This window comes from Prunus persica, chromosome G3, assembly GCF_000346465.2.
Source record: "Prunus persica cultivar Lovell chromosome G3, Prunus_persica_NCBIv2, whole genome shotgun sequence".
Lineage (NCBI taxonomy): Eukaryota > Viridiplantae > Streptophyta > Magnoliopsida > Rosales > Rosaceae > Prunus > Prunus persica.
The window spans coordinates 14,960,966-15,033,054 of record NC_034011.1 but is presented as its reverse complement, the minus strand read 5'-3'; the positions used below and the strand labels follow the sequence as shown (position 1 = coordinate 15,033,054).

Below are 72,089 nucleotides of genomic sequence, written 5' to 3'. Positions count from 1 at the left end.
CATTTGTTCACTTTCTTAAGAAATTCTATGACACAACCTTGAAACTAAGTGCAACCAAAACGATTATATCCAATATAATTTTCCATGAATTGGTTAGTTTACAAGTTGAGATTGAACTCCAAATGAGTGATTCTAGAGATGCGGTCTTGCAAAGGGTGGCTTCATCAATGAAGAAGAAGTTTGACAAGTATTGAGGGAGTTTTGAAAATGTGAACAAGATGATTTTTGTAGCATTAGTGCTAGACCCAAGATTTAAACTTCAAATGCTTAAGATAAGCTTCCAAAATCTCAAGGCCGAAGAAAACAAGATAGATGAGGTTGTGCATGAAGTGAGAACATGCTTGTTCAATTTGCATAATGAGTATAGAGGGGCGGATGGCTTAGTGATCCAACCAATGAATGAAGGCGAAGATGAGAATGTTGGAAATGATCTTGAAGGCTATGATGATGTTCAAACCAAAATGTTTCATCAACTTGTGCAACAAAGGAAGGAGGAACAACTTGTGGAAATATCCAACGAAGTGGATAAATACTTGACCGACCCTTTTGAAAGCCTTTTTACCAAAGGTTTCAAACTCTTGAATTGGTGGAAAGGCAATGAGAGTAGATATCCAATTCTTTCAAAGATTGCCAAGGATATCTTTGCAATCCCAAGCTCAACCGTTGCTAGTGGGAATGCCTTTAGCCTAGGCAAGAGGATTGTTGATCCTTTTAGAAGTTCATTGACACCTAAAATGGTAGAGGCATTAGTGTGTACTAGTGATTGGCTTAGGGCGGATGAATTTTGCTTCTACAAGGAACCAACGGATGAAGAGCTTGCATTCTATAAAGAACTTGAAGCCCTTGAAGCAAGTAAGACATAATCTACTATTTTGTTTTAAATAAATTATGTTTCTATCTTCTTTTTTTAACATTCATGTTTGGTTTTTCAACATAATTTACTTGTTTTACTTTTTTTTTTACTAGATGTGGCCGGTACTCAAACTTCTACAACAATACCTCCTCGATTTGATTCCACATCATCATTACCTACTATTTGAGACTCATCAAATTTTGAGTTGTGGGAGACACATGGTTTGTTTTGTTCCACAAACTTTGTTGTAACAATTTAAGTTTTCATTGCACATTTCATATTTGGGTTGTAATTAATTTTAAATATTCTCATTGCACTTCATTAATCATTTCATATTTGGGTTGTAATTTAATTTTAATTACGTTTTCATTGCACTTCATTTTCTATTTGGGTTGTAACTTATTAAAGTTTTCATTGCACTTCAATTTGTATTTGAGAGTTGTAACTTCTTATTAAGTTTTACTTATGTATCATAATTTGATGATATGATATGATGCTTGATAATCAAAAGTTTTGAATGACAAAAGTTAGGTGGCCTAAAACTAGTATAAACAAAGGCTTGAAAGTTGAAACAAATGGCCTGAAACTGAAAAGGCTTTAACAAATTGGGCAAAATCTGCAAAACAGGGCTTGAAACTTAAAACAAATTGGGCTTCACGGTAAGCCCACAACTGAACCGAACCGGCCGATATTGTGGTCCAACTGCATCCTGCGGAATCGGTTGCAGTAGGCAGAATGGCCATTCCGAAGGGTGTTGGACGGTAACCAATTGTCGTTGATCGGTGCAGTAATAGATTTGAGAGGAAATTATTTCAAATCCTTATCTTGTTCTCTCAGTTTGACTCTCTCTCCAACAGCCTCTCGTTCTCCATTCCCTAGCAGATTAGCCTCCACTCTGAATAGGTAACAACCCCCCTTTCTCTTACTCTCTCTTTCTAATAGTGAATGTGAGGATTTGGAATTTCAACTTGGCATTGTAGTTTAGGCTTATTTGGAAATTGAATTAGGTTATATTATTTCGCTATTCAATTGTAAGTCCCAAAAATATGTTCGGATTTATATAGAAATTGGGGTAATTTTTGTGAAATTATATTGTAGTTTTTTCTTTGAAAGATATTTTGCTCCAATTTCTTTTCCCTGTTTCATTATTGTTTTACTTTTGATTTTTTCCATTACAATAGAGTCATGTCTGGCAGATAACAGGTGTTCAACTGATGGTCTGGATCTACCTTAAAATGGTGCCCCCAAGTGTTCAATGAAAGGTCTGAAAAAAGAGAGTTTGATGCAGGTGCTTTGTTTTGATTATGAATATGAATTTTTTTGTTGGGCTGAGTATTCCATGTTTTCTTAGTCGGCTTATAAACTTTAATGTGTTCCTGATTGTCATCACCATGGATATATAGCTGCATAATCTCTGGTGGTGTTTCTAATTTTTGGGACTTTTGGCATTTAGTCTTGCACATTTGTTTTGCCTTGAAATGAGAGAAATCAGAAATCACGTCTGGGATGAGGAATCTATCTTGTAAAGAAGTATATGACATGGTAGTAAAATTTGGAAATTCGATTCGAAGTTGGGTTGGACGATATATCATCATCTGTTCTCATTGGCTAATTTTTTTATTTTATTCAATACTTTGCAAAGTATTGTCACATGAAATTTATGCATACATTATGGTTTAATATAATTATGGCAGATTGCAGGGAGACAAATGTGGTATATGCATGATGTCAACTGCCCAGAATGTTATTTCTTTATGACCAGTTTGTCAAATTCAGGAATATCTCCAATCTGCAATGTGGTAAGCTTCAATATAATTTGTGTTCTTTTTCTAAAGCTGTTGCTGGCTAATTCAAATTAGTCTTTCTCTGACTTTACATATTATCTCCTCTGTGTGAAATACAGAAGCAATTACATACATGATTATATATGGCCTCTGCAGGTGCAAGGTTGGTAGAACAACAATCCTGTTAGTGTTTTGCTGTTCAACCTGGATTTTGGTATATAGTTCTGTTTAGAGAGAAAAAAAAGAAAATGAAGAATGCTATTGAATAACTGCTCTGCTTGCTCACAAGATCTGTGAGCAAGGCTTTTGTATATTCTCTATGTAAGTAAAAATGAGCTCACACGGCATGTACTACATGACCGTTAGCTCTGAGCTGGATTCACACAAGCATCAGTGAATCTCAGCCATCCATCTGTCTTAATTCTAGTGTGTCCAGGGCAATAATTAATTGATATAAGTATATTTGTTAATATGAAATAATGGTAGTGAGGAAATTAATTTTTTAAATAAAAAAAAAAAACTCAAACACGGCGTGCTTCGCAAGCCTTAAATGTTAATAAACGACTCTATTATGGCATGCAATGTGTGCCGTGAAAGCTATTTTATGGCACGTGAACCATGCCATAATTAGTTGTCCAAACTTTTATGAGAGCTCAATCATTGCATGGGTTATTAGCACTTGTGGCAAGCCAATACATGCCGTAAAAGAAAAATACTTTTTATGGCACGGCCTTTTATGGCACCGAGTAGCACGCAGTGAATGGTCATTTACGACGCGCATCGTACACTGTAAAAAGCCAATTTTCTTGTAGTGGCACAATAACCTGAGCTAGAGTTCTAGCAACTGATTACAATGAAAACATATTCTTTGAAAGATATGGAGAAAGAATTATGTCGTAATGGTGTGTCTCTACAAAAAGAGTGGACGATAGATTTATAGTGGGCAATGAATAAGTTGAAGGTTAATGTATTCATGGTGGCAGTGAAAGGATCATGATGGATTAAATAGATTAAAGGGGTGTTGATGGTGGAGAGTTAGTGAAAAAGAAATGGTGAGGTAGTGGGTCTTAAATGGTTATGAATTTAATGCCATGGAATAGGCACTTTGGCATCAACGGTTTTGTCTTCTTCCTCTTTCTGAAGGGAGGTGTTGTCTGTTGTTCCAATTCTTGTCCACGTGTAATTTTGTGATTCGCTTATGAAATCCTGCTCTCACAATTATATTTTTAACCCACAAATTATGAGTTCTCCATCATTTATAAGGATGTAAACAGTGGATACCAAAGTTGAATAAGAACACAAATTACGATAGAAAATTCCATTATCTTTTTATGCTTCTCACATGACTTCTCTATACTATTCCCCTTTAATACATAACCAAAACAAATATAATATAACATAACGAAGATTTAATATAATTGTTATTTCACTAAGCACAATTCAGATAAGATCGTAAACGCCAAATCGAGGTCTTTTATACATAGCCAACCAAACATATTAAAATAGCATAGATTAACATGATTTTTATTTCACTTAGCACAATTCATATATGATTAAATGAAGCCAAATGGCGGAGAGGCACTTCTAATATGTCCACGTAGGAATATTGTCTATGGCTTCAAGTATCATCTTAAAGGCATTTCCCATGCAGGCCTTGAATTTCTCGAGATCAATAAGGCCCTTTTGAGTTCCGAAGGCAATCCTCAGCTTTCCCATATAATTAACTACTGTTACGATAAGGTCCTGTACAATCAATAATCGAAACATTATTTCAATCAGACTATGGAAATTATTGTACAATACTAGAATATAATTACGTGGTATAATCCGTGCACGTGTTATAACATGTATCATGTATAGACGATATGATTAAGATTTTCCATTTTAGAGAATAAGATTAATAAATATCTACTGATATTAGAACATGTGAATAAATTATACAACGTGCCCTTATTCTACAACTATCCAAGAACCGAACATGAGAAGGACTCACCAAAATTAGGAAAAAACAACATGGGAAAAAACCTCTAAGTAGAAGCACACCCCATCCCTAACCTCCCTCCACCCCACCACAATGTCACAGCCCATCGCAAGTCACAATAAAAAAAGACTAATATCAAACTGGTTACATATAATATTTATCTTATGGATCACTGTAATTATGTGATGTGCATTCTAAGAGAAATGTGAAATATGTCAAACAAAGTAGGGCAAATATTCAAATATGTTCGTATATGCTCATACTGTTATTCTTCTCCAATATGGAGGTATTTATATAAGTATAAAGATGTGTTAACCCTAAATAAAATAGGAAATATATCTAAATTACAATAGGAAGTAAATCTCTATTACAATAGGACTAAATAATAATTGGTAAGTAACCAAAATTCTAATCAAATAAGGAACCAAAATCCTAACTAAGTAAGGACTTACCAACACTCCCCCTCAAGTTAGGCAAAGATATTTTGCACGCCCAACTTGACAAGCGAGTCACAGAACACTATACTTGAGGAACACCAATTGTAGAGAAGATCTTTCGTCAACCACGAGTGAAACAAGTGACAAACTAAAGCAAAGTTCGCAGCGGAAACACAAGAACAAACCCTAAAAAATAGGGCACATAGTAGAACACAGAAACCCTGTGAGCACGACAATAGGTAAGGCAGAACACAGAAATCCTATGAGCACGGCAGTAGATAAGGCAAGGTCAACGGGCGTGACCACAATGGAAACATACCAGCAAAGACATGAGCAACAATATTGGCACCATAACAGGCAGGAGCAACAATACTGGTACCAACAACAACAATACAAGGCACTGGCACCAGCAAGAACAACAAGGCATGGACATAATGCATCATCAACAGTAATCAACACTGCCCCCAACAAGAGTTATAATAGGCAGGAGCAATAACATTGTCCCTAGTAAGAGACCTAATAGGTATGAGCAACGGTACTGGCACCAGTAAATGACATAGTAGTCAACAGCAATAACAATGACAAATACTTCTATTATTGTAGAGACAACTTCTATTCACTCCCCCTCTCCCCCTGAAGAGAAGGGGTCGTCGGAACCATAAGAAAAGTGGCACTTAAGAAACAGAAGCTGACTGATGCTCAGATGTAGAAAAATCAGTCATGGCAGATAGGTAGCTGAATTGCAACGGAATAAATGAGCAACGGTGTCACTCCCCCTCAAATCTGACGATGTATGAGAGTCGAGATTTGGAGAAAGCAACACCGAAAAATAAAGTTGCAGCACCCAAATAAAGTTGCATCTATCTCTCCATCAAATCCGACACTGGTAAAGGGTCGAGATTTAAAAGAAGAGAAATTGAAATAATAGTAAAGAGACTCAAACATGCCAGTCTCATGTCAGAAACAAATGCAAGAGGGGAAGGTGGTAGCATACGGCTGTCCCATGAAGAAAAAACTTCAGAAAAGGAGAATAGTAAGGGAGGAAATCCAGCAAATCATGAACAGAGACAAAGACAAAGATAAGGTGCTCAAACTGAGAAGCGGAAAGGTAACTCAAGAGAGCAGCCAAAGAAGACAGAGACTGGCAGAACAGTCAAAGGAAAGGCTCGATGAGCGGTGATGAGGCTTGCGGAGGAAAACAACGGCTCGGTGAGCGGTGACGAGGCTCACGGAGTAAAGAGACTTGTTATGAAGTTTCAAAGATAAAGAAGCTGAGACATGAAGAAAGATAATCTGGCACACAAAGATGAAAAAATAAAATTTTTGGAACAGTAGCAAAGAAGCATGTGAAGGCTAGGTGCGGTGAAAACACATATGAGAGGATGAACAAAAGATGGTGACTATACAAGATGAAGACCCATGATGGGTTATGAATGAGGAGTGCCAACGACTCTCAATTTGGCAGAGGTTATTACAGGTTAGGAACTAGGCTTTGATACCATGTCAAACAAAGTAGGGCAAATATACAGATATGCTTGTATATGCTTATATTGTTATTCTTCTCCAATATGGAGGTATTTATACAAGTACAAAGATGTGTTAACCCTAAATAAAATAGGAAATATATCTAAATTACAATATAAAATAAATCTGTATTACAATAGGACTAAATAATAATTGGTAATTAAGTAACCAAAATTTTAATGAAATAAGGAACCAAAATCCTAGCTAAGTAAGAACTCGCCAACAAAATATAATTGGCACACAATAAAATTCCGCAAATAGACAGTAATAAGTATTAACCACATACCTGCGGTATACCTAACACCATAAAGTAAACTCCTCTAACTAGATGATCCGCCAAAGCCATTTGCTCCGCTGGCCCTATCATATTTGATATCATGAGGCTCGAGTTCTTCAATCTCCTGTACATGTATCTTGATGCTCCCTGCAACACCGGTACCAATTCCAAAGGAGGAATATATTATGTTATATATTCTTCTAAGTATGTAGGAAAACAAATACATTACTCTACAAGAAAAAACGTTAATAGCGACTGGTATGATGTGACAGATGAGTTGGCTAAAAGCACTATTAGGATCTAAGGGCACAATAAGGTACAAAATAATCATGTGTTAGCTATATTAGGACCTAAACCAACAGTGTTTTAGCCACCTTCTTTTATGTCCGGGATGCCAATGAATATTAATTATGTTTTTTTGTAGTGAAATTAATTAATTTAGGAATGATGGCCACCTCATAGCCTCTAATTTTCTTCACGATTTCTAACATCTTGTTGTTGATGTAAACAGCAAAAGAACTTCTCTTCCTCTTTATAAGCTTTTGTGCTTTGAACACGAAGTCCAGTGGGTTTGAAAATTCAGTTAACTTGGGCATGGTCACCGGCATGAAGGCCATTCGGTTCCCCCACGGCATCTCGGAATCCGGTTTGTTCATCTCTTTGATCGGCTTGTAATCACCATGAGTGATCCTGGTATTGACCAAAACCAAGGCTGTGCAACTTGCAGTGCTTGATTTTTGGCTCTTCTCTTGCATGTACAGTCGAGTGGCAAAGAACAATGCTCCAGATATCACATCATTTACCGTCTGCCACAACAAAAAAATGTTAATCACGAGATACATGAAAGAAGTCAGTAAGTACATTGTTGTACAAAAGTATTTAAGTTCACCATTTAATAGATTTCCATATTTAAGGCACTACTACAAAAAAGCAAAAAGACGACGGTAAATCACCGTCGTGTATTCGGTTTTTCAATGGTCGTGGAATCCACCGTCATCTTTTCCCTCATAAACCACGACGCTAAATCACCGTCGTTGTTACAATATACAACGTCATCAACAAATACAAAACGACGTCTTTGTACTGCAAAAAGATCTAAAAAAGCAGTCGAGGATGAGAATAGACGACCAACTCTCTAAACAAACCGTCGTTAAAAAGGAAAAATATGACACATATTAACAGAACATGGCCGTAAGATAGACATACAACGACGAAAATTAAAATAAGACGCCGTTAAATATCATTTTCACGACAATAAAAAATATGTCGTCTTTAAATACATTAGAAGACGACGTTATTGATACCTACTACGTCGCCTATATAAAAATAACCGTCGTAAAATAAATTTTCCACTTCGATTTTTCTATAAAAGATGACGTGGAAATAGTTGTCAGTGTCATTATTTACGACGTATGTATTTATAGAGTAGACGTTGAACAACGAAACAACGTCGGTTACAAATATATGAGAGTCGTATTACAAAATTTATACGTCCTATTTTCATAAACAAACAACGACGATAAATATTAGACGTTGTTAAATAAAACAACGTCGAAAACAAATAAAAACAGACGTGTTTAGTCTGCTAAAGTTCTAAAAAATAGTCGAGGATGAGAATAGACGACCAACTCAAACAAATCACCGTCGTTAAAAAGGAAAAATATGACACATATTAAAAGAACAAGGCCGCAAGATAGACATACAACGACGACAACTAAAACACTACGCCGTCAAATATAATTTTCACGACAAGAAAAAATATGACGTCTTTAAATACATGAGAAGACGACGTTATTGAAATATACTACGTCTCTTATTTACAAACAACCGTCGTGAAATAAATTTTCCACTTCGATTTTTCTAAAAAAGATGACGTGGAAATAGTTGTCAGTGTCATTATTTACCACATATGTATTTATATAGTTGACGTTGAAATGTGAAACAACGTCGGTGGCATTTATATAGTCGACGTTGTATTTATATGTATTCATTACTCACGACGCACTTATTAATATAGACGACGTTGAACTTCTAAACAACGTCAGTTCCAAATAAATGAGAGCCGTATTACAGAACATATAGACGGCGTTGATTATGATGAGAGCCGTATTACAAATAACGTCGTTTAATTGATATTAGACGGCGGTTATAATGAATTACCGTCGGAATTCATTTCGTTCCTCTTCGTTTATAAAAGAACTTGCGACGTGGAAAATGTATGATGACGTCGTATTTTTTAACGTTCAGATTATATATCTCGTTTTTTAGACGTCGGTATTATGGGATTGGAGTCGTGTTATTTTGAATTACATGGCGGTTCTTAATCCTTCCCCGACGTGATATCCTGAATAATTGCTTCACAATAGCGTCGTGGTTCTTCATTGTTACGTTGCTTTAAGACGTCGGTAAATATGCTGAATAACTGGTTCACAATAACGTCGTGTTTTATTTGAACGTAGAAAGTGAAGAAATCACATTACAATATATTACAAAATTAATGTCATACACTGCGAATTACATAAGCATCATTCAATCCATATATCTTCACACCCATCTCGAATATTTTGACCGCCTAACTCACCCACCAGTTCATCAAATGTGTCAACATTTGGCATCCCTCTAGTAAATGGCTCACACTCAATTATCACATCACCTAAGACTTCATCACCAATAACATCATTATATTCTCTATTAGGCATTGATAACACTACCGATCAACCACGATGCATCGGGTCGTCAACAAAAAATATTTGTTTGACTTGAGAAGCCAAAACAAATTGGTCATTCCTATGTCCAATTTTACTCAAATCTACAAGGGTAAATCCAAGTTCGTCGACTACAAGACCAGAACTATCTATCCAATCACACCTAAAGACTGGGATTGTAAACTTTTGGTAGTCAAGGTCCCAAATTTCTTGAATGACACCATAGAAACCCATATTTGAGAGAATTGGGTTTTTATCCTTGGCACTAGCAACTTGCATGGTATGTGCAAGTAAATAAACTCCACTATTTTGAGTTGTCCGCACATCATCTTGTGCCTTGATATTGAATTTAATACCTTTAATAAGATAGCTCCTATATAATGGCACTGCCATGTTTGGACCAGCTGCTAGCCACCTTAAATTTTCTGATACGCCATGATTGTCTTCCTCAAGTTCACTTTGAACCTGCAAATTAATCATATATCTTAATTCAATCTAACATAGAAATAAGAAGAAAATTAAAAGAGAAATATGTTATTCAACAACATATACCTTGAAGCGTAGCCATTGAATGAAAGTGCTATTGTGCTTATCCTGCAGCCACTTTGTTCTCTTTCTAAATTTTGGATAAGCAGTCTTGATGTGGATCATATGTTGCCTACATGACACGAAAAATTCAAGCATTACGGTCCCAAATATAGAAGATAAACATAAGAAATAATTTAAAATCAATAAGTTAAAGAATAAAACTCATACGTACTCGATATAAGGTAGGACTTCTTCCGTATTCTCCAAGACATATAGATGTGCTTGATTCAACAGGTCCTGATCAACTACGCTCACTGTGCAACCTGATAATGGCTTTGAAAGTCCCATCTTTTGGCTTGAAGGCACTCCAACTGTACTAACATCAGATAAATGCTGAGTACAAAACTCTACCGCTTCTTCAGCTATATACCGCTCAGCAATGCAACCTTCGGGACGAGTACGATTCTGAACATACCCCTTCAGCACTTTCATATATCTTTCAAACGGATACATCCACCTAAAATATACTGGCCCACAAAGACGAACTTCTCTGACAAGATGTACTACTAGATGAACCATGATATCAAAGAATGAAGGGGGAAAGTACTTCTCAAGCAAACACAGAGTAACTACTACATCTTCTTCCAACTTATCTAGCTTGGAAACATCAACAGTCTTTGCACATATAGCATTGAAGAAGAAGCACAAACGAGTTATTGCATACCTTGCAGGCTTCTCCAAAACAGAACGAATTGCCACAGGGAGCAATTGTTGCATTAAGGTATGACAATCATGTGATTTAAGGCCAAGAAGTCTTGAATCTTGTAAAGATACAAGATTTTTAATATTTGAAGAATAACCTTCAGGGACCTTCATACCATAGAAAGAATTGCAAACCTCTCTCTTCTCTGCTCTTGACAAATTCCAAGGCCCAGGAGGCAAACGAGTACGTCTTTCTCCATACTCGGGTTGCAAATCAGTTTTGACCCCCATGTTCAATAAATCTAATCGAGCAGCAATCCCATCTTTATTTTTTCCAGGGATCTCCAGCAATGTACCAATAATACTATCGCAAACATTCTTCTCAATGTGCATAACATCTAGGGCATGCCTCACAGGAAGGTATTTCCAATACTCGAGATCAAAGAATATTGATTTCTTCTTCCAACAAACTCTGTCACCATTTTCAACCATATGCAGCACTTCTTCTCCGGTTAATGGCTCGGGAGGTATGCCATATTCAGTTTTCCCATTAAAAGCTGCACGTTGCCTCCTATATGGATGATTGATTGGTAACCATTTTCTATGCCCAATGTAACAAATTTTGTGGCCATTTTTCAACCTGTGACTAGGTGTATCATCGCCGCATATTGGACAAGCTTTATATCCTTTAACAACACAACCAGATAAGTTTCCATAGGCGGGGAAATCATTAATTGTCCACATTAATGCAGCTCTGAGTGTAAAGTATTCTCCATTATGTGCATCATACACTCCTCTAATCCCATCCCACAAAGATTTTAAATCATCAATCAAAGGCTCCAAGTAGACGTCTATATCATTTCCGGGTTGTTTAGGACCGGAAATCAATAAGGTTAACATCATGAACTTTCGTTTCATGCACAGCCATGGAGGGAGATTATATGTAACTAAGATAACCGGCCAACAACTATATCTGCTACTTAGAGAACTGTGGGGATTGAATCCATCAGATGAAAGAGCCAATCTCAAGTTTCTCGGCTCATTACCAAACTCAGGCCATTTATCATCAAGAAGTTTCCAAGACGGGGAATCCGCCGGATGAGACATCTGACCGTCAATTGATTTTCTAGCAGCATGCCAAGTCAAACTCTTAGCTGTCTCATGTGATTGAAACATCCTTTTAAACCTTGGAATTGGAGGAAAATACCACACCACCTTCGCTGGCACACCCTCTTTCAAGATTGAATCTTTGCCTTCCTTCCACCTTGAGATACCACAAGTAGGACAATTAGTTGAATCCTCATACTCCTTCCTATACAAGATGCAATCATTGGGGCATGCGTGCATTTTCTCATAACTCAGCCCCAATGCACACAAAGTCTTTTTAGCCTCATACATAGAGGTTGGTATTGTATTTCCTTCTGGAAGCAAATCGCCTTGAAGTATCAATAATTCTGTAAAACAGACATCACTCATCCCATGTTTTGCCTTCAAATTATACAACTTCACTAATGCTGATAACTTCGTGTACTTTCTACAACCAGGGTACACTGGTTGATCTCCATCCCCAATCACATTGGCAAACTCATACGGATCGGAACCAAAATCACCAAAATCATTATCATCCATATCAATTTCTTCAGACACAAAACTGTACCTACTATGGCCATCATCTTCTTCAACATTTCTACTAGCATTAGTAGTTGCTTCCCAAGGTTCTCCGTGAAATGTCCAATTCTTATAGCTTTGGTCAATTCCATTAAAGTATAAGTGATCCCTTATAATTCCAACCCCAAACAACTTCAAATTAACACATTTAACACATGGACAACGGATATGTGTTGTAGTTAGAAGATTTTCTACAGCAAAGTTCAAAAATGCTTCCACCCCAAACTCATATGCCTTCGATCTTCTATCCGAGTGCATCCATGACTTATCCATCTCCGACACTATAACCTATTATCTATAATAAAGTGAAAATACAGGCAATGACCATCACTATAGTAGATTATACAAAGATCTAATAGCAAGTAATACACAACAGAGACGACGGGTTTTAAACAAAAACAGACGTATTTGGCATATATAGACGACGGATTTTCAACAGACGTCGTCTAAGATCCGACAAAATTAAAACCATTCCCAATTCAACATAACAGATAATGTAATCCATGAACCCATTAAACATAAAATCCATGAACCCATTAAACAGAAAATCCATGAACCCATACCTATAAGCACATTATTAACAGATCGCAAAGCATATACCTAAAACCCTTTAACAAAACAAGCAAGAAACCAACATATACATGAAACCAAGCATGAAAACAATAAATCCATTCCCAATTCAACATAACATAGGGTGATTAAAAGATCCGACAAAATTAAAACCATTCCCAATTCAACATAACAGATAATGTAATCCATGAACCCATTAAACAGAAAATTCATGAACCCATTAAACAGAAAATCCATGAACCCATACCTATAAGCACATTATTAACAGATCACAAAGCATATACCTAAAACCCTTTAACAAAACAACCTAATATCATTCAATGAATTTACAAGGGGAAGATAGGGTTTGTACTTACAGGTTGGACGAGCTCACAGATTCGACGGAGCCTGGAGAGTGCAACTTTTAATTAGAGCAGAAGTGAGAGAGCGAATGTTATGTTGCGCGAAATCTGAAAATTTTAGGGTTCAGGGTTAGAAGTATAAGAATAAGAGCCAAATGTAAAAAAATTTAGGGCGCGCGAAAATTTTTAGAGCGCGCGCTCTTTAAAACGTCGAAAGAAAAACCATAGCGAAAGTTCTACAAGAACCGACGTAAATGTAATATTCCACGACGAAAACACTGAACGTAACGCCGTTTATTTTGACGTTCATTTTTCGGATTAATTTTAAATTTATTTTGAATATTTTGATATAAAGACGACTAAAAAACCACGTCGAAGTTAAGAAATTGAAAACGTTGTAAATTATAATAGACGATTTACATATTAAAATGACGTCGTTTAAAGTGGAAACCATGTCGGATATTTTACTGCACGACGTAACATATGTATTCCACGACTCAACCACCGTCGTTAAGAATTAATACCCGAAACCCTAAAAACTAAATTATATAATTTTAAAAATTAAGTTTATAAAAGGGTTTATGGTTTTACAGCCTAATATATACCCTATACTACCCAAAAATTATACTTTAAAAATAAACCCCAATAAATAACAACCCTAATCTCTAAACCCTAGACTCTAAACCCTAAACCATAAAACTAGAAGTGATTTTATGACTCATCAAAACAATTTTGTTTTGGATGGTCATTTTAAATTTTTGTTATTCAAAATGAATTTTTTCAAGGTTTAGGGGGAAGAAAATATATCAATGACTTCATAGGAGTTGACTTTGCATTTTTCTGATTTATTTTAGATTTATTTTGAATATTTTGATATAAAAATAATAAAATATTCTTATCACAACAACAAGCCACGTCGGTGTTAATAAATTTTAGACGTTGTAAATTGTAATAGACGACTAAGTTGCTAAAATGACGTCGTTTAAATGAGAAACCATGGCGGATATTTAACTATCCGACGTAAAATATATATTCCACGACTTAACCGCTGTCGTTACAAAGTACTACCCTGAACCCTTAAGAAATTGAAGACGTTGTAAACCATAAACGACTCAATTGTTCAAAGAACGTCGTCTAAATATCCTTTTACGTCGGATTTGGTTAAAACGAAACAACAAGAAACGACGGCTTTTGACTTTATTACGTCGTTGGAAAAGTATTACACGTCGGTTACGCAATTTGTATGTTTGTTTTTTTTTTAATTTAAGAAAACCTCAACAAATTTTTACATTATATATTATAGACAAAATTTGTACATTATACATAAATATCAAGTGTTCAATAATTCCCCTATTCCAGGTGAAGGCAAACAAACTCTGACCATTCATTCCGGACTTCATCAATTGCTTCTTGGGGGTATGGCGCTTCCTGTTTTCCCTTGGCATACTGCATAAACAATGACTATTAGGGTTTATAAATAAAAAGAAATTCAATCACAGACGACGATATTTTTCATAACCGACGTACTATATCTATTCAACGACGGTAATTTTACATGGCCGTCGTTGATAATACAAAAAACGACGTAAAATGTATGAAGGTAATTTCTTCTTACCTTCTTTTCAAACCCCAAGGAAGGATCCATGATGATGTCCCTCATGAAGCGCATCACATAATACCCGCATTCGACATTGCTGGGTTGCTTTGGTGTGCCTGACAGAGTTTTCCAAATGACTGCCTTACGGCCTGGTCTGGCTATGTGAGAATTATAAATTTTTATAGCACTGTTCACAATGTTTTTGGCCTCTTCATCGACCACACGATTTCCTGGCAGAGGATCCAGAAAATAGACGGTTTCTCTCTTAGCTCTTACAATCAGCAAGATCCAATGACGGCTGCACAAAATTAATATAAAAACGACGGTTATTTACAATAACGACGTATTATAATATTTCACACGACGAAATAAAGTAGCAGTCGACGACATTTTATATTTATCACGACGATAAATAACTACCGACGTGGTTAGTAGTTTCAAACGACTCAATAAAATAAAACACCGACGTGGTTAGTTTATACGCTGTAATTTATTGAAAATCATAAAAACAAAATCCTGTTAAGGAGACTAACCCTGGATTGTAAGGCATCAGGAAAATCTGTTCACCGTCAGTCTTCTGAAGTCGAGCTGCCAGTAGGCGTGATCTGTCAGCTATTGTGCCAGAGCTGGCACTAACTGTAGCAGGGTCGATAAAGCCAACCATATTGCACATATTTGCTCTTTTCAAAACATCGTGCAAGTGCCTAAATATATAAAATAATATAAACAAGTCAGCACAAAAAAACACACGACGGTTATGTATAACAAAACGACATATTATAAAATTTCACACGACGTACTGAAATAGACAACGACGTTATAATATATTTATCACGACGGTAAATACTAACGACGTGGTTAGTTAGTTAAGACGACGCAATAAATAAACCAACGACGTATTATTTTAGAATGACAAACCTCATATATACAAAAAAACACAACGGTTATGTATAACAAAACGACGTATTATAAAATTTCACACGACGTACTGAAATAGACAACGACGTTATGATATACTAACGACGTGGTTAGTTGGTTAAGACGACGCAATAAATACACCAACGACGTATTATTTTAGAATGACAAACCTCATATATACAGCAATGACAGTGGCTCCTATTTCTTCCATGCCTGCAAATTGTGTAATATCTTCAGGCAGGAGGAAGGTATCGCGCTCTAGACCAAACACCTCCTTATCAATTGTAAAGTGCAGGGTCTTATCCTGAGGCACGAGTGTCGTTTTCACATAACGACAAAGGGAGTTTAAAGAAGATGGCGCCTCCATATTTGAATAATCAACAACTTTAATAACCTGTTTAAAGAAATAAAAAAAATGACGTGGTAATTCAATAAAAACGACGGTTTAAGGAATAAAACGTCGTCTGAAAATAATTTAAACGTCGTCTGAAGAAACCGTCGTGGTGAATAATTTATTACGTCTTAAACAAAATTCCGCCGTCTAAGTTGTAAACAAACGACGGTTCAAAGAAAAATATCGACGTCTGGAATTTTGAAAAACAAATAAAAAAGGCAAAGTTATGTGAACATACCTGGTCGTCATCTTCTTTCTCCTTTTCATCATGTTTTTCTTCTGTCTTCCCTTCATCTATTACGTCGGGAATGACTAACTCCGTCGTCTAAAAACCACAAAGTTTTAAAATAACGACGTTTAATGGCGTGTAAAACAAGTAAACTAAATACGACGTGGTATTGAAATACAAACGACGGTTTATGTTTAAAATCGTCGTGATATGTATTTCAAACGACGGTTTTATTAATAATAACGACGTCTAATGGTTTTTAAAAAAACAGAGAATTCAAAGTTCAGATATGTTACCTTTCCTTCCTGATGTTTCCCATTTTTGGCAGTATCATCCTCAAAATGCTGGGATCTCACATCACCTCCAGAGCAGCTTGCTTTGTCAGACATTGGATTTTTGGGACTTTGGCTAATTCTGGGTTTAAGCATGCTTGGATCAAAATTGGGAATTAATTGGGAAAGCTGACTTAGGAAATGCTCCCTCTCAGCCTCTACCAATTGTTTCGTTCTAGCCTCCATCCTTAAAGCCTCTTCCCTTGCCTTAGCCTCCATCTTTTTAGTCTCTTCTTGAAGGAGAACTCTTAAACTGTCCTTCAAACGGCCGTCAAAGCTCACTCTCTGTGGTTTGGGTAAATTGAAATATTGCCTTGGTGAGATCCCAGCACCTACTCCTCTGACTCTGCCTGGATGCTCGGGGCCCAAAGCCATGGTCAGCACATCATTGCTGCCAGAAACAGTGACTTTGCCTTCCGAGACTTGGTTTTGCAATTCATCCTAAAACAAAGATATATAAAAAAGTAAGAACAAAAACACACGACGGTTATTTATATACAAACGACGTATTATATAATTTCACACGACGCAATAACATATAAATTGACGTTATTATAATTTATCACGACGGTAGTTATACCGACGTGGTTATCTTTTTAAAACGACGAAATTAATAAACCACCGACGTCTTATGCTTTATTTACAGATAACAGAGGGATGATTCAATAGTCACACCTTTAACGACGTTGTTTAAAACATTTCGACGTAGTAATTTACTACAGACGACGCGAAAATGAACCACCGACATCTTATGCTATAATTACAGAAAACAGAGTTGTGATTCCTGATTTAGACCTTTAACGACGTTTTTTAAAATATGTCGACGTGGTAATATCATTCACACGACGCAAAATATAAAATAAGACGTAATAAGAATTATTCACAGTTTAATAAAAATTTAAAACAGAGTGAGTAGGCTTACAATTAATTTTGCTTTCTCTGCCACCTTTGGATCAGGGATGTTACCATGTTTGTCCTGTCTAGCTCTCTTCCATAAGGTAGATCGATCAATTTCTACCCCAGGCATGGTTTCCTCCAATTGATCCTCCAAACCAGCATATCCTTTTCGAGACAATCGATGATTGTACTCGAGTTTCTCCCTAATCTGTGCATGTTGAGAATGCACAGACTCAAAATCTTTGGATAACCTTGAAGCTACAAAGGCATTCCATTGTGCTTTCTCTATGAATTTATATGTTTCAGGGGGTTGGCTTAATCTCTCCCTGTCATTGGTGTATGGAAGGATATATTGCCTCGTTAGTGTAGACTTGAAATCCTTCCATTTCTTGGCAGCAGAAGTTAACACAGAGCTCTTGCCCCCTTGACCTACCACAAAAGCAAGGTCAACTGCTTCCCAAATCTGCTCCTTTATATCCTTGGGGATTTGAGCCCATTTCATGTCCACAAGTGGAACTCTGGAGCGTGCCAACACACCAATGTAGGACTGCATCTCACTATGTGCTTGGCCAATTCCTTTCCCCCTTTTATTGTACTCAACAATTGGCCTCAGTTTCTGAAGTTTTCTCTTCACAACACGAGGCATTGTGCTCATACCTCGACCAGACTTTGAATCATCAGAGATTGTTGTCGTGCTGGTTCGTTCTGTCTCAGCAGATGATGAAGCAAACTTCATCTTCTTCGAAGGCTTCACTTGAGGAGGTACCATTCCAAGGTCCTTACCTCCATTTTTCTTGGAGCTAGAATCCTTACTTTGGTCTTGGTGAGAAACCATTTTTACAGACAAAACTGCAAGTGAAAATATTTCAGGAAAAGTTTAAGAACACAAACGACAGTTATTAATAAAATACGACGTATGATATGATTTTAAACGACGTAATGAAATAATCTCAGACGTAATAAATGTTTAAAACCAAGGTAATTAAACAACGACGAAATAATTAACTATAAACGACGTGATAATTAACTATACACGACGAAATATTTATATAACGTCGTGGTATTGATGTTCACACGACGTCAGTCGTAATATACCGTCGTCTATATAAGGATCCAAAACCCTTCTTTCTTTCTCTGTGAATGTTTGATTGCAGATTTGATTTTTCTGAACCATGGTTCTTGTTTTCTAATTTGATAAAATACAAGGCCAAGAAAGAAAGTTTTGGAATCTTATATAGACGACGGTATTTTAATATGACGTCGTGGTATTAACATTCACACGACGTAAAACAATAAGATACTGTCGTCTATATTAGATACCAACCCTACTTTCTTTTTCTTTATATTTTATCAAATTAGGGAAAAACAAAAACCATTGTTCAGAGAAATCAAACCTGCAATTAAACAAGCAAATAAAAAAAAGACTATAATTTTAAAAACAACTTTGTCAATTTTCAGACGACGCTAGAACGACTGACGAACCGTCGTGGTCTACATATTTAACCACGTACATAAGAAGCTACCGTCGTCTTATTTAGTTGAGGTAGTTGTCTTCAAAGTTGGAAACTTTCCCTCTTTGTCTGTATATTTTATCGAACTTGGAAAGAAGTAAAATGATTTTGGCCAGAAAAAAGGTAAAAAGATTTTTCAAACAAAAAACGTATGAGCATGCAAAACAGCAACCAAAATAGTGAAAATGAAAGCTTACCTTTTGCGTGCAATGAAAGCAAGAGGAAGATTATGTTTAAGTTCAGAGACGACGAAGAAGACGAGAGGAAGACGATGAGATACTCTGACAGTGCTCTGACAAGGAAAAAAGTCTAAAAGTTTTCTCTGGGAGATTGAACTTTTTAATCGGGTTTGGAAACAGCGCATGTGTATGTCAGGTAGACGAAAAGTTGCTTACATATAAAACCATTTCAAAAAAATAATACGGCGGTTACATATAACTACGACGTATAAATTACAAAATACGACGATACATTCAACTTCGGACGTGGTAAATAAATACGACAGTAGTGTTGTAGGTACCGTCGTAGTAAACTCAAAAATTAAAGTACATAAGTAATAACTCGCGTCATGGTAGATTATTTAACACGTCGTTTTTATTAATTTACCGACGTGGATTTCTGTAATATACGTCGATCATACCGACGTTGATTTTACAATTTAAACGGCGGTTTTTTTGTAAGGACCACCGTTGGTTTTAAAAATTTATTCTATAAATTTGTCGCTTTCATTCATTTTCGGTTTACATTTAAGGTTCCAAGTTCTTCCTCTCTCAGTCTCTCACGTCTCAAAGACAATAATTTGGATGTCTTTCTCAAAGAGAAATTGAGCTTACTCGCATCAAATATATGTCCACAAGAAAAAGCTTGTCAACTAGCCTTCTCACTTCCTTGATCAAGCCTGATAGGACACTTAGTGCTTCTGAATACTCCTTGCTTTCCATCAAAAGAGATGCAAGCCTGGCCTCCACTCGCTGTCGAAGGAAAGTTCGCTTCTCAGGGAAATCTGAAGATCAGATGTGCCTGATCCTCTGCTTGATTTTCTTGCCTAAGAAGATCCGTCGGATTTGTGATAGCCTCTTCCTTTATCCGTAGAGCTTCAGAAGAAGAAGATGGGTTTCAAGAATACGATAAAGAATAGAAATGGCTTCAGATGGCCTCTAAAGCATGAGCAATTGAATCAGTAGTTGCTGGGAGATATGATGAAGACATTGTCAATGCTTTGAACTATACAAGTCCTGCAGAAAGATAAAGGACCAAACTGTTAAAGAAACTGAAACAACGGCGGTTTTCTGTTCTACCGTCGTCTTTTCTCGTCGTCTATATTAAGGTAAGATGGCGGTAGATTTATAATTACCGACGTAGATTATTTTGTTAAACGTCGTTAAGTGTACTACAACCGACGTGGATTTTATTTTTAAATTATAAATAGAGTTTTTTTTCTCGTATTCTTTCAGTTTTAGTTTTCAATTACAAAGCGTGATAAATAGATTTTTCTTTCCCGAGGAAATTTAAAATGAGGGAAATTAATGTTCTAGAATTTGTAAACTAACACGACGCAATATTTGCAAATCTGTGTCATCTGTTAAGATTATGATGTGGAACAGAGTTCCATCTGGTAAGATTTCGTAACCCTTGGGATCTCAGACAAATCTGATTATGTCGGCGGTGTTCTATATAAACCGTCGTGGTTATTTCAATTCTTGTCATTAAGTAGATCTACCGACGTAGGATAAGAAAATCAAAGAAAAAAATTGTTAACAAAAATTCTTATTAAGACGACCGTTAAAATTAAAGGTACGACGTATAAAATGAATAAATACGACGTTAAATTTTATTGTACGATTTAAAGATAACGTCGTAGAACTATACGATAATGACGTCGATATATTTATATTTTCCGTCATTGTAAATTAATTTAATACGGCGATATTTTATATTTTAAAGCCGTGGATTTGTTTGTAATTATACGGTGTCTTATACGAAAACCTCGTCGTGTTATTTTATGAGTAAAAACGGCAGTTTTTATTGAAATCGTCGTCTTTACTTTCTACGTCGGTCGATTCATAACTTCTGCCGTTCTTTGTTGGCATTGATTTTACACTGCGGAAATCTGTTTCAAATAGACGTCGGTTGTTTAATTATGTACGTCGTTGTTTTTGAACAGCCATTTGAATCTCCATTTTTTAGTTGTCTAAGGTTGTATTACACGACGGTGTTTTTAGAACCGTCGTCTTTTTATAAACCACGACGGTTTTCACTTAGACCGTCATTGTTTTCTGGTCGTCTTTTTCACTTTTTGTAGTAGTGAGGTCATCATTTGGATGTATATTAGGGTTTACGGTAGAAAAGAATAGAGAGGAAAAAAACACCATGATGGAGGAGAATCGAGGGCTGATATGGGGGAAGACATCCTGAAGGAATGACAAGTTCTTTGATTCATTGATTGGAATCTCAAATTCCAAAACACAAAGAATTGACATGGATAGCACAGAGCTGTTGAGGCATTGGCCAGTAGGACTCACGGGCTCATTTCCATGCACCCCATACTCCATCGTACGTTTCTTTTTCTTCTTATCTAATTTATATACGTGTTTTCTTGAGCTCTAGGTAACTCAATTAGAAGTGGTAGTTTCGTTATTTTCGGCTTGCATATTTATAGGAGGTCTAGGCTTACCACTGTACGCATATTTTTTTGGGAAATAGCTTAAAATGACACCCATTTCATAATTTTAATTAAAAATACCACCCCTTCCCAATTTTTGTACAACTATCACCTATAAATATAAAATTATTGTCCACTTATTGCTAATTTTTCACAAGTGCAGAAATTTTGGAGAGAAGAAGCTCACACAGCTCTCTCTCTCTTTCTGGCACAGCTCTCTTTCTCTTTGGTATCTGTCTATCACAGCTCTCTGTGTCTCTCTTGGCTCTCTCTATCTTGGCTCTCTCGCTCTTGGCTCTCTCTCTCTTGGCTCTCTCTCTCTCTAGCACAACTCTCTGTCTCTCTCTTTGCTCTGTTTCTCATAGCGCAGCTGTCTCTCTCTAGCTTCGTTATGTCTCTTTCTCCCCTATTCAATCTCTTGCTCTCTGTTTGGAATCACGAACCCCTCCCTTTAGCTATGTCTTCTGAATAGCTGCTTGCAACCTTGAAGCTTTAGTGGATTGCCGACCTCGAAAAGGTAGTGTTGATGGTTATTTTCTTAATATCAGTATTATGTGAAATGGGTTATAGTTTGATTGTTTGGGTTTGTGTTAAATTCGTTTTGGCTTTAATTTATTTGGGTTAGGTTTTGTTGAATATTCATGCTCATTCATCTGGGTTTGTACCAATTGCATTTAGATTGGTCTGGATATGTGAATCTTGAAACTTGGGATTTTCTATTTGATGTAGTAGATCTGTATAGTGTGATTCTGTTGTGTTCCTCTTATTTTACAGTCGTATTGCTATTATATTGCCATTATATTGCCATTATATTGCTATTATATTGTGGTTATATTGCTATTGTATTGTATGGTTATTGTGGTTATATTGTGTGAATGAAATGTTGTTTTGTCATGGTCAGAAATGGAGACAATTGTTATTCTCGTGTTATACAATGGAAAATGGGTCACCTCGAAGAAGATGTGCAAATACGAAGGGGGTGACTCAAAAGGCTTAATAGTTCGACGGACCATCAAATTTGCTGAACTGTTGGACCGTGTGCATCAGATTGGTAATACAAACAGCAGGGAAGACAAGGTTTGCTTAAAATTCTCAGTTTTGGTGGCCTCGAATGAGTGGAAGCACATAAAGATTGAGGACGATGATGATGTCAATTTTTTTATGAAGTACAATTCCGAGGTAACACCTTCAAAACTAGCTCCCTTACTCGTGAGTATAGAAGATAAAGGACTGACAAATGATGTAGTTCATAGTATGCATATCACGACAGATAGTAGTCGGATGGGTCCTTCTTCAGTTGCCATTGTTGAAAGCAATGAAGTCACTTGGAATAATACAAATGTCACTGATGTGGGAGGTGAAGTAGGGACAGATTTTGTGGATATGATTGATTTTAGCGAGGTGGAGGAGATGCATGGTGGTGATAATAGTACTGAAAGAAATGAAGTGTCAGTGTACTCTGCCCCTCCTAATTTGGGCTGCTTCAACACAGCTGCCCAATTGCCAATAATGCGTTTAGGAGGAGAATCTGAACCCATTCGTCAACATTATTGGAGTCAAATGGGTGAACAAAATCGGTACAATGCAGCCGGTGTAAATGATGAAGAAGCATATTTGGACAGCGGGTTTTCACGAAGTGATTGGAATCCGAAAATTACAGTTGGGCAAATTTTCTCTAGTAAGAAAGCATTGTTGACGGAGTTACAGTTGACGGCATTAAGAGGCCACTTTGAATTTAAGGTGCAATTCTCTTGCACTAAGAGGTTGCTTGTGGTTTGTTGTCAACGTCCATGCCCATGGCGGGTCCGAGCATCGAGAATTGGAGAATACAGCTTCATGATTCTGAGGTGTACAACTGTCCATGAATGTGATTTGAGGTTCGTAAGTGACAAGCATCGTCAAGCAACCGCAGCACTTGTAGCCACTTCACTTAAAAGGAAGTTGAAGGATTCTCGGACAATATACACACCAAATGACATTATGAGAGATGTGAAACACAACTTTGGTTGCACCATCCATTATTCGAAAGCTTGGAAAGCAAGGGAGTTAGCTCTATTGTCCATTAGAGGATCAGCGGAGGAGGCATATTATATCCTTCCAGCTTATTGCTATGAATTAGAGCGTATGAATCCCGGCACAAGAACACACATCCAAACTGATGAGAACAATCACTTTGTGTATTTATTTATGGTGGTTGGCACATGTATTAGAGGGTTCCGTTCTTCCATGCGCCCAGTGATAGCCGTGGATGCCACTCATTTAAAATCCAAGTACAAGGGTGTTATGTTTGTAGCAAATGCATTCGATGGTAATCGAAATATATATCCTCTTGCTTTTGGGATCGGGGATTTGGAGACGGATGCATCATGGCATTGATTTTTCACTAAACTTCATGAAGCCATTGGTAAGTGTCCCAATCTTGTCATTATTTCTGATCGCAATGTTAGCATAGAGAATGTGTGGAACAAAATTTTTCCAACTGCACAACATGGCATATGCTTTTATCATATGAAGGGGAACATGAAACGCACTTGCAAGTTGAAAAAGCGTGATCACATACTTATGCACTTTGAGCAGACTGCGAAATCTTATTCCATTACTGAATTTGATTGTCATTTTCGCAAGATCAAGCGAAAGGAACATGTTGCTCAATATCTTGAAGAGGCAGGGTTACATAAGTGGTCTAGAGCTCACATGGATGGACGCCGCTATAATGTAATGACAACAAATATTGCGGAGTCAATCAACTCAGTCCTTAGGTTTGCAAGGATGCTGCCAGTGGTTCATTTGATAGGGGAAATTGTTAATCTCCTTGTGAAATGGTTCACCGAACGTCGTGAGTTGGCTTTGAATTGCACAACAACATTGTGCCCCAATTTTGGAGAGAAGAAGTTGAGGAACAGGTTGGAGGATGCTGCAAGGATGAATGTGGTTAAAGTAAATAATGCACAGTTTAATGTTTTGGATGGTGATATGGACGGCCTCGTAGATTTGACGAAAAACAGTTGTAGTTGTAGAAAGTTTCAGCTTGAGCAGCTACCTTGCAAGCATGTAGTTGCAGTTTGCCGCTTCTTGAAAGTAAATGTATACGCAAAGGCTTCTCGGTATTACACTCGGAAAACCTGGGTGGATGCTTATTCGGATAGCATCTACCCTGTACAACCTCACGGAATGTGGGATATTCCTGAAGATGTTCGAACTCGAGTTGTGCTGCCTCCGATGGCAAGGGTCATGCCAGGCAGACGAAAGAAGATAAGAATTCCCTCGCAAGGAGAGGGCACCATTAGAAGAAAGTGCTCAAGGTGCGGTTCCGCAGGCCACAATAAAAGCACCTGTAAAAACAATATTCCATTGTGCAATGTATCTTAGACAATATGATTTGTGTTACTTTGGTAGGTCATGTAAACTCTACTTGTATCTTAGACAATATGATTTGTGTTTCGTGTTATGTTGAATGGGAATTCTTTTAAATTTGCATAATTTGGGTTGCATTGCTACAGCATGCTCTATTGCTGACAGATTGCTATTATATTGGACTTTTATTGTACTGGTATTGCTTCCAGATTGCTATTATAATTTGAGTGCGAAATTAAAGGGACTGGAATGTAATTCCAAATGGATCCAAATCATTAAAGTTCTTAGAATTCCTATATTACACAGTTAATGTGATACTCCGACTATACCTTCTTTTCTGATTACAAATTCGGCCGATGCATAGGCCAGATGTGGGGCAAATACAAGGTGAAATGTCCTATGTGTTTGACTACATATACTTGTTGAAGGAGCATTACGAATGTTAACCTCAATAGATTGCTCATGTCTTGCCAAGAACACTCTTGAATTTATGCAATGTGCCCAAGCCAGTCCCAAAGCTGGACTCACCTGTTTGCCTGATGTGTCCAGGGACTCCAAGTTTCCCAACCTCACCCCATTCACTTTATCATGTGGCCCAATAAAATCCACCACTTGGTTGGTGACAACCACCGCCAACCCAAACTTATTTGCTAAACCCTTCAATGTCCCAGATATGTTGAAGAACATTTCAGACCGCCGTTTCAAATCTGTTGGTGTTGTTTGATACTGTGATCGGAACAATGCAGCAATGGAATCAATGACAATGAGTTTCACAGGTAGGCGGGTGTGATCAATGGCAATAAATGCTTCTATGTCTCCAAGGACATGGATGAGTTGTTGAGCATCATGAACACCATGAACATATATGTCTTCCAATGGCTCCAACCTTATTAAGTTGGGGTATGATGCATGATAAAGGTTGCCTTGTTGTTGCAATCGACGAAATGGGAAGCTGAATTCTGTGAATATGTAGACGGAGGAGCCCCCTAGTCCGCCATTTGAGAGTGGGAGCTGAGCTCGTACCGTAAGTTGGAGACAAAGCTGCGTCTTCCCAGAACCACTCTCCCCTACCAATTCTGTTATGGAGTTGCAGGGTATCCCACCCCCCAAGCAGTCATCTAGTATTGGGCATCCAATGGATAATTTAGGGGTTGAAAGAGGAAGGAGCATGAGGTTTTGGGGTGTCATGTTTGTGTAATTTAGGGGGGGATGTGATGGTGCTACAAGGCATGCATTATATATATATATGTAGAGTTCATTTTGAAGGTCTGTACTGTAGGCCATATGTCTTTTAAGGGATGTATAATTCATCCTTTTTCCAGGTTGTAATTAATTTTTTGTTTATTTATTAGTATTTTTTTGGACCAAATAATTTAAAAAACATTATGATGCAGTACGTACTGTAATAGGATCATATTGTAACTCTATCATCACTCTATTGTACTCTTATTGACATAATATTGCCATTATACGCATGTTTATTGTATAGTTATTGCTGCTATATCGCCACTGAACTGGATACCGATAAACTGTATATGCATAAATACAAAAAGAGGCTTCATCATTCCATAAAATCCTATTTCCAAACTTACATAATACAACAACAGGCCACCCCATCGTTACATAATACAAAAATACGCCACCTCATAGTTCCATTTCCCTACTGTTGACAAATTCGAAGTTGCATACTCTTCAAGTGCGGTGACCGCGACGCATGAAATTCATGACCCCGGCCACAGTGATGTTGGCCCAGTTTCCTGCCAGATCCACTATTTTTGCAAACTTACGAAATAGTTCGAATCCGCTTTCCACTTCTTCTTGCTTCAACTTGGCCATTGCTTCTGATTCCTTGAATACCATAATTGCAGTGGCAAGGGCAATTTCAATTTTTGCTTTCATTGTCTTTATATGTAGGAGATGCATGCGCGCATGATAACGAGAGCGAATTGTGCGGTTTTTTATGACACCCCATCTAGCTTGGCCCTCCACAATTTTTGAAACTATGTCTGCATGAAGATTTTTCCAAAACATGGTATTGCCTCGACATTGCTGCATGCCATGGACCAAGTCTGCAGGGAGTGAATTGGGTGACTTGGCTTGTGTTTTAGTCTTCTCTCCTTCAGTAATTGAAAGCGTTGGGTTTGGTGTGAGGTTATGGTTCATGGTCTTCGATATTTATTGTAGCCTGGTGTACAACTTAATTGGAAAAAAAAGGGACTAAATGCGATGGGAGTGAAATCAGTGGGGAAGGTAATGGCTGTAAGCAGGAGTTAATGTGATGGAAGTTTTCATTTCAAACAGCTGGGTTGATTAATATAGGCAGGTTTTAATGACCTGGAGTAACTCAGAGAGTTATTGGCGGGAGGGATTAGGGGGAGTAATTGGCGGGAGGGATTGGCGGGAGTCTTAGGCGGGATAGTATTGGGCGGGAGTTATTACCCAGTTGACTGTATGCCTTTTTGTAATATATTTGTATGTTGGACGTTCCGAACTTGGTAATTTTCCCATTATGTAATTCAAATAAGGGATTTGCCTAATTGACCAACTCATTCAAATTGACCAATATGGTTATTGTCTTATTTCTCATTTCAGCAATCTCAATTCGTTTCCATTTTTTCATTCTTCATATTTTCCTATTTTCCATGTGTCATCCAATTTTCCAATTTTCCAATTTTTCATTATTTTTGCCTATTTTGTCCTATTCCCTATTTTCCTATTGTGCAATTTCCCAAGTTTCCTTTTGTTGTATTTCTAGTTTTCCAATTTTTCAATGTTCCCATTTTCCCATTATGTAATTAAAAAAAAGTTGCCTACTTTGCCTAATCCAGAAAGTAATTAAAATTGTCCAATATGGTAACTGTCTTATTTCCCATTTCCACAATTTCAATTCGTTTCCAATTTTCTTATTTTCCATGTATCCCTGTTTCCTATTTCCATTTTTCAAATTTTGAAGTTTTTGTCCAATTATCCAATTATCTTTTTTCCAATTGGACTATTTTCTAAGTTTCCTTTTTTTCCTATTTTCCTATTTTCCAAGTTTCCTTTTGTCCAATTTCAAATTTGCCAATTTTCCAAGTTGCTTTATTTTCCAATTACCCAAATTTTCTATTTTCCAAGTGTCCTTTTTTCCTTTTTCCAATTTTCCAATTTTCCAAGTGTCATTTAATCCTATTGCCTAGTTTCCTCTTTCCAATTTTTCCTTTTTTCCTATTTCCAATTTTCAATTTTCCAAATTTCCCAAATTTCCAACTTTCCATTTTTTCGTATTTCCGATTTGCCAATTTTCCTTTTGTTCTATTTCCAATTTTCCAAGTTTCCTTATTTCCCATTCTCCAAGTTTTCACTTTTCCTATTTTCCAATTTTCCTATTTTCCAATTTTCCAATTTCGCTATTTTCCAATTTTCTGTTCTGAAATTCGCAATAAATGCTTAGTTACATAGTCCTATTTTGGGTTGAAATCCACAATTTTCAATTTCCCATTAAGGTTTGGTTTTTTGTCGTTTGGAAGCCAATTTTATTGTTGTTAATGTAATGTTGTACTGTTGTAAATTACAGCCAATAAGTTAATGGTATAGTTTGCAATCACATCAATTGAATGCACCAACTAAAGACCCAATATACTTCATATAAGTTCGTACATATAACTGAACCTTCCTATACAGAACTACAACAGAGGCACCTTCTTAACAGGAAAGGTAATTAGTCTTACTAAAACGCAAATATTCTCCACTACAGCTAACCAATTGTCGTTTACAACTGGAGACTGAATCTACCTTTATTTGTTTTGTTGCACGCAACAGCTGTGAATTGTCCCCAGCAATACTTAAAGATGTCGGATGTACGCCCTCCAAACGAGCATGTCAGTTACCCAGGGGACCAACCGTGGCATGTGCCATTCCCATCTCCACCTCGGACTCCCAATCATGATCCCACTTCATCTGGAAGTGAGGCTGAGAGCAATGATCCGCTTGACAAAATCTCTGCCGTCAAGCACCACCTCCAATATATGTCAAAGGCAACGGATTGGTGGGAGAGTAAGTGCGATATTCATGGCCAAGTTATGGGAAACTTGGCCAACAAGTTGAACAAAGCATACGCTGGAGAGGTGAAGCAAACTCTAAAAGCAAAAAGTCAGAGCAAAGAGTTAGAGTCCTTGAAGTTGAAATTGGAAGAGAGAAAGAAAAATGCCGTCGAAAATTTCACACAATCTGAAGAATATAACCATGAAATGGTTGAATGTTTCAACAACGGCTTCGAAATGTTCCGAGATTATACTTCGGTCATCTCACCAGACTACAATTGGAGTGAAATTGATGTAGTTGGTGTCTGGCAGGTGCTGAATATGGGTGCTGAGGGAATGGCTCATCATAGCCTCGTGCATGCAGTAAGGAGAAAGGACAAAGACATGGATCTTTTGATGTACCTGTAGTAACGGTGAGTGCTGCTTCAGTTCAGCTCACCCGAGTACATGGATCTTTTGTTGCCTTCATTTTCCCTTCGCGGGCTAGTATTGTTAAGGTTCGGTGGCGATTTCTTTTGCATGTGTAAAATGTTGTCTGTAATGTGTATGTATTGTATGTAGATTGACTTAATATTGTAGTTATATTGTATTTATATTGCTTAATATTGTCTTTGTATTGCATAGATAGTGTATGCATATTGCCACCGTATTGGATGTATATTGTATAACTATTGGTATCGTATTGCCCTTATATTGCTCTAATATTGCCTCTATAGTGCACCTATATTGACCTAATATTGCTATTATATCGTATGTCAACGGCATGTGCTCTAATAAGTCTCCACTTCGTTAAAAGTAATCCTGAATTCAAATATGATGGACACGACAATTGTTATCCATCCTTATATTACCATGAATTGATTTGGACCTTTCAAATGATAGTTGGAGTTGCACATGGATTCATATTCAAAAGGAAAGTAATTCTCTCCCTCAATGAATTATCGTTCAAAAGAAGGCAGCTATCAAATTTTAGGTACAAAAATGCAACGTCCACGGTAAATTAATTGGGCACAAACCACATATTACAAAACCAGGAAGATTTTTGGCATGCTTCAAAAGAGAAGGGCCAAATACAACAGAAAAGAAAATCCATTCAAGCTTGTACAATAGAATGCACAATAACCCTTTTACATGTCCTTCCAACACCAGTGTTTTGCCTACTTTAGAGTCGCAGGAGGAGAGCATATTGCCATTGTGCAATTCGAGGGGGCTGTCAATTTGGAATGGTGGCATAAACATGTTTACTCCACGGATCACCTATATGGGACAGAGCTTCCTTCTTCCCTTGTCGTCTGTAGGTTTCAACTTCACACTTTTTATATACATGTATGAGAACTTGTGGCTATTTATTTATGGCCTTCTAACACTTGTCTACCATTCCAAAGTGGGTTGGAGACTTTTTGAGTTGAATGACTGGAAAGACTTCAGATGACAGAAACTAGAGAGTTTGAAGAAAAAGGGTTACCAAGAACAGCAGTCATGCCCACAAAATAAACTAAACATGCTATAAGCTCCACAGTAATATTTACTTCATCTCCATAATCAGAATATTGGGGAAAAAATACCACGGAGAAATACGTGAAATAAAAAACAACTCGGCAGTTACTGTGAGATTGTGTACATAAAACTTGGAACAACCAAACCAATTAAAGCTAAGCCATCTCATACGTATACCTACATCAAATAACAGTGTATGGTCATCTTGTTTAGAATATTGCAATCAACACTTGGTTGAGACCGACCTGCAAAAACAACTGGGTTAAGTACAGATGAAGCCATTTATGAAGGGCAGTTCCAGAATTAAGACCTATGCTAATTTGTAACTGCCACCGAATCAGTTCATAGTGCCAAATGCATCTACCGGGCACACAGATATGACCAGCCAAAAGAAAAAAAAGCAAAGTAAAAAAGATAAAAGAGGCATGCCATAAATGGGAACCTCAGCAGAAATCATCAGATATGCATACAAGCAGATTGAGTAACGCCTCACTAAGTAGAGGTCATGTTGGTAATCGCATGTTGTGTTTGCACACAGACATTTGGTTTTTGCAAACACAACATGCAATTGCATATTGTGTGTGTTGTGTTTGCACACAGACATTTGGTTTTTGCAAACACAACATGCAATTGCATGATGTGTGTGTTGTGTTTGCATGTGTGTGTTATGTTTGCACACGGACATTTGGTTTTTGCAAACACAACATGCAATTGCATATTATGTGTGTTGTGTTTGCACACAGACATTTGGTTTTTGCACACACAATATGTAACATTTAGTTTTACCCTTTTATTCTTATTTTCTTCGTTCAAACATGGTGGTGAGACAAGCTCCAAACCATCCCATCATATAAAGCAAAACTCATACAATATTTTAGATGCAAAAGTTATATATTTTATATAAATGCATCATCCGCATGGCTTGAAATTACAAAATCACGTTTACATATTACTTTCCACAAGCGCATAGACTAACAATAATAATAATCAACCAAGCAGCTGCGACATTCATCCTATTACGTCCATATTGATAATGTCAGAAGTTTCATCGATAAGCCTCATCAAACTAGAAGTTTTTTAATTTGAATTATGAATTCAGAACTAAAAGCTCATGATATGCAGAAAATGACATACATTGTCCACAATCGACTTTTCGATATATTTCTGCTCTAGCAATTTATCGTCCAAATTCTGGACTCTCTGTGTCAGGTGCTTCTTTGTGTTCTGTCCAGCATAAGAATGTTTAATACTGTGATTTCAATTGTTTATACAAATTGTATAAGTAATATTGATGAGTGCTGTAAATCTATTTGATGTTGGGAACAAACATGGTCCCATTAACAGAAACTCAAACAAAACAGGAAATTGTTTTTGTTTATACCGGAGATAAATGGCCTATGACAACCAAACACATGGACAGGATCGATTCTGGCTGCAGAAACGCCTTCGGCATGCTTCCTACCGAAGCCATCTATCTTGTCCCTTTTTACCATCGGACACGTGTCATGCTCACAATCCATGTCCACAGTCCCACATCGGAAATATGAGCATAATGCACACCTCCCAAGGCCTATATAAGAAGACCCCTATCCCCAAAAGGAGAGAATCATAACGAACGGTACGCTATCGATTGATCTGTCAGTTAACTTTACTAAAACCGTCCTTACTAAAGCATCGGAGAGCCTTCGGCCGGTACCACACTGGTACCCCAAGGACTTACCGAACATGACCTTTTTTAGGTACTTACCCTTCTGTAGTAGAACATCTACCGAGGACAGTCACCTACCGAAGGCCTAAAATCACTAAGTTGACGAAATACGTGCAGAACCACTTTTTCGCATCAACAGTTTGGCGCCGTCTGTGGGAAGCGAGAGAAATCAACCCACCATCTCCAAAACATATGGAGACCACCTTAGTACCTACGTGCCTATCGGAAGAAGGGCTACCGTTCGGTAGGCAAGGCGGAGCTAGCCCAGCGCTACCTCCATGCACTCCCTTCGGAAACGCCCCCGCTACCCAAACAACCGCCGAAGCCGAGCTAGTGGCCCAAATCGCCTCCCCACGGAAGGACATGGCAAGGCTTCAGCAACACAACCACCTTCTTTCGTCCAAAGTGGACGAAACCCAGCAGCTGCTCCACCAGCAGCACACGTAGAACATTCAGACAACTCACTCCTCCGAGAGCTTGCAGACCCCTCATAGGAAGAAGAGACACGATAAGGTAGCGAAGGCAACGCCCGCACCTTCCAAACAGTTGGTGGTCCCGGCACACCCGACATCGGATTAACGATCGGGAGGCAGAGAGACAGAGGTCTCCGATCAGGATTAGCGCTCGACAAAGGGACTCACAGATGAAAATCCTAGGAGACAAGTCGCCTATTCGGACGGTCAGAGGGCTGGACCCCGCAAAAGAGTCAGAATCCGAATATATCCCTTCCAGGATGCAAACTTCCACCTACCGTTCGGCAACGCCTTCACGGTACTTGGGGGTTGATTCCCCAAACCTACAAAGACGATCGAAAGATTATGATTCCGAGGAAATCCCTAGCTGAGACCCTATTGTCCGACTCCTTTTTCAGAAATTCCAGAAAATGGAAAACGACAAAGCTCGCTCCCAAGAACCGGAATGGGAAAAGCTTTGGCCCGGACCATTCACCAGGCGCATCCGGGACTCTCGGCAGGATAGGAAAGGGCAGCAACTGCGCATACCGTTCTATACGGGAACGGAAGACCCCTTAACACACCTCCACTCATTTCAGTCCGCCATTGGATGCAGGGGCCTGAGCGATAAAGGGCAGTGCCTGCTATTCCCATCCTCCCTTACTGGGGCAGCCCTGAACTGGTTCTACCGGTTGGAGCCGGAAACGGTAGACTCCTTCGACAAGCTGAAGCAGATTTTCCTCAATCACTTCATGATCCAAACGGACCGTCTTTACTCTGCCGATGATCTGTACACGATTCGGCAAAGAGAGGACGAACCGTTGAGAGAATACGCGGCGCGCTTCAGTCACGAGTACTCAAGGTGTCCGGAAACAGACGATAGGGCCGCCTACGGCGCCTTCAAGAGTGGCCTTCGGTCCTCGCATTTTCGATACCTAGTACACAGCAGCAACTGGCGCACGTACGACGAACTGATGAAGCAGGCGGCAATCCACGCCAAAGCTGAATACTTCAACTCGAAACCCGCGGTTTCGGCACCACGAGGAGATGCCGAACCAAGTGCTTATCCGGCAAAGGCGACACCCTACGAGAGAGTCGACACATACTCGGCAGGTCATAAGAGGAAAGACGACCGTGCCAACCGAAGAGAACACTCGAAGAAGGGAAAAGGGACTTATGGTCGCAACGACCACCGAGCGCTGCTGCCGAATCGTGACCACGGCAATGAAGTCTTCACTCTATTGAACACTACCTACGAGGCCGTCCTGATGAACGAACAAGAAATAATACCAAAGCTGAATCTACGAAGACCCAATTGGCAAGACAACCGGGATACTGGTAAATTCTGCCGATACCATCAGCACAACAGCCATAATACGGAAGACTGTATAAGCCTGAGAAAAATTGTCGAACGGTTGATCAGAGAGGGGAAGCTAGATCAGTATATCGCCCGGCAGCCACCGGCGCCGGTGCCGAACACAACTCGGCAGATAAACATGATAAGCACTATCAGCGGTGGCCCCACCATCGCAGGAATGAGCAACCGTTCAATGAAGCAATACGTGCGTGCCTCACAATTTCCTCAGGTATTCGGCATAGAGGTGAATCGGCACCATGAAACACCGAAAGTTCATTGGGAACCAATCACATTTTGTGAAGAGGAGGAAGAGGGCATCATCTATCCCCACGACGACCCGATGATCATCCGAGCAGAAATTGCCGACTACGATGTAGGACGGGTGCTGATTGATACCGGAAACTCGGTGAACGTAATTTTTACCGAAGCTTTTCGAGAAATGGGAATAAAAGACAGCCAGGTCAACCAGCAGTTGACACCTTTGTTAAGTTTCTCTGGGGACCTGGTCCAATCGGTCGGTAGTGTAAAACTGCCAATTACCTTCGGCACCGCGCCAAGGAAAATGACGGTATACGATCAACTCCTCATCGTTGACTGCCCGACGGCGTACAACGTCATAGTTGGACGAACGGCACTCACCAAGGTCAAGGCGCATCTTTCCCCCCACATGCTACTGATGAAGTTCCCAACCCCCAACGGCACAGGGGTTGTCCGAGGAAATCAGTTAAGAGCGCGGACTTGCTACGCCACGGCCCTCAAGTCAACCTCTTTCCAAATCCCCGACGAGACCATGTCTGTACAGGGGATACCGAACGGTACGGGACCCGTTGACGACCCTAGGGATGAGTCCCCGACTCCTCACACACAACCTGCCGAAGAACTGGAAACGATAACCCTGAGCGACGAGCAGCCCGATCGTCGGGTTAAAATCGGCACCAGACTCACCCCTACCCTCCGAGCGCAGTTCATAGACTTCTTACGGCACCATTCGGAAGTGTTCGCGTGGTTTTACGAAGATATGCCCGGCATAGACCCTGAGATCATCAGCCATAAACTCAGCATTTCCCCCGCTTATAAGCCTGTAAGACAGAAGCGCCGTTCGTATGATGCCGAACGATACGAAGTGATGCGCACAGAGGTTGATAAACTTCAAACCATCGGCTTCATCAGGGAGGCTACGTATCCGGTATGGCTGGCAAACTCGGTGATGGTCCGGAAGGGTACAGGCGGGTGGCGAATGTGCCAAGACTATACCGATCTGAACAAGGCCTGCCCGAAGGACAGCTTTCCGTTGCCACGGATAGACCAGCTCGTGGACGCCACCGCCGGACACGAACTGCTCAGCTTCATGGACGCCTATTCGGGATACAATCAGATATTCATGCACCCTCCCGATAGCGAACACACCGCCTTCATAACGGACAGGGGGTTGTACTGTTACAATGTCATACCGTTCGGCCTGAAGAACGCGGGGGCAACATATCAAAGGCTCGTCAACAGAATTTTCGCCAAACACATCGGCAGCATCACGGAAGTTTACATTGACGACATGTTAGTGAAAAGCAGAACTGCCGAAGAACACCTGCACAATTTGTCAATCATGTTCGGCATACTGAAAGAGTACCGGATGAGGCTGACCCCGATGAAATGCGCCTTCGGTGTATCTTCCGGGAAATTCCTCGGGTTCATGATTAGTCACAGGGGTATCGAAGCGAATCCCAAAAAAATAAAGGCAATCATCGATATGGAAAGGCCGAAGACGACGAAGGACATTCAAAGCCTTACCGGACGCGTGGCGGCCTTGACTCGCTTCATATCCAAGGCTACCGACAAATGTGTACCGTTCTTTAAAGCCTTGAAAGGGGGCAAACGGAATATCGTATGGACTGCCGAATGTGACAAAGCGTTTCAAGACTTAAAGGACTACATGGGCAAAGCACCCCTTTTATCAAAACCGCTACCCGGGGAGATTTTCTCCCTATACCTTTCGGTATCTAGCACTGCGGTCAACTCGGTATTGATTCGAAAACCAGAAAAAGCAGAGGTACCGATTTTCTATGTCAGTAAGGCACTCCAGAGTGCTGAACTTCGGTATCCCCCATTAGAGCAGCTTGCACTAGCCCTGGTGGTCTCGGCACGAAGACTTCGGCCATACTTCCAAGCACACGGGATCAAAGTTCTGACTAACCAACCACTTCGGCAAGTGCTCCAAAAACCAAAGACTTCTGGCCGATTGATCAAGTGGGCGGTCGAACTCGGAGAGTTCGATATACAATTCATGCCAAGGCCTGCCGAAAAGGGTCAAGCCATTGCCGATTTCATCTCCGAGCTCACCCCATCAACAGCACAGCCGACACCCAAGCCGGTAACCGAAACCGGAATACCGAAGGAAGTAGACGCCGAACGCTTCGACGCCTCAGCTCCAGTATGGATTCTGCACGTCAACGGCTCGACAAACCAACAAGGGTGCCGAGTAAGCTTGGTACTGACAACACCGGAGGGACTCAAGATCGAGTACGCCCTCCGATTCGACTTCCGAACCTCCAACAACGAAGCGGAATATGAGGCTCTCTTGGCCGGCCTTCGGTTAGCCAAGAGCATGAATGCAAAACAAATCAGAATTCACAGCAACTCCCAGCTCATTGTGAACCAGGTAACGGCAGACTTCGAGGCCAGAGACGCCTCCATGCACGCCTACCTTTCGTCCACCCATCAACTGCTCCAAAGCTTCCGAGCCTACGAGATCAAGAAGATCCCCATAAGCGAAAACAGCCATGCCGATGCATTGGCACGGCTGGCTTCGGCAATCAATGATAAAGTCGGAAGAAAGGTGCCGGTAGAGATTCTTACCCGACCGAGCACGGTAACCTCCGAAACATGCACCGTATGGTACGAAGATACATGGATGTCTCCTATCTACTCGTACCTGACCAACGGCACCCTTCCAGAAGACAAGGCCCAGGCCCGAAAGCTTAGGTACCGATCGGCAAGGTACACCGTCATCAACGATGTCCTTTACAAACGTGGCTACACAACTCCATATCTCAAATGCCTTACGGCAGAACAGGGGGACTACGTCCTTCGGGAGATCCGTAATGGTGTGTGCGGCGACCATTCCTGGTCCCGGTCACTCGCCCACAAAACCTTTCGGCAGGGGTACTTTTGGCCGACCATGCACCAGGACGCTAACTCGCTAGTGAAAAAGTGTGATAAATGCCAGCGTTTCGGTAGCATACCGCACATCCCTGCCAAACCTCTGACACCGATCGTGAGTCCTTGGCCTTTCGCACAATGGGGACTGGACCTGATCGGTCCGATGTCGCAGGGCAAAGGCCAGGTGAAATACGCAGTGGTCGCCGTCGACTATTTCACCAAATGGGTAGAAGCCGAACCTCTGGCAACCATAACGGCAGTAAAGATAGAGGACTTCGTCTGGACTCACATTTGTTGCAGATTCGGTATCCCATATGCTATCATTACCGATAACGGCAGGCAGTTCGATTCGGAACTCTTCAGGCAATTCTGCACCTGCCTGAAAATCAATTTATTTTTCGCATCACCAGCTCATCCCCAATCGAACGGTCAGGTCGAAGCAATAAACAAAATCATCAAGAAACTACTGAAACGGCAGCTGGACAAAGCCAAAGGAGCCTGGCCAGAAAAGCTTCCCGAAGCACTCTGGGCCATTCGGACATCTTACCGAATGTCCACGGGAGAGACCCCTTTCTCTTTGGCTTTCGGTTCGGAAGCCGTGGTGCCTGTGGAAATTGGCGAACCTTCCTACCGAACAGAAAACTTCGCACCAAAGCCGAATGAAGAAGCACTTTCTCTAAGCCTCGTCCTTCTTGAGGAGCACCGGGCACATGCCAGCCTTCGGAATGAAGCCTACAAGCAACGTGTCTCTCGGTATTACGACTCTCGGGTCAGACACTGCTCATTTCGAATCGGAGACTGGGTCATGCGGAAGGTATCCCTAGCAACCAAAGATGCCACGGAAGGGACTCTCGGACCTTCCTGGGAAGGACCCTATGAGATCATCGGTATCCTTCGATCGGGAACCTACCGCCTACGAGACTCCAACGGCAAGACCCTCGGTCATCCTTGGAACGTAGAACATCTCAAATACTATTTTAAGTAACCTAGCCTACGGTAGGACAAAGTTGTAACCTAGCCTACGGTAGGACAAAGCTGTAACCGATTGGAATGTATTTGCCCTTCGGCAGAGATTAATAGAAAGCCTTCGGCACTATTACTCCTGAACCTCTTTTTAAATTACTCTGCTAGCCCACGGCAGCCAATAATGGTGAGTTAAAGTTCTACAGCATCTTTATTAGCCTACGGCAATAAATGTTTTTCGAAATTGTTACCCTACAGATTCCATCGGAACTTATCAATTTCGAATTGTCCCTTTAACGTTATAAATCCTATACGGAGCCTTTCGGCGATAAGTACGATCGGCAATTTAAACACGGGTTCAGATTGTTCAAACAAAAGTAGATAAAAACATGCATTTGAATTAAAGATGCCATTGGCATCAATATGTTCGGTACACAGAATAAAGATAGAACAAAAAACTAATTCAACTATTACAAATAAACGGCAAAAGGCCCTCAGGCTTCGTCGCCGGCAGCAGCCTCGGCAGAACCAGAGCCTTCGGCGGCGTCCTCCCCCTCGTACTCCTCAATCATTTCCTCAGTTATCCCTTCCGGTAGAGGAGGAGGCTCAACGATGAAGTTCAGGTTCAGCTTCTGCCCAGGGTTGTACCGTTTGAATCGGTACAACAGGTCCGCCATCTCCGAGCCCACTTCCTTATCCAGAAGGACAGTGAACTCTTCAGACGAGCGGTACCCCCGGATAGCTGACCGAATGGCAGCCTCGATCTCCGCAGCCTTTGGCAGCCTCGGCATCCCTCGCTGTCGCCAGCGCCGCCTCTAGGAGACCCTTCATCTCCTCCACCTTCTCCTCCGAAGCAAGAACTTGCCATTCAGCAGACTCTTTCTCCTTCAGCAAGTGGGCATGCTCCTGGAGCGCTTTGCAAGCCTCGGCAACCTTGGCCCTGCCATCCTCGTACGCCTTCTTGGCACGCTCGGCAGCAGCGATGGCCCGCTTGACGCAGAGCCACAAGTCCATGGACGCCTGCACAACACAAACAAAGTCAGAAGCGTGCCCTACTTACAAAAATAAAAGAACGAAGGAAGAAAGACAATCTTACCGAAGCCTGAAGTCTGAAGGCGCGTCTAGCCTCCTCCCGAAAGAAACTTCTTCGGTAGTTCGTCGATCTCCGGCAGCTCCATCTGAGAGCCGAGGATCATATGGTTGACGACCTGGACCGTCTTCGCTGGGCAGGCAATGGTGACAGCCTCGGAAGGACCGTCCTCGTCTTCCACCGCAAGGACGGCCCTCGGGACCTCCGACTGGCGAGGGCACTTGGAGACTGGCTCGGCCTCCAGATCGACCGTCTCCGGCCGTTTACCGGCAGCCTTGGAAGCAGCGGCTTCAGTACCCGTCCGCCTCGGTGCGGAGGCCTCATCGCCGACTCGCCTTAGCATAGGCTCGGCACCCAGCTCCCGCGTACGATCGGCGAGAGTCTGATCCTCAGGATCCACCGGCGCCTGCCGAGCGAAAGCTTCCTCAGGCTGCGTCTTTTTCTTCTTACCCTCCAGGCCCGTCATTAGGCGCCTCCTGGAGGACTCGTTCATTTTCTTGGCCTCGGCAGCCTTCCTGGCGTCCGTCACTGGTCAAAAAGCTTTCGGACAGTCGGCAAGCAAAAGCCATACAGGAAAACAAAAAGAGGAGAAGGAATGATATACTTACTCTCGGCAGGGTTAACGAGGCCGGCTCTGATGAGGTTGTCGGTAAAGAGGAAGCGTGGGTAAACTCACTCGGCAGCAGGTACTCTCAGCCTCACTCTGTCGAGCTGCTCGATCTCACTCTGCTTGGGGCTCGGCTGCTTGAGTTTACCTGTCAGAAGAAGGAAAATTAATAAAATAAAGCAAGGAAAAAGAAGAGAGAAGAGAAGCCGGCCTATCAATCAGTATTTCGGGAACCTACCGGCAATCTGAAATGTCGTGGGTACCGAGAAGCGGAGGGGTGTTCCCGATGGCGATTCCCAATCGCCGGAGAGTAGCACCCGCCAATTCCTCCATGACCTTTGAGAAGTCGGCACCGAGCTGATAAAGTGCCCCCGCTCGGAAGCCTTCAGGCAGTTCGCTTGAACCCAGCCGCCGTGATCGGCGCTCTTGGACTTGGTAACGCTGTATAAGTACGAGAACTGCTCGTAGAAAGGCTCCCCCTCCTCGGCAATCCCGAACGCAGCGATCACCCCCATCAAGGCCACCCAGAAGTTGGGGTTGTACTGGCCGGGAGCGTACCCGATCTGAGCGAGGATCTTCTGCATGGCAGGTTGCAACGGCAACCGAACCCCTTGCAGAAGAACATCGGTGCAGAAGGTCACCTCGCCGTTCGCTGGGTCACTGAGGGACTCAACCGGGCTCGGTATCCTCATCCTCACCGAATTAGGGATGAGGTACTCGGCCCTAATCCTCTCCAGCTCTCGTTCGGTAATCTTGTTGGGCTCTAAGTAGTCGACCCCGAACAGAGTCCTCTAGGGCACACCCACCGGTATCCTAGGCTGCTCTCGGTGGATGATCGTCACCCTCGGCCGAGAGGGACCGACAATGCCCTCACCACGACCGGAGGTGGAGGCCTCAGGCTGATGCCCTAACGGGCCGACGCGGGTACCGTCCTTGTACACCGCGGCCAAGGGTAGCGGTTGCCCCGTCATCAGCCCCTTGCCGATGCCATGAGTGGGAATGGAGCTCACCTCCTCACCGAATAACTCAACATCGGTGTCTTCTCCACCCTCGGCGTCGAGGCTCAGAGCCCCGCTGGACGTATCCCATCCCGATGAAAACTCCCCATCGAACGCGTTGGGCTCACTGCCGAACGGCGATTCGGTGTCGGACATCTACAAAACAAAGAAAGGGAAGCTAAGGCCCGTGCCACAAACTACCCTACCGATACCTACATCGCTACCTATGGCCACAAGACTACCGAAGGAAAATCCTACTTAACGTTCGGCTAGCCTATGCCATGGAAAGACGTATAATTACATAAAGAGAGAATATTCTGGGGGTTGCGAACGGTATCTTACCTTTAGCGTCGGAAATCGCCTTGATTGCCGTTCACTCTCGTCGAAAATCGCCCTGAATGCCGAGAACCGCTGTAAAAAAATCGCCCTGATTACCGTTCACTCTCTTCGGAAATCGCCTGCGCAGAGCTCTCGTGTCAAACTCACAATTGCAAAGTGAGCCTTGCGTCCGGAGCAACTTCTATTTATAGGGAGAGAGCTGTAACGGTACGCCTCGAAAGACTAAACGGCTCTTTAATGCGCCGTCAGACGTCCTTTCGCTGGCCACGCGTCACCCGACGAATGGCGCCGCCGACTGCACGCCAGGCACAGAAGACGAAGCGTCTCTCTGCCCTCTCGCCTCTCAGCATCGACGACCCCATGTGTCCCAGGTCAATCTCCCCCAACGAGCCTACCGAACGGCAGGACAACCTCCGAACCACAGTAGAGAACTAAATTCCCTTCCGAAGTACCTTCGGAAGAGAACTTGGGGGACTACTGTTTATACCGGAGATAAATGGCCTATGACAACCAAACAAGTGGACAGGATCGATTCTGGCTGCAGAAACGCCTTTGGCATGCTTCCTACCGAAGCCATCTATCTTGTCCCTTTTTACCATCGGACACGTGTCATGCTCACAATCCATGTCCACAGTCCCACATCGGAAATATGAGCATAGTGCACACCTCCCAAGGCCTATATAAGAAGACCCCTATCCCCAAAAGGAGATAATCAGAACTAACGGTACGCTATCGATTGATCTGTCAGTTAACATTACTAAAACCGTACTTACTAAAGCATTGGAGAGCCTTCGGCCGGTACCACACCGGTACCTCAAGGACTTACCGAACGTGACCTTTTGTAGGTACTTACCCTTCTGCAGTAGAACATCTACCGAAGACAGTCACCTACCGGAGGCATAAAATCACTAAGTTGACGAAATACGTGCAGAACCACTTTTTCGCATCAACAGTTTTTATTTTTTTTGGCATAGACAGCCGAAAAGAAACTTACAGCAATAGCCTCTGTCACGCTCTCCAGACGTTTATGCAATTTTGAAACAGCAGCATTCATACTACGCTTTGTCACATACAGAAGATCTGAGAATTTTAGACCCTAACCATTTGTGAAGAGCAAATATTAGATTTGCTTAAAGAAGACAACAACTCACAGAACCAATGGATGAAATAATATGAACATAAATATATCATCTGGATACCTTCCACCACATGTAACCATAACCCAATGCCCCCAAGGTAGCTGTTGGCATTATTAGTGATGTCACACCTATTAAAAAAATCAAAGAAAAAATATAACCAAGTATAAAATGTTTCTATTGCATTATGAAATACATACGTGTAAGGAATTAATCGTTTTACAACTTAACCAAAAAGTCAGGGCAGGAGCATGCATTCATTGAGTGGTTATAAGCAAGAGGAAAAAGCACAAAGCATGCTAAGAATTCATTCGAACACAGAAGAGAAAGTAAGCTACCTTGCAATTTGGCTGTCATTCCCCTTCAGGACGGCTCTCTGTAGTGACGAGTCTAGTTGCTGGACCTCAGCTGCCAGTCGGCGCACCTAAAACAAAGTAACACAGGAAAATTGATATCCATTACAAAAAACAAAAATTGAACACGAGAAAGCATCCTTCGACACTAAATTTATAGCAGTTTTTCCAATACCTGTGATGCGATCGCATAAAAGTCACCTTCTGATTGTTCTCTGGTTCCATTGAACAAAGGTTGCAAACAAAACAGAAATAAACACAAATCCATCAATTTTTTGAACAACAAGACACAAGCTCCGAAAGAAATAAACTATCTAACTTATCAAAATCCTAGTTTACCAAATGCATTACAAAATTAAAAACTCATACAAAAATAACACCAAATACAAATGTTCTGCGAGTTCCACTAGCAAAGCAGAGTACAAATCATGAAAATGGTACTTGAAGTTCACCGATCAATTTAGATAATTGACCATTCTTACGCAGGATGGTGCTAGTATACCCTGTAGAAAGAGAACAATCACTCAGATCGAATGCAGCTAAATACACAAGGAAACTAATCCAGTATGCAAGATGAAAGAGGAGTGATTGGTACCTACTCCAGCGAAGATCAGCAAACACAGTATGAGGTTCCAAATTCAAATAACAACATAATGCTAAGTAGAAAAGTAGAATTGCTGCCGAAATTATTTAAAACGAACTAAGTCAAAACTAAATGGAGAAATGTTAACAAAGTTGTATGCTTCAGTAAGTCCAGTAACAGATTCCCAAAACCACAGAGACAAAATGTGAACAATGGCTACAAAAGCATCCATAAAGAGCAATTATGTTTATATATAGAGGTGTACAAAATAGTTAACCTTCAAAATCGAAACAGTGTGTGTGCCATGTAAGGCAATTAGCCACTGCTTCTAGACTGTACAATATTACACCTCACAATAATAACTAAACCAACTAGCTCTAGCAAAAAGGCAGGATGACCATATAAAGTACCCCCAGCAAAGCATCTACGTCTGCATCTTCATATCAAGGAGTTCCTGACATAAATAATGAGCAAAGTGAATTCCCAAGTCATAAGTCCAGAGTGAGGTGAATTCACGGACATTTAGACATTTACCTCATAAATATGCCTCCCCCCTTAAACCCTCAATTGCAAGCTTCAGTCGGTAATATTTGATCTTCAAAGGGTCAACTTTATCTACCGAAATCCCAGCACTGAGATTCTCGATGAATTTGACGGTCATGATTCCGCAAGACGTACTGTGAGGCCAATAAGTTGGGAAATTAGAACTGCAGTTATGTAAAATTTGGATAAACTGCACTAAATTCACAAAGCTTACCCATCTCGTTGTTGTGGCACATCTGCAATGCTGCAAACTGAGAATGGCGTAAACGTCGACATCGTCAGCCCCTTTTGCTTAACCTCTTCAACCTCAGAATCTTCATAAAAGTGCATATCGTACAGCACTCGTGCCAGCGTATCGCTAATAGGGTGCAGAAGTGTAACCAACTTCGAACATTTGGTAAAAGCAACATAGGAGTCATACACAGTTGCAGTATGTCTGACGAAATCAATTTCGATTGCAACCCAGTGAGACCCTTTAAGATTATGCGGAAAATAGACCTTCCGGACTTTTGTCCAAGCTTGGCCATACCCGTGTTGCCACGTACCACGCACAAAGTAATGTATATTCTTCAGCTTGCTGGGTGGAAGTTGAACGGTGTTTGAAGCAGCTGCCTTCTTCGATCCACGTTTCTTGGCAGTCGGTTTGAACGGCTCTAGAAATTGCTACATAAATTGAAATGAAGGCATATTAGAAAATCACAATCGAAAGCAAATGAAGCAGTGAATGTAACATGGTAACATGTTTACCTGCAAGCAACAATCTGCCATTGTCCAGTCAGTTCCAAATACCAACGGATGAGAGAGTTGCCTTTTTCGGATAAGAAAGGTTGCCATGTCCAGGTGCTGAAAGTTAACACATATAACATGAGCACAATTTCATACAACTGTACACTTAAAAAAAGTGAGAAAACAATTGAATTATTGCAATAAAGTAGAGCTTTGTGTATTCTTACCCTTGAGCTAATCCATTCCGTTTCATCGATAAGTCTGTAGAAAAAATCAGCGCCCACTGAAAATAATTCCAGCTGCACCTCCGCACTACAAAAGGCAAACTTGCAACGGTTACTTTTGTAGTCATCTCATAATTCTAACTTTGTTGATGACAAAAATACACATGTATATTAAAGCAAACTCTACATTTTCTCATTAGTCTATGACTACATACTAGAATAGGATGAAGATTGGATTTCAAAGGTAAAGAATCCTAACCTGATATCGTTTTTCCAGGCAGTGCAAAACTGTATTACTGCCTTCACATCTTCAATGGGCACGGATTTTGATGGATCAAAACATGGCGGGGTTGCAGTCGCAGCCGACACACTCATCGTCCTCTTCTTCCTTAAAGGATCAGTAAATGGGCTCAACAATGTCTGCGCTGGGCGCTTCTGTCTGCACCCTTTACCTGCCACTTCTTTTTTTTCCACACTCGAACTACCTTCTTCATCACCATCCATACTAACTGTGGGTAGACTTGGAGGATTCATCGGACCTCCCGATGGCATACTCTTAGTCACTTTCCAATCTTCTAACAAAGACAACACTCTTTGGCAGATTTCGTCACACCCGGCCACATCTTCCGGGGTAGGCAGCTTCTCGGAATGTGCCTGCTCAGTTGCTTCATGCACTTGTAAGTGAGGAACTGAAGCGGCCATTTCTGCCTCTTCGACTACCATGGCTGCGGAAGGTTCGGTTCCATCACCGGGGACTTGTGTTTCCATTACCGCCGGTTCTGTAGGCGGACTAACATGGTCATGTAATGGACGACAAGTGATTGTCGCCTCCTTCATTCATATGAGGACTACTGAGGTCCTCATGTCCTTCCCCACCTTCATTCACCCCACCATTCCGTTTTTTCAGCTGCTCTATCTCCACATTAAAATAATGCTCCATTGAAGCCAGGGTGTTGCGAAAATCCTCCACACACTTTTTATTTTTTTCGAACTCTCTTTCAACTTTCAATGACTCATTCCGTACCATGTCTTCCAACTGATGCACTCTGTTGCGAAGCGCTCGATTTGATATGGCAACTTTGGCCAATTCATCCTTTGTCCTTTGAAAGTCACGCTTCAAAGTGCGTAACTCTCTGGACGCGACTGTACCCTGCATTCAGTTATAATGCAAGTGTTACAATATTTTCAAAATATATTGCAACAATACAGCAGTTATTTTCCTATTGTATTATGACGTATATCTTGGAAAAAAAATGTAATGCTTGCCTTAGAAGACGACAGAAGGCTAGCAGTTTCGTCAATGTCCTTATCTTTTTCTTCTACAGAGGCAGAAGTGCTGGTTTTTTGTTCAGCGTCATTGCCAAACAACTGAACAAGTTCTTCAGTGTCGTCAACACTGTCACCCCAAGTCCAATACGGCTGCTGCTTACAGATGGCCGGAGAAGTTGCACATCAACCTGCAATTTACACATACAATATACATATCAGTAAACTTATTATATTATATTTTCAAATGCCTAACATTATCATTAAAAACTTAACTAACCTCACGATTCTCGAATACTTGGCTCATTAGCTCATAAAAACGCAGCGAACTATTGGTCCTCCAATGTAATAAACGACGGATGTAGGCATTATCTTCGTGCACCACCAAATGTAGTGCAGCCAACGCTGGAAATACCTCATAAGCCCAAATCTGGTTTGAGGAATAAAACGTGAGTCACTGTAACCAAATGAAATTTAACTTCAACATGAATGGAAATTTGCTCACCTGAAGTGCATAGGCAAAACCTTTGAGGTGGTACTCTCTTGGTCTACCAGTTGCCGTTGTTTTTGCTTTCTTTTCAGATTTTTTTGTTTTTGCAACTTTTTTGGGCACTTTCACTCGCTGATAATCTGCACAAAGTGCCTCAGAAGTGACGCATTTGTCTTGGCATAACACACAGCACCCCATGGATACTTCCCAAACTCTTCAAGGTATGCCGCCAACTTCAAATATCGCATGTCAATCTGGACATGTTTTTCACTGCCCAACAGCACAAACACAGCAAAGTATACAAATCCGAGCTTCAATACATCGTCCGCATCAGCGCATTCGAGGAAGGCCTTTTCTAATTCCAAAAGGTTGACAGTTTTATCGTTGCCAAAGTACTTCCTTTTCAATGAGCAGTTCTCATTAGTGGGAATCGGAATAAATGGAAGGTTTCCAAACCTTAGCCCTGTCACGATGAAAAATTGCTGCGCCGTGAATTGGATCACCTTATTGCCAACGATGAATTTGATCCCGTTCAGTTGGGAAACTGTCTTTGGATCAGCTTTCCTCAGCAGCAAGCCGTGGACAATTGGCGAAGTCCACTTGAGGTCCTCAATCAGTAGGAGATGCCCAAAACAACTCTCTTCAAACCTTTGTAGCTGTTGTTCACTGAATTTCTCCTTTATCGTGCTGATTGCAGTCTTCGTATGGGATAGGGACAATGCTTTTCCTTGGAACTTTTCTTCCTCTGCAATCATCAACTTCATTTGAGCAACCATCTTTCCCTGCAAGCCAATATAATTAAAAAAAATTCAGTCCGTTGCAATCTAGACAATAACAAGCAATAAACAATCAGCACTTATCAACAGCCTATTATAGGATATTAAGTGGAAAAAAAAAATACAGAGCATAAACAAAACCCCAGCTATTTACAACTGACCTACTCATTCAATAGCTCAAAGCCACATCCCAAGACACCCAGTACTCTACCACTCTTGCATAATATAATATCTAAATACACATCTCAACACACCAGATAATCATGACACAGCTTCAGCTAGAATGGGAATGTGCGGTAGCACAAGCCTAATTGAGAACAATTCAAGACTAACAATAGAAATCTATCTGACTAGAAAGAGTTTTAAAAAAACAAGAAGACATCGGGAAAGAATTGATTGACTTCAAGGTATAATGTAATGGAACATCCTATGAATTAGTGGCAACCACAATAATGACTCCACTATGGCCCTCCTTTCAAATGTAAGAAAATGAATGAAATTGGCACCATCCCTTCAGTTTTTTCTTAACAAAATAAGAGGTTTGTATGTATTCTCTGCTTTATCGATATCAAAGATAAATTAATAAATAAACCATCAAAACTGTATAAAATGTTTGTTAGACATGTACAGTTACAAAATTATAAGTTCTCCTCAGAAACAAAGTTCTCTAAGTATCCATACACAAACAAGAAAAGCAAAAGCTTAAAGAGTTAGCTTATAGCAAAATCAATGTCCCCATTTCTCTAAACCACACCTACTGGTGGTAGGTTCCCATCTTCACTCATTTCCCGCTTTCTTTTAAGCAGACAATGATCAAGCACAAAAGAGCAAACTTTTAAATAACTCATATTACACCACACATAGTTCTAAAGAAAACTTATCCATATCCAATATGCAACCCCTAAAGTTAGTAAACAGAGTTATAAAAAAATATGTCAAATTAACAAGCATTATTCTCAAACAAAAAGTATGATATGGTTGGGAGTTTACAAGTTCAAAATGATATACACAAGTTAATTGTCTCAGACTTTAGATATCATCTTCAACAAAGAAAATAGATACCGATTAGACTTGTAAGAAGGTTAAATGCAATGGTTATAAAGACCCATAGTAAGCCACCAAATACCAATCAATAACTGCTACAAAAATCATAATCAAACCATAATAAACTAAAAATACAACAGCACTAAAATGCCAACACAACATCACTACATTAGCAATACAGTAGCAACAAAACAACAACACGACATCAATAGCAAAACAACAGCAGTGCAAGCATCAGTCCACAAAGAACAAACCCATTCACAGTTTCAAACAAGGAATCATCATACTAAGATCATTTCAGATAAACCCCAAAACCAATTTTAGTGAAACCCCTAAACCAATTTCAGAGAAACCCCTAAACCTTCAACCAATTTCGACCAAATCCCTGAACCAATTTCATAGAAATGCATAAACCCTAAACCAACTTCAGAGAAACCCCTAAACCTTCAACCAATTTCGAACAAATCCCTGAACCAATTTCATAGAAATGCATAAACCCTAAACCAACTTCAGAGAAACCCTAAACTGTAAGAAAATGACGATGAACAGTACCTGTTCAAGGTGAACGATGGAGTTCAGCTTCGATGAACAGATTTCGCTCGGAGAGGAAGAGAGAAGAGAGAGTCAGAGCTGAGCGACGAGAGATTGAGGGCTGAGCGACGAGAGCGTGAGAGCTGATCGACAAGAGATGAGAGAGTGAGAGCAAAGCGACGACAGAGTGAAGAGAAATTGACAGACGGAGCCAAGAGAGAGAGCTGAGAGAGAACTTCAGCAAAACTGATAGAGAACTTCAGCAAAAGTGATATGTGTACAATAAGGGGACAATAAATATATATTTATAGGTTATAGTTCCAATTTTTTTTTAAAAAGAGTGGTATTTTCAGTTACAATTATAAAAATGGTGGCATTTTGAGCTATTTCCCTCTTTTTTTTAGGGCTTGTCCAATATAGGTCCTTACAATTTCTATTTCCTAGACATATATCCATCATTCTATAAATCTATGTGTAAAATCCAATTTCAAACTTAATGACCAGTAGGATATAAGAGGTCGTAGTATTCCTATGTTTTTACATCCTTGCCATCAAACTTCATATTTTATTTATAATTTATTTCAAGCATTTCATTTACTGTCATAATTGTAATTGAAACTCCCTATTAATAGCATATCAATCACCCCATTTCTTTTGGTTGCTATTCCCTCTAACATATGGCCCCTTAAAATTGCAAAAAAAATAATATATATATATATATATATGTAAATTACATATCCAATAATGTGCATATGAAAAATATAAATATAAATATATCCGTATAAAAATATAGGTATATTATTTACCAACAAAAATTGACAAAAATAGGTCAATTACTTTGTAATTGAAATTTCCGTACATTTTTCATAAATTAAAAATAGGTACACAATAATTTATAGAAAATAGTTACATTATTTAGAAGAAAAAAAAAGTTCATTATACTAGGTAAATTTTTTTACTAGGTATACATGGAAAAAATAGGTTCATGATACTAGGTAAATTGTTTTACTAGGTACATTATTAGAGAAAAAAAAAATAGGTACATTATTTTGTGAGAAAAAATAGGTACATTATTTTGAGAGAAAAAATAGGTATATTATTTTGAGAGAAAAATAAGCACATTATTTTGAGAGTAAAAATAAGTACATTATTTTGAGAGAAAAAAATAGGTACATTATTAGAGAAAAAAAATAGGTTCATTATACTAGGTAAATTGTTTTCCTAGGTACATTATTAGGTACATTATTATTTTGAGAAAAAAAAAGGCTCATTTAAAAAAAAAATTGTTTTCATAAAACAAACTATAAAAAGATGATCAGATTATTTTTCATAAAACAAGCAATAAAGAAAAAAAAAGGTACAATATTTAGAGAAAAAATAGGTTCATTAAAAAAAATATTTTAAAAACAAAACAATAAATAGATTATCAAATTATTTTTCAACATAATTAGAATGTACACTATTATTCATAAAACTATAATAAAAAAGAATACTGGTAGTATAATTCATAAAAAGAAAACAACATTAATTCCTAAATTTAATATTGAATTTAAATTATTAATACTTTAAATAGATTACTAGTCGTAATTCATAGAAGGAAAACACCATTAATTCAAAAATAGATTACTAATACTTTAATGTGGAATTCAATATTTAATTTCAAATAAGTTTCTAAATTAGTTCCTACATCCAAGTATTTGGAGATATTTTCAAATTGAACGGGTGTCATTAGTTACACCCCCCATAACACATTAACTTATAAATAGGGGTAGTTTTGGAATCCTAAAAATACAATAAATCAGATTTTAAGTTATATTAGGTAACTTGCTTAATTGGATCCTAGTCATCAGGTATTATTTGAAAAAATTCGGTATTTTAAATAGAAAACTAAAGGAAATGGTTGTAGGTGATTTAAAATAAATTTTATAGGTTTAAGCTCAATTTACTATTTTTTTTATAAATGAAATGCAAAACTCACTATATGCATGTTCCTTGACATTTCCCAGCACAAAGGGCCCATTTTGTTATTCGAGTATGATGAATTTGGCATGAAATTATAATATATGCATGAATCATTACACTAATTAATCGCAAAACCTTCTTTACGAGGCTTAGAAAAATCTAAAAATCTGAAGTAAATTAATTCCACAGATATTTCATTTATTAAGTGGCAGCAAACTTCGGTTCCTCTTCTTTTATAACTGTGTGGATTTAAAAATAATCTCGGTCAGGTGGAGCCTAAGCCTAAAATCTAGACAATTTGCGTCATTCTTGGTGTGATGTATTGGCATGGCAGCCACGACAGGTCAAAAGTGCAATAATGAAGATGATGATGATATGGATCTAACTTCTGCGTACTTAATGCTCAGGGCTGAACCCTTTCAGAGTGAGACAAACTGAACACGAAAGTCGAACTTTTGGCATATTGGCATCGTATACGTGCACACCAGTTCGACACGTGAAACCTATGTATGCTTTTGTCTCATAACCAAGAACTTTGCAAAGAAAGTCCTTCAATTTTCCTTTCAATGAGGAAAAGCTAAATTGCAACTACTCCTAGACTTAAGACTACTTATGGTAGGTGTACCATCAATTAAGCTTTAACTAATACATGTTTGAAATTACCTGTAGAATGACTAAAAATGCTTAGAGGGGGGTGAATAAGCTAATTAAAAATTACAATCAATAAACGTCGATACTAGGATTGATTTGGCTTATCAATCCTGAAACGTGCTGAACATAAAATAAAGGAGCACGCAGAGAATTATTTTACGTGATAAAACCTCACCTCTGGGGAAAATTCACGAGGCTCCTTAGTCCAATACAAATTCATTATAGAATGAAGATTACAAGAAGGTAGAAAATTGGGAGTTGGGCAATGGTCGCTATTGAAGCAAGACTTGCAATGGCTCTGGTACTGTAAGGTAGAAAATTGGAGATCGGGTAATAAATGCTGAGGAATCATGTTCCCTACTAGAAATGGGCTTAGGTTTTTGGCACTCCCAAGCAGCCCAAAACTTATATTTCTTGAACCTTTTGATGGGCCTCATCAATCCTTGTAACTATCCACACCACTACTCGCTTAGCAAGCCCCATGCATGTATGTGGCTTAAGCCCACTTAAGCTTGTCGGGTAGTTTCGCATAGAAAAGTGTATTATTTGCTTATTTTTATATTAGGCTTCTTGTGACATTTTGGACCTCAACAGATATATACTTATCAGATGGAGAGATTGCAATTGTTTAGAGATTGATGTACAAATATGAATTCTATTTCTTATGGCATCCAGATGTGTCAATATGACCTCTCCTTTGTACATCAAAAAATGGAGGAAAAGAAAAAGCACAAAGAAAATTCATAAGAAAAATTAGAATATGATTCATATTAAATAGAAGGATTGTTGAATTTCTTCAATTTTTCAATAGAAGGACTGCTGAATTTCTAGGGTTATTCAAAGAGGAAGAAGGGGTTTATCCCTAAATCTAAAATTTTGTTTTTATTTTATCTGTGTGAAATTCTTTTTTTATTTTTTGAAAGGACCCGCCCCGAATTTACCAAAACTCGAGACGAACCTTGTGGAAAATTCCCGACATCACCCCGATGCCGGGCCCACTTAATAAAGATCGAGACTTTCTGTCGAAATTTCGGCAAAGTCTCCCCTATAACTTGGCCATTTCCCAAAATTTCAACCTGCATAAAAATACATTTAATATTCCCAACGGGCAGCATGCACAATATAATTTCATGCAATTCACATAAACGGCCTTCGGCCTTCCTAAAATTCTCAACTACTAAGCATGCTAGCAAATCAATTCATGCCTTAAGCAAGGCAAACGATAAATTCAAAATATAAACTAGGACTGTTAAATTTCAACATGCATCATTTAGCCTTTCACAATTCAACATACAAGGTTTTAGCTTCCTAACACAATCACATTTTCACCTCAATTTCAGGACCAACAACAAGGTCCGAACCAATCTCCGTAATATGATATGACTAACATTTAGTCTGCGGCTGCACCTAATAACCTTAGGCTGCCTACGTACCCTCCTTGAGGGATCAAGCCACACTTAGTTCTTCCCTTAAAACCTAAGTCCACACATAGGCAATATCTTATTTCATTTCTCTGTATTTCACATTATCTCCCCATATGCCGATACAACCAACGTCACGTATGGGGCCTGTCAACACGCCGGATAACCTACGCCACGTGCGACCATACCATACTATCACAATATCTCCCCATACGCCGGTACAACCAAAGCACGTATGGGGCCTGTCTCAACGCCGGATAACCTATGCCACGCGAGACCTGCACATCATATCACATATCTCCTCATACGCCAGTACAACCAACGCCACGTATGGGGTCTGTCGACACGCCGAATAACCTACGCCACCTGCGACCTCAATGTAATATCACATATCTCCCCATACGCAGGTACAACCAACGCCGTGTATGGGGCCTGTCTCAATCCCGGATAACCTACGCCATGTGAGATCTCAACATCACATCACAGTATCTCCCCATATGCCAGTACAACCAACGCCACGTATGGGGCCTGTCCGCACGCCGGATAACCTACGCCACGTGGGACCTAACTTTCACAGGGTGGTACTTCTAGTGTAACCAAAATCCGAGGATGTGCCTAAGGTAGTGCGTATAGCACTTCAAACTGACATTCTAGACTCTCTTTATACCTTTACAAACATATATAAATATATAATTTACTTCTAATATTGTGTCAACCTCAACAATAGTCTAACACCTGATAATCCCTTTGGGAAGGTGAGATTACTACGAGAGACTCACGGTCAACCAAGGGTCAAACAACCCTAACCCTGGTCAAACGGGCCCACGGGGACCACGACCTCCAAATTCCGATCCAAAAGTTCTTATGGGTTCTGCAAGGTATAGGACACTCGTCCTGCAAGTTTGGTTCAGATCGAACGGTCAGATCGCTCACGATCGCACGATCTGACGGTTAATATAAAACATAAACTTTAAATTATTTATTCGGAACATCCGGAGCTCCGATTCACAATCCGTGAATTCCTATACGGTTCTAGAAATACCTAGATTAACATATATTATATTCGAGACCATCCAACGGTCTCAACCTATCGAACCCAGATAACGCGCTATATGCGATCGTCCGTTCGATAGTCAATCGACGTTCGAATTGAGATCCGAGAAATCCTACGTGCTCGTGACAACCTAAGGATCTCATCGAGATATAGTGCAACTCCACAACCCTCGCCCACGCGCCGCCACAGGCGCCGGCAGCGTTGGGTGTCCAAAGCGATCACGCATCGCCGGAAAATCTCAAAATCACGGCTCCAAACTCCTACCCTAGGTATAACACCCTATTTGGAGCCACTTTTGTTCTTGGACCTACCCCAAAAACTGACCGGAAGTGGTCGGAATAGCGATCCTAAAACCGACCGAATTTCAATTCGAGAATCGAATTGGCTATGCTAAGAATCGATCCAATCCTACCCAACAGGCAGCTAGAGCATGAAAAGTAGGTGAGAAACCATACCTCGCTCGTCTGAATCGGTGGCTGGAGGAGGGAGATCGACGGCGGCGAAGATCGGACGACACCGGCCGCTTCTTCTCCATTTTCCGGCGAAACCATCGCGACTGGAGGCGAGAGTCGGCTGGGGCTAGAAGAGGACGACGCCTAGGTCATTTTGGTACCAGCCCCGTCCACAGCCGTGGCCGGTGGCGGGAGTTTCGAAGAGAAAGAGAGAGACCGACGGAGAGAGAGAGAGCTCGCGAGAGGGAGAGAGAGAGAGAGAGAGAGAGAAAAATCTGATTTTTATAAAAATCTCATTTTGAAATAATTACGATTGTGCTACTGGGTTTCTTTTGACCATAACTCTCTCGTTACAACTTCGGTTCGAGCCCACTACGTGTCTATGAACTCGTCTCAGTACGACCTATCTAAAAATACTAGTCACTGCCCCAAACTCCCTCCGGTTAAGAAAAAGACCAAAATGCCCCTATCTCAAGGGTAAATTTGTAATTTTCCTTAAATAATTTAAATAACTTAAATAAAGGGTTTAATTTGGAGTCTGGGTGTTACATTTTTTTATAATAAATTATGTAATTAAAACATATGAGATGGTAGATGACATGAGTGGCCATGTCATGTGCCACATGTGTTAGTATCCAAAAGTTGATAAATAAGTTAGTGCTTAGTGTTATAGAAGCAATATTCCATTGTCCACATGGAGTCTCATGATTGGTTGCCAAAATATTTACTCCCACAATCGAGTCGTGAAATAAGGCTCAAGCAAAAGTAATGATTGGCAATAATTTTTCTGTGGACTTCTGGAAATCTGTTTCATGTAGCTTGGCAAGGAAATTTTGACGCATGGGTACAAGATCCTTTACATGTAAGCCTATTGCTCATGCAATTTGGGATCCTCATTTTGGTGTACCAGCACTGACTGAATACATTAAAAATTTGCATTTGAGCTACTGCAAGATTTGCAACATATGTTTTTTTTCTGGTCGAAATCAAATTTTATTAGATAGAAGGCAAAAGCTGGCAACAAATTGAGCTCAATAAAAAAGGACTGCAACACATGAAGGAATAAAACTGAAGTAGGACATAAAGCACAGAAAATCAAAATGCATACAAAAAGCAGGGAGTTGCGCAATCAACACAAGCCCACACCCACCAAAAAGGAACCAATAACCAATGCGCGAGACAGAAAATGGTGGTGGACAATGTTGACGTGAGTCTCCTAATTAATCAAGGAGATTTATTTCCTTGATTAATTAAGGGATTTACTTTGCTATTCTATCTAGTTAACAAATCATTGTATAATTAAGAGATACTATCCTAATTAATTACTGTATCTATTTCCTTGTAAAGCACTCATGTAAACTCCTATATATACCTCCTAATGGAGAAGAATAAAACCTAACCCAGAGTATTCAAACTATATTTATATTTAAGCATGATATCAGAGCAATCAATCCTAGGTTGTCTCTAAACCCTTATCTCAAATTTCTCATATTCAAATCCAAAACCCTGAATCAAATTCCTCATATTTTTCACCAAATCCAAATCCCTCAAATCTAAAGTCCTCAAATCCTCTTATCAAAATCCCTAAACACATACCCTCAAATGTTATACACATACCTCTCAAATCCAATTCCTACATCAAATGCATACATCAAATTCCTCCAATCACAATTCCTCACATTCTCATATCACATCTTACTTCCGCTGCAACCCCTATGATTCTCCCTCTTATAACAGACTCACAGAAGCATGTGGTCAATCTTGCTGACCTGGCTACCCAGACTCATACTTCTATCACCACCACCAAAGGTTCTACTTTATATATGTCCCCTCAAAAATCCTGGATTATCGACTCAAGTACTACGAATCACATGACATTTGATCCTGGCCAACTTATTAGTTGCAAATTATCCACTCCGTCGTTTGTATCTAATGCTAATGGTACCCCCTCCCTTGTGGTTAAGGAAGGCTCTCTATCTCTCTCTACTTCTCTACATTTGGATTCTGTATTACTTGTTCCATCTTTGGACCATAAATTGTTATCTATTGCACAACTTACTACTACTTTGGGGTGTATTGTAACATTTTGGTTGAATCATTGTATTTTTCAAGACATCCTCACAGACGATTGGTTGTGGTGCTCGTCCATTACAGATAGACGCTCTACTTCTGGTTAATTTACATTCGTGGGAGGTAACCTAGTCAATTAGAGGAGTAAAAAGTAAAATGTGGTTTCTCGATCTAGTGCAGAAGCAGAGTATCGAGGAATGGCTCACGGAGTTTGTGAATTGTTGTGGATCAGAAGACTCTTGATAGAATTGGGCTTCAACCCAGAAAAACCAATGGAGTTGCATTGTGACAACAAGTCAACTATCGATATTGCCCATAATCCAGTTCAACATGATTGAACCAAACATGTTGATGTGGATAGACATTTTATCAAAGAAAAAATTGAGAAGAAGATCATCCGCCTACCATTCGTAAAGTCAGAAGATCAACTGGTGGATATCTTAACAAAAGCTGTTTGTGGCAGAGTATTTCATGACTCACTTACCAAGTTGGGCATTAGTGACATATATGCACCAATTTGAGGAGGAGTAGTGTTGACGTGAGTCTCCTAATTAATCAAGGAGATTTATTTCCTTGATTAATTAAGGGATTTACTTTCATATTCTATATGGTTAACAAATCATTGTATAATTAGGAGATACTATCCTAATTGATTACTATATCTATTTCCTTGTAAAACACTCATGTAAACTCCTATATATACCTTTTTATAGAAAAGAATAAAACCTAACCCAAAGTATTCAAACCACATTCATATTTTAGTAAACAAGTCACCAAAGCTACGAAGAGCGCTATCATAATCCAAGTAAAGGAGACCTTCGTGTGGTCGAGGCGCTGAAGATGGTTGTGAAGAGAAGGTGCCGAGAAATTGCCGCCAGTGGTAAGAGGAGAAAATGCATATCAAGCACTAGAGGCTCTTATAAGTAAAAACTAGAAGAGATTATTGATCAACACCACAAACGGGTTGAAACGAAAGCAGCATAAAAGGCTATAGTAAACCACACAGCACGCTTGTTCACTCCGTTTGTCACCGAATCACAGATAAAGGCAAATCACAGATCTGAAGTAGTTTTTCAGCATGAATCAAATCTCAAATCTACAAAAGAAACAAACAAAGCAAACAAATGGCCGACAACACAACTGAAATAGGGGAAAAAAACCCAAGCTACAGAGACACAATGGCAATCTCTGGACAAAACAGACCCATAATAGGAGCAAAACAACGCAACCACCCACACCCAATCACACACCCCCTGCAAAATACAAGAAAAGCCCCAAATCATAGCAAAAGAAAAAGCTGAGGAAGAAAACTCAAGGAAAGGAGAGGGGAGAGACAGAGGCAGGGGAGAGCAAAAGGAAGTCACCACCCAAAAGGGGGGGTGGCGGCTAAGTCTCCAAGCCTTGGGTTTTCTTTTCGAGGGAGAGAGTGTTTAAGTCAAGTATTGTTGGGTGTTTAAGTTGAGTTGAAAGAAAACCGATTTGCAACATATCTGAACCTTCCTTCCCCTAACAAAAAAATATTTGAAGAATGAAATTGCATCAATTATTTCTTATTAATTCAAGACTTCTATATTTAAAAAAATTGCAGTTTACAATATATATAAATATAATTGTTGTAAATGCATGAGTTGGTGGATGACCACCATACCTCTTAATATTCCACCATTGGATTTTATGTAACCTATGCATTAAGTATTTGTAATTAGTACTTGTAACCTATAGGTATATTGTAAATAATGGTATTCAATCTTCTATCTTGTAAGCCTATAAATAGGTGGTTCTACCAAAGATTAAGGGAGGAATAAACATGGTGAAGCTTTATCTTTAGCATATCCCTTCTCTCTACATTTTCTCCCTCTAGTTTTATAACACGTTATCAGCACGACATTGCTCTTGGTATGTTTTCTTTCTCTGAATTTTCTTTCTTCTTATATGAGCTAGAGTCATCACATGGTATAGAGTTTCTTTGTACTCACCATCAGACTTCATCATGCTTGTTTAAGAAAAAAATTCTTATTCTTATTACACATGAATATAATGCCATGTTTTTGTTTTTATTTGTTTGTTTATTTAATTTTAAGTATGATCTTAATTATTATGATGAGTTTGAATTATACAAAAGATCAGGGGCCCGAAGTTCCGTGATCCTCATCATATAACTAGATTAGGATATAGAGTCCTTTTGATTGAATCAGAACCTGAAGTTCTTTGATTCCAAATAATTGAGGGCGTGAAGTTCCGCGAATTTAAAGAGCACATAAGGACATGAAACTCCTCGATTTTGTATTAATCAAAATCAGAATTCCATGAGGCCTACATGTGTCAAGAACTCGAACCAGAAGTTTCGAGTGCATATACATCGATTTGAGTATGAAGTTCAAAGCACAACTATTAATTCAATTTATTTAGATCTACATATTCGAACCCGAAGTTTCGAATATAGATTGATATGAACCTGAAGTTCATAGTTTTTCATGGATCTTAATACTACATATGAACCTGAAGTTCATTACTTATTTGTGCCCATATGAACCTGAATTGGTTGGAAATCCAATTCTTAAACTTGTAGTTTTATCTACATATTGAATCCACATTAATATTGGATTATCTTGGAATTTCATAATCTTTAATTGATTTATTTTATTCCTTGTTTATACCACTTTACTTATTTTATTATATTATATTATATTTATGTTAGGTTATTAATTAATTTCGTTTTACAATGGTAATGTTTTGTATTACCACCCTAATGTTGATAGCCAGAGGCGTCTATTGGAGAAACTTCCTACTTTCTTTTGTGGGTAGGAAGTTTATGATGTTATGAACTAAAAGTTCTTGAGGCTCCAATATTACACAACTATTATAGTTGAAGATTATGATGTCATGAACTAGAAGTTCATTGACCGAATAACTTTTATGTTGTAACATGACTATCTTGGCAATCCATGTCCCACAATGATGCATAAGATTTTTATAAATTTGTAAGGACATCGTTTAAAGACTCAAATTATTGTCTTGTCCAACAATATCATTACAAAGAACGCTCACAAATAAAAGCTGTCATAAGATCATCTCAGTCAAAAATTGACTTTGAGCCATCTTTCCTGAAATAATTCAAGGGGATATTTGTGAGCCTATACAACATCTAATTATGGATCACTTCACCAGTTTTACTGAATGTGCCTACTAAAATGGTCACATATTTGATAAGACTGTGAGTTTATTTTCCTACATTTTGAGACAATTTTCCCGCCGTTAGGGGAGAAATGACAATTCCTAAAGAACGTCGTGAAATAGTGTTGAATCAATCTGCTTTTGTCTCATCAACATGGATTGATATTCTCGTATCACAATCCATTAACATGGTGACTATATATATAATGCATGCCTGAAGCATGTCAGAAATATAGGTTCTAAAAACTTAACTCCCTAGAAGTGGAGATTATTTGAAAAATTCAAGCCCTATAAAAAAAATAACGCTCTATAGGAGGTTATGATCCACATATTCTAAATAATTCATTGTAAAAGAGGTGTTTGTCCCATAAGTGACAACATAAGCCCCTGAAGAGGCATTGGTACCCCAAAGCAATGAGATGATTATAAATTATGCATGCGCATGCACATAAGAATTGTGGGATCACAAATTGATGATACATTTAGTTTATTAGTAGCTACTACAATCATCAAGGGCTATGATTATATTAAATCACGTTTCATGAATGTCGACAAGTTAAGTGATTGGCCAAAAATGGAAATAGGCAATTCCATTTATCACTAAATAAGAAGAGTTGGATATTGAACCTATAACTCAAACACCAAATTACAAATGCTCAGTATGAAGGTTACGAATTGGTGTTTGTGGAGTGAAATAAGATCACTAATATGACATAAGGTTTCCTGGGAGAGACATGTGGTTTTAGTCTCCAATCTCATCGTAAATGCATCCACATTTCTATAAGTGCGGTTGTTACTTTAACGCAGAACTTATAGTATGTGTTAAATGCATATTTATTAAGACTATATGGTACATGGAAATCCGCAAAGCTCATGAAATATTTGAGATATATCGGATGAAGCAACCTCTTGAAGGATATAAAGTACCACAATATTCTTAATTAAGAGTTAACACTAAGAGTTTGAGTATTTTGAATTCAAATTTGATATTGTTGTAACATATTCTAACTACTAAATTAGTTGTTGATACTCCTAAAGATTTCAATTATTTGAAAAGTGAAAAGCAGGTTGAATAGTGTGATAGATGATTATGTATGAAGACAATGTTGCTTGTATTGCTCAAATCAGAGAAGGAAAGATATTAATCAGGGGGAGATATCAATCAGGGGGAGCATCCCAATTCTACTACATTCAAGGCAGATGCGCGTTGTACTCTTTTTTCCTTCGACTAGGTTTTTGTTCCACTGGGTTTTTCCTAGCAAGGTTTTAACGAGGCAATATAAACTCATCCAACACCATATCAATGATTCAGAAAAAAGTTTCACTCTTTTTCCCTTCGCTTTGGTTTTGTCCCACTGGGTTTTCCAAGCAAGGTTTTTAATGAGGAAACAATGTCATTGTATGGTGGACATCCAAGGGGGAGTGTTGTAAATGCATGAGTTGGTGGATGACCACCATACCTCTTAATATTCCACCGTTCGATTTTATGTAACCTATGCACTAAGTATTTGTAATTAGTACTTGTAACCTATAGGTATATTGTAAATGATGGTATTCAATCTTCTATCTTGTAAGCCTATAAATAGGTGGTTCTACCAAAGATTAAGGGAGGAATAAACATGGTGCAGCTTTATCTTTAGCATATCCCTTCTCTCTACATTTTCTCCCTCTAGTTTTATAACAATAATAATAATAATTCAACAAAATAAAGCTCTTTTTATTATTATTTTAAATAGTGGCGGAACTTCGACGGCTTCTTAATTGTTGAGGTTCGGATTCTTGTTGGAGTCTTTGACTATCATGTCCAAGGCATTTTCCATGCATGACTTTAACTTCTGTGGATCTATGATACCTTTTTCCATCTTGAAGGCTAGTCTCACATTCCCCATATAACTTACAATGGTTATGTCAAAGCCCTGCAAATCCGTGGTAGTCATGTTATACTGGTTGCTAAATGCCATAACGGGAAAAACTAATAAATGCAAATTGAACTTGAAAAATACAGATGAAAATTCATTAATTTCAACATCATTTTCTTTTCTGTTGAAGGAATGAGTGAAGCCAATATAGCCCTTACGACTCTTATATCCAAGACAGAAATCCACTTACAATTAAACCTCTAACTAAAACTCTAAGTTGAAATATGTTGCCATGTAAGATAGATATGTCCAAGTATTATTAACTAAATTACACTATATCCATTTAAACTCACACACACAAATCCATAAACTTTCGACAAAAACAAATTCATAAACTATTTTATAATAGATTAATCCTACAGATTTTCCACTTAGTTAACAAAGTTAACTTAAAGGACCGTGATTTATATTATTCTTTTTAAAGGTAGATTATTCACAGACAAAATTAGTATGTGGATTATAGGTAGATTATTGAAAGAAAAAAAAATGAAAAAAAAGGTATATTATTCACACAAAAAAGGCATTTGTTTATATAAAAACATAGGTAGATTATTCATAAAAAAAAGTAGGTACAGTATTTAAGTAACAAAAAAATAGGTATGTTATTTATAGGTACACAAAATACGTACAGTATTTAGGTAACCAAAAAATGGGTATGTTATCTATATATATAAAGTAAAAGGCAGAAAATGATGAAACATTCAAAATGCCAGAAAATGCCCTTGGTTAATGCAAATATTAAGAATTGAAATTATTAATTAAATGAGGATAATATGATAAATTCACACTTTTTCATATGAAAAAAAATTAAAATTAAAATTAAAAGCATATAATGGATCCTATTTTTATGGATCTATATATACAAAGCAAAAGGCAGAGAATGATGAAACATTCAAAATGCTAGAAAATGCCCTTGGTTAATGCAAATATTAAGAATTGAAATTATTATTTAAATGAGGATAATATGGTAAATTCACACTTTTTCATATGAAAAAAAAATTAAAATTAAAATTAAAAGCATATAATGGATCCTATTTTTATGGAACACAACTACCCATTATATTTTTTTAATTCTAAAATAAATTTATTAAAAAAAAAAAAAAACCTCTTGCAGGCACAGAAGCGCGTGCGGAGAGGCTAGTTTATAGGTACACAAAATAGGTACAATTACAAAAGATATGTTCATTAAAAAAAAAAAAAAAGGTATATTATTAATATGAAATCGGTACATTTGTTTATGCCAATCATGGGTTTTATTAATAGGAACACAAGTGATGAATTACAGTTAAGGAAAATTCAATTTAGAGGGGGTAAGCCAAATTTACTGTTAAGGAATATGTGGTCAAGATTTCTAGGTATTTTGAAAAAGTATCAAGAGTGTTAGGGAGTAATTGATCAATATCTTTCAACATTTATAAGATTTATAACAATGTGTGACATACCTGAGGTAAACCAGGAACCAAAAAGTAGAAACCTTTAATTGGATGATTAGCCAGAGACATCTGCTCCACAGGTCCAATCATATTTGAGATTACCATGCTCGAGTTCTTCAATGTGCGATGAATGTATCTGCTGGATGCCTGCAAAACTAACAATATGTTAACACTAAAAGAAACAAATCTGAATTTGAGCTCTGAAGCAGATTGAATTAGTTCAAATTAATTGGGTCGTGAAATGACGGCGTAACGTAAATCATATTGTAGTCTTCACTTTACTAACCTCACGGCTTCCAAATTTGTTCACAATCTCCAATAGCCTACTAGTGAAATGAGCAGCTAAAGAGTTTCTCTTCCTCTTTATCATTTTGTGTGTGTGCCTGATAAAGTCCTCCGCATTTGAGAGTTCAGTTAAATTGGGTATGGGTACTTGCAAGAATGTAAAACGATTTCCCCATGGCATCTTGCTGTTGGGTTTGATCATCTCCTCAATTGGCATATAATCCCCCATGAGCCTTGTGTTCAGCAACACCATTGCTGTACAATCTGCTGTGCTTGAACTTTGGTCAATCTCTTGCATGTACAGTCGAGTTCCGAAGAAGATCATCCCGGTGAGAACATCATTTAGAGTCTAATAGAGTCAGTAAAAAAGTTAATTACATTGTATAAATGTGGAAGAACCGCTTCCCAAATTCTGTACCGACTTATTTCAAGAGGCAGTAAATGCATTTATTTCAATGTAGTATATAATATTAAAAAGTCATGATGGTTCACAAATAAATCAATATCTGACCCATTTCACTTTTCATTTAAATATAGAGAATATAATAAAACTTTATAACATGAGATTTCTGACTACAAAAAAGATGGTAGCTTTTGTGACAACTGCTACCTATATCTGATGTTATTATGAGATAACTTTGTCACAAATATCTGAAAAGCAATGAAAATGATATGTCGTAGGCTCAGTTTGGGATTGCTGTCATTTAAAAAAAAATTTGTTTCTGCTGTGCTTTGAAAAGAATTAGTTGTAAAGTAAAGCAGCTCTATGTTTGATAAATAATATTTTTAAAGTGCTGTTAGTATAAAAAAACAATGTCAAACCGTTTGGTAAATTTTAATATAAAACTGTTATAACTGTAAATAATGACTAAAATATACATGATGTTGAAAGTGTTATGCGCTAATCATGTGGTGGTGGTGGAGTGGAGGTGGTGGTGAAAGATGTGGTGATGAAGGTGGAGTTGGTGGTTGTGGTAGTGTTGGTGGTGGTAATGGCAGTTGTGGAGGTGGTGAATGCGGTAGTGGAGTTGGATGTGGAAGTGGAGGTGGTGTTATTTTTTTAAAATAAATAATGGTATTTTGGGAATTAAAAAAAATCATTAAAGGCTTATCTCGGCTTCTTTTGAAAACAACTTTGAAAAGCAACCTAGTGCCTGCTTTTTAAAACTGCTGTCAAAAGGCCACTGTTTTGAAAATAATCTGGATATTTTATTTTTACCAAACACCTTAAACTACTTAATTTTAAAGTGAAGCAGATTTTTGGCCAAAAAAGCAATCCTTAGATTGCTTCAAATATTCTCAAATGATTTTGGTTTGGAATTAAATTCTATAGTAAATTTAGCTTAACTCTTTTAAAGTCATTCTATAACCTCCCATGTAACCTCGTATAATATGTTTTCCACGAGTTTAAACAATTTTAACACTACGTACTAAAGATTCTGGAAGCCAAGTATGAAAAAGAAAAGACATTACACATATAAGAGTCCTCGAATGAAATCCTAATAGTTGAGTCATCTTACCACTCCAAACTTGTTCTTGATTGATTTGAGTTGATCAAGAGAGAAGGTCATAGTTGCTATAGTACTTGGGCGAAATTCAATTGCATCGTTGCTCGACTTGATTGGTGTTAGATCATCTTCTTTCAAGGTCTTCGAAATGCCCCACCAAATATCTGAAATTGTGTTGCATGCAGATGAGAAAATCTTAGTCACAAAAAAATTCTCCCTCTTCTTCGATTCTGACCGCTGTCGTGAAGGAAAAGTTAAGGGGAGAGAAGGGTTGTCAGCTCTTTGTAGGGTAGAAATGAGAGCACCCATGAGAGAGTAGCCATCTCCTAGAGCATGGTGAAACTTGAAGACTACATTACCAGCTGCATTGCTAGTTGGGTACTTGATAATATGAACTTCCCATAGTGGTTTGCCTTGTGGATATCTTTCTGTTGATAACCTTGACAAATAGTCCTCAAGATACTGGTCATATGATTCAGGCGACAGGTTGGAAGGGAAAATAGGGATCATAACGTGGTCTTCAAGCTTCACTTCGACCCTTCTCCACTCTTTCTTTCCATCATTTTCAACCTGTTTCAAAATCAAATATCGCTCAAGTTTTCAACTTCGTCTATGATAAAACTTGGAAACAAAATTCACACTAGGTGAGAGAGAGAGAGAGAGAGAGAGAGAGAGAGAGAGAGAGATAACCATGATAGAGGAGAAACGGGGGCTGATGGGGAGGAAGACGTTCTTAAGCAATGACATTGTTTGAGACTCGGCATCAATAATTGGAATCTCAAATTCCAAAACAGCAAGAACCGAAAGAGTTATCACATCACTGCTGAAGTACTGGCCATTTGGGCTCACTGGCTCTAGTCCTTCCAAGTTCCCGAACTCCATCTTCTTTGCTTTTACAAGAAATTATACTTCCTTCATAACGCATCGGTTGTGCATTTATAGCAGTTTCCCCAATTCTATCTTCTTCCCAAAAAAAAAAAACACATATTTAATATTTTTGGTAGCTGCTATGATTCATGATCACTGTCCTTCCAATTTACTGGGATAGCTTAACATTAAATATTCGAGACACGACTACTTAATTTTCACCTTTCTTTTTCTTTAAATAGCTGTATCTTATAAGAATGAAAAAAATATTTTCTAGTGATATTATTGGTACGTATGTGTTACGCTGAAAACTCATCCAAGGGTTGAGGGTTAAGTTTTTTTTGTGTGTTTTTGATGAATTAGTTTTGTCTATGTGTGTCAAATTGTGATTTGTAGAAACGAGGTAAGCGTGTCCTTAGAATTTATATTGAAAAAGTAATTATATAGAATTCTAAAAAGACATATTTTAGACATAAGCACAAACTGAACATAAAAACTATCAGTAGTAGAGTATCGAGATTGGGGTGATTTTCAAGTTTTCAATAATATATATATATATAGGGCTCGTTTGGGAGTAATTCTAGATAGGTTAGAATCTATTTTGGGGAGAAGCACTCTCACGTGTTTCTCCATACAATCACTTTTAGGTTTTTTTTTTTTTTTTTTTGAGAAAGAGAATTCATTCATAGAACCAAAGACGTATAAAGAACAACATGATACAGTGGTCTCATTAAAACCTTTCTAGGACAACCCCATGGGACAAACCCATTTTTACTTATTTTAAATAATTCTGGGGAAAAGCACCTCTCATGTGCTTCTTCATAAAATCACTTAAATCACTTATTTGGATAAATGATTCTCCATAAAAGTGATTATTAGCATCTCCAAAATCGCTCCCAAACGAGCCACCGTATATATTATTATAATGAATTTGATTAAGTATTTGAACATTGTTGCAATGGTACAGAACAATCAATATACCTTTGGTTAAAATGGTACGGGCCAACCAATGTACTTCATGTTGCTAACGAATCTAATTTCTAAACAGTTTCTTACTCTCTCTAATTTCAAATCGTAACTCAAAGTCGTTATCCATATTTCAATCTATACTCCACATCTATTAGCTGCCAACAAATGGCAGAAGGAGGAGTGGTTGTCTCTATTGTCCTGGTGTGAAGCGAAAGTGATTGCTTCCTTGCTTTTAGAGCAGCGTTTTGCAAAGCAAAGTTTATGTTGTAATTATTGGGGTTTTTTTTTTTTTTTCAGATAACCGGGCAACCGGGCCACGATTACAATTGAATGCTGGCATAATAACCCCAACTAACTTATCTGAATGGATCCAATCTCTACCATTGGAAAAAAAAAAACAAAAACCAATTATTTTACAGAGAGTATGGGTTGGACCATTCAAAGAAGTTGGTTCAGGTTATTATGTCAGCATTCAATTGAATCATGGACGACCAGTTATCTATGAAAACAACCCTTTTCGATAAGATGAAATAATATGATAACAAGGGAAAATATCTACATTGAGCATGGGCAGAATATCGCCATGAAAATCATAAGCTGGATCTGGCAGTGGTATTAATTGGTCAGAACCAGATTATATGGTCTGCATGCATGATCCAATCTCTACCATTGGATAAATAAAAGTAAAGAGTTTGAATGGATCCAATCTCTACCATTGGATAAATAAATAAAAAAAACCAATTATTTTACAGAGAAGGGATTGGATTAACTAAAATATGCACGATATTATACATAGCCTTTCTATGATTAGACATAATCTAATCGAGTTTAATTCCAACTTATTGGTGGGATTCATAGTTCATATAATCTAATTCAGGTTATTTTTAGGTCATCAAATATTTGACTCTTTAAAGGGTTCATAGTCCATATAATCTAATTCAGGTTATTTTTAGGTCACCAAATATTTGACTCTTTAAAGGGTTTAGGTCACCAAATATTTGACTCTTTAAATTCTATTTAGCTATATAATTTATCTCGCCAAATACATTATATCCAATTCTACATCATAATTCAACCACCAAATGTAACCGAAAAGTTTGGAATGCATCACCACTCACGTCAATAGAGATAAGAATTATGAAGGCTAAAACTTAGGACCAATTGGCTAACCTTCGTTAATTTGTCTCTTGATTTGGATGTTAAAGAATATAAAGTTCAATATCGAAAATTTGACAAAAATCAAATACACCATACAATGAATGGACTTTTGTTTTCTTTTTTGTTTAAAGAAGCTATTTGAGTTGTTTGATAACCATTTCATTTTCATTTTTCATATTTTATTTTCTCTTTTATGAAAACTAAAAACTGAGAACATGTTCGGTAACAAATTTTATTTTCAGTTTTAAAAAAAATGAAATCTATTTTTCAAAATCACCCTTATTTTTTATAGTAAATTTAGCTTAACCCCTTCAAAGTCATTTTTCCTCAACTTCAACCCATCTCTTTATTTTTGTTTGAATAAAATCCCGTTATTTCTAAATAAAACCTGACGACTAAGATCCAACTCATCAAGTTACCTAATCAAGCGCATAATCGAATTTATTGTACTTTTTCGATTCCTAAAATACCCCCAACTAAGCCATTATCGCATTTTGTATATTAATGCAAAAGAGCATTTTTGCTCACCACTTTAACCGAATGTGTTTCCACACCACCCTTCTTTTATCTTGACACATGTCTATACTTATAACCATAGTTAACTCTTTGATTTTAAATCTTTTAAGTATTTAAAATTAAAAGATAAAGTACAATAATAATTAAATTACATTTAAAAATCTCTCCCCCCCCCCCCCCCCCAATCTTGACGAGATCCACCGTACCCACACCAGCCTCGCCCTCACGACCACCAGCTCTCATACATCAACAACAACACCAAAATCATTGTTGTAGATCACAACATCAAGCTCTCTACTTTGCCTCCTTCTCCAACACCCTAAACGACGTCGTCTGTTCGTCTGTTTCAAGTACCAGGTGCACGACGAAGATCTCGATGCCTTCATTTTTGTCACCAACGACAAGGACCTTGACCACATGATCATCGAGTATGACCGGCAATACCACTCCTACACCCCAGCCACCATCACTTTGACCATAGTTTCATGGGATACTACAATAAATAAGCCTTTTTTAATACAACTTGAAAGCGTTTTTCTGCTTTCATTTTCAAATTATTATTATTTTTGGCTTCTTTTTCAATCATTAATTTTACATCACCACACATGAATACACTTCAGTTCTAAAAAATAATCCTAACTACAAAAATCAAAACTCAGTATTTGGGACCCCTGACTTGGACTTGGCTGCTCTATTCTTACTGGCCATAGACCCAATACAAACGTCGAAACCTCTAGATCCAAAATTCACCAAAAAAATCATCTTAATTCTAAAAAATACTACGAACTCTTTGTAACATGCACTTTCATTTTATGATCTCAAATTCGTAATTTAACCCCAAAAAAAAAAATTACATTTCCAAGTTCCACATGAAACTGAAATCAGTTACCAAACAAGTTTTGTTATCAATTTTTAATTTTCACTTTTTTTGAAAACTGAAATTAGTTACAAATAAGTTTTCAATTTTTAGTTTTGAAAAATGAAAACTAAAAATTAAAAACTGAAAACTGAAAACTGAAACTGCAAATTGAAAACTAAAATAGTTATCACAAGGGCTCAACTTTTCAAAACTCATGTTCTCTCCGTGCAACTCGATCATGTACCCTTTCCCCCTAACTCAAGGCTCTCTCCCTCATCTAATGGACTTCTGAACTCTTTTCTTTTCTTTTTTTGGTTGTGTAAAGGTTGAATTTTGGGATGTTTTTCATTTTTTCGTTAATTGAACTATATGTTGATAACTTTCTTCTTTGCATTCGTTTATTTTGGTTGAGTTATTAAATGAACACTCTATGATATAAAACGCATTCATAGTTGATGTTTATGCCTGCAATATTTACTTTAAAAGAAAAACTTATTTCTTCATGATCAACTTGTAACGGGACTCCACTTTCCTTTTTCTCAATACAAAGTACTTTTTCTTTTTTTAAAACAAAGTATCAATATACCTAACGATCAATACACCTGTAATAAAGTTACACCATCATAACTAAATATCGAAAATAAAACTTGCTCAACTATGTTAAAACGAATATTACTAAACCAAATGCTAGTTAGTTATGTAAAGTACTAATCCAAACCATTGAAAATTATTCATGAAACTATTTAAAAGAGGGAAGAAAAAAACACAACTCATAAAATGTATCTAATTTTTCTTGTGTCTCATTGTATCAGAAAAGTTATCACACTAACAAACATGATAAAAATAGTAAAACAGTGCTATTTATGTTGCACACAAATGCATTGGGATCTGTTTTTATCTTCGCCTCGGGCTACGTGCAATCCAAAGAACATTTCGTCAGAGCAATTAATTACCAGACTGTACTGTACGGTTGGTGAGTTTTGCAAGAAATGGTAGGGACGCATGTTTCCACCGGATACAAGAATAGAAACTGTTGAAGAATAATGCAACTTCTCATTATAGATATCTTGTAATAAATTATCTTTAAAAGTCGGTACACATACCAATAAACTGAACCAAAACAAACCTATTTAAATTAATTTCCGCATCAGAAAATAAGGCATTTAAAATATAAATTTCAACCTTTTCCAGCTGGACAAAATAAACAGGGACCTTTGAAATCAAGAATGCTTGCCTGCCCACTCCACGTTAAAAAAAAAAGGTAGGTTGTCCTAGTCATCCTCGATGTATAAAGAGACGTCTAGATTTAATATTTAGGTTTAATTTCATTTTAAGTTCATTAAAAATTATTTTTCTTGTCTTAATATTAACTTGTTTTCAAGGGAAATTTGATTTTCTTTTTCTTTTTCTTTTTTAAAATATGTTATTTTAAAATTCTAAATGTTTTTAATTAAGGTAGTTAATAGTAAAAATTAAAAGTTTATGTAATAATCACGCACATTCCTAAAATTTTAGGTGATATTTATGTACATTTTACGTTTTCTAACAAACATTCAGCAAAGGCCATGACTAACCCTATAATCTTATTGTGACATAATTAATAGCAAAATATAGTTCAAAGGTTTCCTATTTGCGCTTGTAAAAGCATGTATTGGGTAAGACTTCGGCTAACCCGGCCCAACTCATTTTGTATGCTTTATTATGATCCAATCTACGACGTCAAGTATTCTTGTCTACTCCATGCAAACCAAATTTGACACTTGCTCTTGCGAACGGTTTTGGAGAAATAAAAATTTCTTTTTGAACATTATGGGATCAAGAGAAAGTGCACGTATAGTTAAATGCAGCTGAATATGCAGACCTAAGAGCAAGGGTGGGATAACCAGAGCAAAGATTTGTTAGAAATATGCTATACATTAAAATATTTAATGTTTCTTTTTGTATATTTCATCATCATTTGCAAGATCATTGTTTTCAACTATGATATGTGGTCTATTATCATAAAAGTAAAACAACAAATTATTGGAATATGAAATAATATGAGATTTATGCTGCCACGCCACGAACCCGGGGATCAGTAGAAATCCTGCGCCCAGTGTGTGAGAAAATAAAAAGAAGTTGAAACATGGGTTTAAAATAAACTTCTCTTATAAAAAAAAAACTCTAAAATCTTATAACATTACAAGAAATAAATAACGCTCTATCACTCTCATCTAATTCATCCTTAACTGGTCTAGTTCTTGTCTTGCCCACTGCTTTATGCAAATAATCTCACAGGAGAATATTTGCTTCTAGATTCTTTGCCCTTTGAACTTCCTTATCTCTCTTCCTCGATTCCTATAAAAATAAAAAAAAGGACCGGAGTAAATAAATCACATCATAGGGGTGTTGGCCAATAGCCCACCAATACCTAAGTTAGTTTGATTGAATCTAGGTAAAACAATAGCTAAAAAAGGCTACGGAGATTTCTCTAGGGTGAGAACCGGGTGGCCAGAGCCTTGTGTGTTGGTCGGAGCTGTGTAGAGAAAATATGGAGAGAAGAGAGGGGAGAGAGATCTCGGATATTTTTGAAGGGTTTCGGAGCTAGGTTTAGAAGTACCTTGAATGATGAATGAAGCCATCTATTTATAGAAGCTTCAGAGCTAGGATTTCGTAGAGAAAAAAACTCT

At 38.6% G+C, this 72,089-nt stretch overlaps 4 protein-coding genes and 1 long non-coding RNA gene across 5 annotated transcripts; 3 read left to right on the top strand and 2 right to left on the bottom strand.

Annotated features, from left to right (window-relative positions):
• Positions 23,420–24,286, top strand: LOC109948071. The gene has a single exon (XM_020559980.1). The coding sequence runs from the start codon at positions 23,420–23,422 to the stop codon at positions 24,284–24,286; it is 867 nt and encodes a 288-aa protein (XP_020415569.1).
• LOC109948070 lies at positions 24,431–25,279 on the top strand. The gene has a single exon (XM_020559979.1). It carries the CDS (start codon positions 24,431–24,433, stop codon positions 25,277–25,279), a length of 849 nt encoding a protein of 282 aa, XP_020415568.1.
• LOC109948069 (DNA repair protein XRCC3 homolog) lies at positions 25,571–26,452 on the bottom strand. The gene has a single exon (XM_020559978.1). The coding sequence runs from the start codon at positions 26,450–26,452 to the stop codon at positions 25,571–25,573; it is 882 nt and encodes a 293-aa protein (XP_020415567.1).
• Positions 32,081–42,714, top strand: LOC109948337. Its single transcript, XR_002270993.1, has 2 exons — positions 32,081–32,150; positions 42,404–42,714. It is a non-coding gene; the product is annotated as an uncharacterized LOC109948337 (long non-coding RNA).
• Positions 61,571–66,114, bottom strand: LOC18766039 (O-acyltransferase WSD1). The gene is made up of 5 exons (XM_007198814.2): positions 65,742–66,114; positions 65,064–65,621; positions 63,545–63,892; positions 63,268–63,405; positions 61,571–61,822 (listed from the first exon to the last, which is right to left on the bottom strand). Exons 1-5 carry the CDS (start codon positions 65,931–65,933, stop codon positions 61,664–61,666), a joined length of 1,395 nt encoding a protein of 464 aa, XP_007198876.1. The 5' UTR covers positions 65,934–66,114; the 3' UTR covers positions 61,571–61,663.

Bases quoted from the DNA above. Each gene is read 5' to 3' on its own strand.
- LOC18766039 (XM_007198814.2), bottom strand. From the start codon at position 65,933: ATGGAGTTCGGGAACTTGGAAGGACTAGAGCCAGTGAGCCCAAATGGC. The intron at 65,622-65,741 runs GTTATCTCTCTC...ATTTTGAAACAG, and splicing joins CCCGTTTCTCCTCTATCATG to GTTGAAAATGATGGAAAGAA. The intron at 63,406-63,544 runs GTTAGTAAAGTG...TTAGTTTTGCAG, and splicing joins ACAAATTTGGAAGCCGTGAG to GCATCCAGCAGATACATTCA.
- LOC109948069 (XM_020559978.1), bottom strand. From the start codon at position 26,452: ATGACACCCCAAAACCTCATGCTCCTTCCTCTTTCAACCCCTAAATTA.
- LOC109948070 (XM_020559979.1), top strand. From the start codon at position 24,431: ATGAAACGCACTTGCAAGTTGAAAAAGCGTGATCACATACTTATGCAC.
- LOC109948071 (XM_020559980.1), top strand. From the start codon at position 23,420: ATGCGTTTAGGAGGAGAATCTGAACCCATTCGTCAACATTATTGGAGT.